General features: G+C 32.7%; 1 protein-coding gene across 4 annotated transcripts; it reads right to left on the reverse strand.

Moving 5' to 3' along the window:
• Positions 1-742: 742 nt before the first annotated feature.
• LOC132697959 (lachesin-like) lies at positions 743-30,316 on the reverse strand. 4 transcript variants are annotated; one of them, XM_060663752.1, is made up of 9 exons: positions 30,024-30,315; positions 14,571-14,789; positions 14,267-14,517; positions 10,401-10,614; positions 9,935-10,338; positions 5,646-5,817; positions 4,354-4,425; positions 4,201-4,254; positions 743-2,895 (listed from the first exon to the last, which is right to left on the reverse strand). In XM_060663752.1, the coding sequence occupies exons 1-9, from the start codon at positions 30,103-30,105 to the stop codon at positions 2,795-2,797; spliced, it is 1,569 nt and encodes a 522-aa protein (XP_060519735.1). In that variant the 5' UTR covers positions 30,106-30,315; the 3' UTR covers positions 743-2,794. The 4 variants fall into 4 exon arrangements, with proteins under 4 accessions (XP_060519735.1, XP_060519736.1, XP_060519737.1 ...); XM_060663753.1 differs by lacking the exon at positions 4,201-4,254 and having other exon boundaries at positions 30,024-30,316; XM_060663754.1 differs by lacking the exon at positions 4,354-4,425.
• Positions 30,317-72,089: the final 41,773 nt, after the last annotated feature.

Raw genomic sequence — 72,089 nt, forward strand, 5'->3', positions numbered from 1 at the left:
ATCACAATTATAAAATAAATTGTTAAAATCAATGTTTAAACACATTTGTAACAAAGCCTTTAAACATGCCTTAGTCTCATGCATATTGATGACCTTGGAGAGCTTTATTCAACTATTTGCCCTTAGACGGAATAAGAATAAATCAAATATATAACTTTTAGTAGAATAACAAAATTTATGTGCTACTTGGGCCCGTTTGATTGCATTCCTGCACATCCTCTGCGAACTTATTGAGTAATGTCTCAGCTTTTGGTTTCTCGTTACCTTCCATTTCGCTTTGCCCCGGTATCTCTATCAGTGGTACCTTATTACCGCACACTATACCATAGAAGCCTTTGTTTTTTCCAGCACTTGCAGTTTTTCCTATTTTTAAAAATAAACTGACAAAAAGATACAACCGCACCATATTTCCGGAAGCAACAAGAAGCTACCGTAACAGTTAAGACCATTCCTGACTTATTCACTTCGATACATTGGGCAATTAAAATTGCTATCGCAATCATGCTTTAGGAACGAATTGCAGCAGGTTATGCAACTTTAAATATAGCAAATTTTTTAAGAAGTATTCTTGAAAAAACAAAGTTCTATTATGTACATTATTAACACGCTGAAATCGTTTTCGAGATCCCGATGGTGTATAAGCTTTGTTTCTACTTGTCTGATTTGCTTCTACAAAATAAAAATATCACTCGCTAAAGGATTTTACTCAAACCCGGTAAATTGACACCGCAAATAGCTAAGAAACTTTAAATATTATGCTTTATTATATTTTCTTTACAATATACAGTTTGTATAAAAATCTAAAAACCATCGACGTCAGACTCAACGAAAAAATCTTTTACAAAAGGCGATATGACAGTTTGGTTTGGTCGATCGGTAGTTTCCAAATTTATTTAAATGTTCCTCAATTTAGAATAGGAAGTCGATAGTTTTTAATTTGTATCAAAAGCATCGAATATACTGCAAAATGATTCTATAACAGCACAAAACACATATCTTTAAGGTATAGATTACGTCAGTCATGATGCCAACCCATCTCAGTTTGGTACGCAGGATACACGCATTCCTTACTACTGACTTGACCATTAGGCATTTCTGCTACTTACATAAATACATTAGTAAGTAAATTTTATAAGATAATTCATAAATACACGTCACACGATGATAATGAAGAAATTAATAGTTATATGTACAGATGCATTAATAATAAAATTAATTCTAAAAATATAAAACTTAAAAAATAACCTACCGAGCTAAAATATACAAGACCCGAAATGGAATAAGAAAAGTTCATGTCGGTGATAAGAGCTCAAAGTAATTTTAAAGAAATGGACACGTATATGTAGACTAGAAGGAAAGTACAATTGAAGAATGGAAGTAACTAAGGTGGTAAGTGCCAAATTTTACCTGGCATAAGCAGTAAGTGTTGTGATTAATATTAGCCCCTTCAATAAAAATAAATAGATGCCACAGGTAAGTGTCAGTATTATTTCTCATCAAAGGAGAGTGCCAATGTCAGTGTCTAACTAATTTGGAAAATTATGGTAGAATGTTTAGTTTGTTCTGATATCCTTGGTAGCTCAAGACTTTTACCATTCAATACAAATTAAGTTTCTTATCAGCGGGCATAGCTTTATCATACCAGGCGATCTGGTCAATGCCATTTAATCAGCAAGGTAGAACCCCCTATTTGAAGTGAACAATATGGACATCTAAACATTTCAAAGCTTCAAATCAGCAAAGCAGTCATAATACAGATCGACAGAGATAATCCCGCAAATAGGAAGACAAAAACTGTATTTTCTGTATCTGTATTTACTGAAACCAATATTCTGAAGGGTAGAACAATAGAAGATTTGCTAAATGTTGAACTACTTGGACTTCCATCAGAAAACAAAATATCTGAAAACAGGAAGAAAAGTCTTCGCTCTCTGTTGCCCTATCTCAGTAATCCACTGCATCAGGACTTACAAGAATCTACAGATTATATATACATATAATATATTCATTTTTTCTTTTTTTTTTTCATTTCATGGTTTTCATTTTCAGTTTTATTTAGTTTATCAGCTTTCTGTTTTTATTACATTTTTCGCGAATATCTCAAAACTTACCTTTTCGCACTTTGTTACATTCACTCTTCAATTACGTTTTCATGGCGTCAGAGAAAAGATACAACAAATACTGACCAACCTAACATCCTACAATCTTGGCAATAACGCGACATTGTTAATTTCATTTTGCTGTTTAATGATCGCAGTTAATTTTATCCATATTTTAAGAAATTAAAGAAATAAAATAAAGGATAATTGGGGAAAAAATATTCTACCAAACAACTTTACTACCTATCCATTAGCTGCATAGTTTGGTATTAGGAAAATTTTAACAAAAATTCTTCAGTGTAAATCAAAACTTTTCTATGAAAAAAGACGCGCCATGATTGTTTCGGGAAATTACATTACAGGTAACTTATACAATTATAAATAAATTTTAATTTACAATTACACAGTTAAAAAAATATGGCATCTTATAAGATTGTCCCCGAGTCAACAAATTTCTTTTATTCAGTTCATAACAAGATCACAGAATATTCAACCCCACGCGCCCCCGTTATATAATTTTTTGCATAAGGTTTCAAGAGGTTGTCGAACGAAGTGTTGATTAAACAACACGCAGCAGTGGTTAAACATTCACAACGCACTTGAAATTTGACGTCGCTAAAGCAAAATACTTTGGTTTTTTTTCTGGATCTGCGATACCTATAAAACAAACGGGTAGCAGTTGCTTGGAAAGCTGCTCACTGCCTGACGTGGACTAGCAGCGAAAACAAAATGGCACCGACTGCAAAAATTTGCATTGACAACGGTGACCTGCGAACACTTCCGCTATGCGTAGATGCTGCAAAACAATATCATAAGTCAATATTTCCAATGTTGATAAATGTTTTGCTACTGTGTGTGTGTGAAAATTTTTTGGAGATATACGTAGGTAAAACTTTCTATATGGGCATCTAGGCAAATGTGTCGGCTTTAAGTAGGACATAAAAGAGTAAAGTTAGAAGCATCTGTTTTCGAGGAAACATGGGCTCAGTTTCAAGTCAATTGCAAAATATTCAAAACCATAGTGAACCAGTTTTTTAACAACGAATTGAAGTTTGGTACACATTTTACATTTCCAAACTGTTGAAAGTGTGAAATTATTCGTTTGTGGATTCATACAGGGTGATACAATTTTAGCGGTGGTCTTAAATTTAAATTTCTCGTTTTTTAATAGTAGTTAATGAGTTTCTATTTAATTTGAAAACTGATTGATCTATTTATATTTTTTGTAAACTATACCCACGGCTCGGAAGAAAACGTTTGAAATAGTTAATTTGAATAGAACCTCGATGAGTGTATCACCCTGTCCTATTGGTTGTTTTAGCCTAATTGATATTTCTGTACTGTTTCTGCATTGTATTCTTTGTCACATATGCATAATATATGATATGTGGTCAGTGATATTTTGAATGTACGACCGCAGTGATAATGTGGGATTGGATTCAGATTCATCTTCTTTGGGAGGTTTTGTCGTGGAAGGCACAATCTCTCTAATGTCGAAATAATTAGAGAGAAGAGCGGGCAACGTGTTTTAATTCTGGGTTCAGTGACTCGAATTGAGATAATTGTATGGTTTTGTAAACAAGAGAGTTGATAACCGATGATTTTTGGGTCAGGATGAAGAAGCCAACAATGTGATCGGCGAAACGTCAACAAGAACGATTCCTCAACAACCGACGCAATTCACGTAATTGAAGCAAACTCTTCAATTTGAAGTAAATAATAAAAAAAGGCGTTTCCATGGATGACAAAATGGTTGAAATATGATATTGGTATTTTATACGTGCAATTGATACTTTTCATTAATGTAAAGTTAATTGCAAAAGCCCTTACGAAAAATTAAATTTATTTTAAGACGTTGTCCAGTGGTTTCCAGTTCATATAAATAATTATTTTTTATCTATTTTTTTCTATCTCAATTATAATTTTTCATTTTCCTGGATGCCCTGTATCAAAAAGTCTTCCTGCCATTATTGATTCATAAAAATTAATAAAATAAAATAGCGGTAACGTTTTATAAAGAACCACTTTTGCGATGATAAAAACAAGGCGCAAACGAAAGTTAATTCGTTTTAAGATAAAAAAAAAATTGAAAATGATCTACCTCCTAAAGATGACTCCTCGCTACGATGCTGTGCGGGTGTATCGAGTGACATGTCTGCGTGGAAAGAAAATGGATTAAAATATTTGTTAGTTTTGGAAGTAAATTATTATACAGAATGGGGAAAATGGTTAAAGCTCAGTGTAAAGTGGATACCTTTTTGGTCTTTTCCTTTTTGGTCCTTTTTGTGGTATTTGCTTTTCTGATGTGCTGTGTGCTTAGCTAAAACTGTGCAAAAAAGCATGTTATGAACGAAGGACTCACAATAAGCAAACACGGACGCACACAACAAAACACGATTGTTATTACCTAGTAACACCAGAGTGTGTAGAAAAATATACAAGTTCCTAAACGCATAGAAACCTTAAATGTTTGGCAAAAATTAAAACAATATTTTTACTGGTCATTGTCAAGTGTCAACGATTATTTTATATAATTATAAAAAGTTTTCTTTAAAATTTATTTGCTACATATTTAAAGTAAATTCAATTGTCTGTTTGAAGGAAACAAAATAATAAAAATTTGATTAACTTACACATGAATTAGAATGATATCATAATACGTCCTAGTTAGAGCACTGCTTTCCTAAGTTAAACTATACTAGACATTAACCTTGACAGGCAGAGCTATAATTACGTAGTTAATCGGGAATTAGGCAGAGCATACGTTGTGATTAATTCGTTAAAGACCCCTTTAACTATTAATATATTATTTCATTGTTGCATTGTTTGAAAAACTACTATATAATTTATTCCAGAATATTACCACTGCAATCGAATTATAAGTATTTTGTTTTTACTCTACTGCCCGCTTTGTGGACAACCGGGGACGATGTGACGGGAAAGGAAAGTAACACGTTTTACTTTTGTTGTTTTTTTTTTTACTTTTTGACTTGTCTCAGTTTCCAGTGTAACCAATGAACAAGTTTATCTTGTCTTAGAAATCACGCATAGTTCTGCTGAAACTTCTCACACCGCAACAAGTGAAGTAAGTGACTTATAAAAATGATATATATTTTCTATTGGGCATATTTGAAATATTTTTTTTTATCATCCCTATTTGTAAATGCCACAAAAATAAGGTTTATTATCCCCTGTTTCATCAAAAAAAGACTGAAGAGAGGCGTACAATAGTGAGGCAACTTTACATATTATTCTTTACACTTTGGTAAAATGTCACACGAACACTCACACAAAAACATAAGGCAGTGGTCGCCAACCTCTTCAATGTGTTGAGCTACTTTGTTAATTTAGGAATAAACAGTGAGCTATCCACAAAGAATATTATGACAATTAGATTTTTTTGTGGAATTTTGAAGCTTCTCTGATTTTTGCAATATTTTTTAAATTAAAATCTTTGTGAGAGCTACCAGAATTGCCTCGCGATCGACAGGTTGGCGACCGCGGACTTAAGGCATAAAGAAGGAGACAGTCATAATATATACGTACCACCTTCAAATGGTAAAGGAGGAGAGTAATTCGACCAGCCGTGGATATTTTGAGATCTAACACGCGCCTCATATAACCCAGGATCCAGGCCCGTGAGGACATACTTGATGGTGTACGTATCACCTTCAGTGGCATTTGTTACGTCTGGTGTAACCGTCTTCCAGTTAGGTTCCTGCAATATAGCGTTTCGTAACCTTTTGTAAGCAATAAATAGGTTGCGCTCCGAAAACACTTCCAACACTCGAAACACTGTTTTTCGAACACTCGAAACCCTGGAATCCTGAGCCCGACTGGAATTCTGCAGACGTTTCGAAATGATCTCATCCGGCATCTTCAATGCTCGCGCTCCGTGTTCGAAGTGTTTTCGTTCTTGCTTTGCGTAAGGTTCAAAAATAAAAGTGCAAAATAAATATTCATTGTATCGGATGCCTTTATTTTTTTCCCTCTTAGTTTTTATTTATTTATTTTTTTAGAGTGTACGTTGGTGTTAAGTTTAAGACTTACTGATACACGGTGGAGCGTGGAGCGAAACTCAGATGTTTTATGTCGGTTTTCGAGTTTATGGAGTTTTTATTTCTTTGAATATATATCATCTCAATTATTTCCCTCTTTTGTGTGTTTGGTTCTGTAGCAAGTATTTTTGTGTCATCGAAGTTAACAAAACCCTAACATTATAACATTAAAACCGGATAAGGCTAACAAAACAGTCATAATGTACACTACCGACTATGACAATAAAATAAATGAACTTCTATCAGATAGGGCCACATATAGAGATTTAAAAAACAATCCCACAAACATATTTGAAAAAAAATAACAACGATATAATAAATCGATGGGAAAAAGCTCTCCTAAACTCGCCGCAAACTGCAAAACATTTAAAAATAATGCTATTGCCCCAAGAATCTACGGCTTACCAAAACTGCGTAAACAAAATATCCCGTTAAGACCTATTGTCTCTTGCACTCAGTCCCCTTTCGAAAAATTTTCAAAATTCTTAAAAAACATCTTAAAAAACTTAGTGAATGATAATGAATAGTATATTAAAGATTCGTGGCATTTTATAGAAAAAATTAACAGAATCACTACTAGCATCTTTAGATATATATCCCTCCACACAAACATTCCTATCGTTTTAGCTATAGGCATAATAAATAAAAAAAATGGGACATGATCAAACTTCACACAGACACTCCACTAGACAAATTCGTGAAAGCCACGAAATTCGACGTATTTCATATATAATAATAAATATTATTAGCAGATTGACGTTTGTGCCATGGGTCTCGAATACCTAGAAAAAACAGTTATTTGACAAAATGTCTATTAAATTACCCTGTTTCTATCCATATGTCGACGACTGTTTTCTAGCAATACCAATAAGGGCAACCTCATTCTGAGTAGTTTTAACTCATATCACACAAAAATAAAATTTACCATAGAATATGAAAAAGATGGCAAAATTAGCTTCTTAGACATCACACTAATACGTAAGAAAAACAAAATCAGAACGATGTGGTACACAAAAGATACATGGTCTGGACCATAGCTTAATTTCCACTCCCAACTTCCAATGGCACAAAAAAGACTGTTATTATTGGCTTGACTGATAGAGCTATAAATCTATCTGATCCAGAGTCTAGAAGAGAAGCTATATAGAAAGCTAAGTACACACTAAAACTAAACAATTACCCAATTGTCTTAATTAACTCTATTTTTAAGAAAATACATAAAATCTACAACAAGATCTCTGTTAAGGAAAACACACAACCATCAAAAAAAGAATATTATTCCTTGCCATACATACCAAACTTATCGGAAAAAATCTCGAATGTGTTTAGGGGAAGCTCAGTAACAATCTGTCACAAGGGTCAAAATTTGTTAAATAGGAATTTCAGTAAACTAACAATACCCAAAGATAAAAAAAAAGTCGCATTGTGTGGCGGAGTGTACATGGGACAGAATAGCCAATCGCATCAATAGCCACAAGTACGATAAAAAAAACAAAACAGTCATCAGCAGCCATATAATGGAGAAAACACATTAACACACAAAAGAGGGAAATAATTGAGATGATACATATTCAAAGAAATAAAAACTCGAAAAACGCGAAAACCGACATAAAACATCTGAGTTTCGGTCCATGCTCCACCGTGTATCAGTAGGTCTTAAACTTAACACAAACCTACACTCTACAAAAATAAATAAATAAAAACTAAGAGGGAAAAAAAAGAAAGGCATCAGATAGAATGAATTACACACAGCCGTGACTTGAATGAGCGTGCCATATTCATTCTAAACTTTTCAAACAGGGTCTGAAAAACTATACTATAGACTATAAGAAGGAAGGAAGAAAGGAAGGTTGATCAATTATACCTATATAGCTATTAGATAATATAGTGGCTGTGCTGCGGTAAAAACTTCTATCCATAGGCAGGGCTCTATTCTGTAGTAATAGTATATATGATTGTACAAATACATATTTCTTTTTTTGAAACTCGTTTTCGAAAATCATGCATGGAATTTTGCAATTTTTTTATGTAAAAGTTTATCAGGGTTAAAATTTTCAAAATAACACATTATCGGCTTTGCCACCCGGTGTAATATAAAATTGTAACATTCAACATCAACATCCACTGCCGGATAAAATGAGCCTTCCTACACCAAAATGGTTATCATTTCTAGTTTTTATTGAACTGAAAACAATTTGTATTGGGTTTACACCCAAGTAAGAAGGGTAATTAGAGAATTACGGAATACACAAATTGCTGCTACATTTGCAAATCTAAAAAATATGCTGTCATATGCATTTGCTGGATTTTGGTAGATTATTTTAATTATACCGAGTGGTAAAGTTAATTGTTTTTATTTGCGTACCTTGAGTAGTGGCCCTGCCTATACTCATAATACAGGAACTTATGAAGAAACTATGAAAAACAATTGATAAAGTCTAGCCTGCGCATCAATTTCTACCGTAGTAGGTATATTGCAATAGAGAAATATTTGGCCGACTTTTTATGGACTTTCTTAGTTTTTAGAATAAAGTACAATTTAGTCAGTTTTTAGCTATAGAACTTGTCATAATTTTAACTTCTTAGTAGCTAAACCTCATCAGGAGGATTGTACCCAATTGATGTGACAAAAATACCTTATAGTGCAACCTAAATTCGTTTTGCCCCATGGAGAGAATATTTTACGATACACATTTCGGATTTTGGGAAATTATAAGCTTACTTTAGGAGTAACTTAATGGAGCAAGGATTTCAACATTCTTCGTGTTATTTAAAAGATAAAAATGCACAGTTTTTATATGGAGCACCCAAAACCAACAAACACTAACAAAAACTTAATACATATACTAGAAAATTCGTTGTGTACGCCAATGAATTCTGCATAAAAGAGTCTAGCAAAAGTTGTTTGGACATACTCATTAATACATCTTGATATCTCCCTGCAAAGTTGTGGAAGTATCCAAATATGAGTTATAACTCAATACGTTTTTTTTTTAATTATTTATATAACAAAAATTTGTAAAGTTTAATTCGTATTTGATGCTACAATCAATTCTAACAGAACACCTACTGAAAAAACTAAGCAGATAAAATAAACAAAATAAAATAAAACATGATGTTAACAATAATAATAAGAATTTGTGAAACATATTTCTGACAACCGTTAAGAAGGCCAAAAAAATATTGATTAATAACAAACAAACAAGTTTTAACATAAACATTAACCCTGTACAGATACCCACCCCGACCATAAGTGTAAGATTATCCAGTTTTTCCACAAAAAACTAGCCACCTTTAAACAGGATAGTTGTGTATGCCAATGAATTCTACATAAAAATATCTACCAAAAGCCGTTTCATCTTTTTAATATCACAAGAAGGTAAGAATCAAATAATTCAAAATCTGAAAAATATGCAACACCCTATGTCACTGCAAAAATCTATTTTAGTTTTGTAGATCTGGACGCCGCTAGAAACTAGAAAAGGGCTACGGCATATTATGCAATAAGTTTGACAAACGGTATTTTAGCCACAAGTTTCATTTGGTTAGTGACTTAAGTGACTGAAGATGTACCGTGACGTGGACGTCAGAACTGACAAACGTCAAAATAAAATGGCCAAAAATCAAATCCGTGACTAAAATATCGGAAACGAAATTTGTGCACTGTTTTCAGAGGTTCAGTACAGGTTTGGATAGTTACCAGTTTTGAAGACATTGAAAAACAATTTATACAATCAATACATAGTTCTGTAAAATGCTATTAAATATTTCACTTACGCCTTTTTTCCTATACTGCAATTCATGCATCGAAATGGGTTGTTTGGAGTCCACCTTCCACATCAGAACCGCATCTTTCGTCTCGTTATGGGGTTTCTGAAAATGCCTTACGACGGGTGTTTTCACGACGGTAACGTTTTGCGTGGAGCGACCAAAGTTATTTTGCGCCAGGCAGGTGTAATCTCCGAAATCTTCCTCTTGGAGATCGCTGATCAGCAGAATATTTCTCTGGTTGTTACGCTCGTTGGCAAACTTGATTTTGGGTTCATTTTGCTCCAGGTTCATGCCGTTCTTCTGCCACAGCACCGCGGGAGGCGGGTACGCGCTCACGTGACATACCAGCTCGACATTGCTCTTGTGGTCAGAGTTGACGATGTATTTCTCGACGTTAACGATCGGCTTATCTGCAATAATCTATGTTAGTGGTTTTATATTGTTACGCAATCGCGTTTGAAGATCTACATACGGTTAATAAAGATATCGATGTGATCGTGGGCGGGCTTTCCGATTTTGTTGTCGGCCAGACATCTGTAGCTGCCAGCGTGTTTCACTTTGACGCTTTGTATGATGAACGTTTCGCCTTCGGTGCCGAGCCTTTCGTTGTTCTTGTGCCAAGATATCCTCGGCCTGGGTGCACCGGTCGCGTTGCAATTCAAGGTCAGCGTGTCACCAATATCCAACTAATCGTTTAATGGTTAGTTTCAGTTCGATGAATTTGTCAAAACAAAATTTCGGTACTTATGGCCTTGAAATTACTTCCTCAAACTTCATATACTGATGTTTACAAGTATATTGTTTGAGCCAAAAGAGGGGCGTGAACATTATCTCGAATGATTGATTGGTGAAAAGTTGGTGAAAAGTAATGACCCGAGTCGCGGTAAGAATTGTTTGGTTGTTTATAGATTTCTATGAAATCTGGGATTTTTCTTTGGTAGAATATTTGATTACATGCAAGAATTTTAGTTTTATCGAACAAGATTTGATATTTCGGTTCCATGATCGTGTTCGGCAACTGTTGAGGAGTTTATTGATAGTAGTCTTAAAGCTCTCTTATATTCGAAGATGTTGAAAGGTTTTTTGACAAGTCGTAAATTTAGTTATCACGTTATATTTCTTAAGAACTTTTGATATGTAATCAGATTTTGAAGGTAAGGAAGGACAACAGAGGCAGCTGTGGGGTTGTTTTCGGAATCATTGTCTTTGGAAGGTTGTGGTGAAGTGAAATGACCAGATGTAAGGTATTTTAATTCTTGATTCAGTGACTCGGGTTGAGTCATTCGAGACAATGTTCATGCCGCTCCTTTAACTCCACACCTCTCAAAAAATATATACGCAGGTAAAGAGTAAAATCCGAGCCCGTTTCCGTAGGAGGAATCTAGAAGATTTGTAAATACCATTATTTTACTATCTTACCCAAAACTGGCAAAAAGTCGTTTCTGCATTATATAGGGTGAAATGCCACGATATTTTCCTTATTAAAGGAGCTGAAATAGCCTGCATCCATTTAAATTTTTTGTTCTTCGCTTTTTAAACATTGTCAAAATCAAATAGATATTTACAAATATCGATTAATACGGAACCGAGAGTGTTTTAAATTCAAAATTGCATTGGGCACGATTAATTAAACATTAAAAACAACAAACATTATAATAACTCAAAAAATAAACTAAAAAATTCTTCAGGCGATGTATTTGTTCTGATATTAAATTTTTACTAATAGACGATTCGCATTTTTCACAACAGGTTTGGAGATCCCTTAACAGATAAGCTGCATAAAAGTCAAAAGGGCGAAAGTGATAATGAGAAGACATTTTTTGACTTTTTGCATCCCCTAAAAGTATCTCGAAAATGTAAGAGAAAATATCTAGGGCCTCTAAATTTTACACTAACATTAACAGAAGTAATTATTTTGTCATTGTTGCTTTGTTTTGTAAAGTTTCAGATATTGTCTTGTCTATATTCAATCAATTTCAAGAATTGAAAATAGAAAATATTTGGTATCATTGGATAATTTTTACATTCTTCAACCACAAATCATTTTAATATATTATTTATAGATCTGTGTATTTTATTTACTACTAATCTCTATCAGTAAAAAATGTACCCCTAATGAAAAAATGTAATTGAAGAGGAAAGAATACAAACCGCTCATATTCAGCAATTTCAGAAAAATAAAATAAAATACATTTATGAAATTATGTCTTCGTAATTTAAACTGGAAAATTTGATCCAAATTTAAAAAAAAATCTAATAAAGGTATTACAGCAATTTTATTAGTAAGAGAAAGAAGATTTAGATAATCTTGATAGAAATGACAGGGACATGCATATACGGGCTGTCTTTGGGGAAGACTTGACTAATAGTGACTAATAACGAGCAAGAAGCTGTAGATTCTGTTAGAAATGTCGAGGAAGGCAAGCCTGTGCAGGATAGAAATTGCCTGGGGAAAATATCTAGATAGAAATGTCCCAGATAAAACGGATGCTTTAAATAATTTATCTGGTACATTAGCACTCCTCGCAAAAAAAGGGAAACGAACAAGAGAAGGATTAAAATCGAGAAGAAAAATAAAGTTGAAGAAAAAAAAAGAAGGAAGGTATCAAAAGAAACGTGTTCAATGAAAAGGACAGATTACAAAAAAAGTTTAAAAGAAAAGAAAATAAAAAGACGAAAACAGAAAACCAATATTCCTCTGAGTCAGAAATATCACTTCACACAGGGATTTGAATTTTTCTGAAAGATTTAAATCTCAGCGACTTTGCCTTGGTAAAAGTTCATGCGAAAGCAAAGTTTTCCTTTCGACTTATGCGTATTTTTTTATAAAAGAAGAGAGAAGAAGAGTTTTATGTCGACAAATCCGACATTGTAAGGAAACTTTCCAAGTCCTTACAAGACACTTCTGTTAGATTTAAAGATTTTGTAAATTTTTCTACCGGCTTAAGTGATTTGACTTTACATTAACCATTTAAGACATCAATAGTATATTAGCGAGTGTTTAATAAATGAGTGACTTAAAGAATTTACCGAACATGTTGCATACTATACTTTTTCTACGACCGTAAGGTTTTGGGTTCATTTTCGCAAAACAACGCAAATACATGCACTGACATGACCATCAGAACTGACAAACGTCAAAATCAAGGCGTGGGAAATTTCTCCGAAAACATCCGATTGCTCTCAAACCCGTGCGGTAAAATTCCGGAAATGTCCTAAGTTGCTCGGATCCGTGGGAAACGAAACTGACGTGTAAACTGACGCTTCCCGCATGCTAGATCAGTGTGTAGTTCGATATTTTACAGACGGGAGTAGAAAAAAGGGTTTGTTCTATATTATCTTCTGATTTTTTATATTTTTGCAATTTTTACAAGTTTGTAAGACTTCCACTGCTTGAATTAAGCGACTTTTTTTGTTAAAATTTAAAGTAGTTTAAGAATTTTTTTTTTGATACATTATTTCTAAATCAGATCTGAAATATTGTTTTTTTTAATATATTTTCTTTAAATGGGACAAGAATGCGAAGTGAAAATTGGGCAAAAGTCGTATTGGAACAGTTTTGAATTTTATTTCTTTTTTTTCTGAAAAATATTTTGTTCCTCTTTGTATATTTAAAAGCGTGGGCATTAAGAACTTTATAATCCCAATGAGTTTCAAGTTCATACCTGAATGCACCTACCTTTATTATTAATTGTTAAATTGGCATTTAATGTTCCTTTTTCGAAATGTTTTGTTAAATTTAGCATCACTTTTTATTTCTTGATAATAATAATTGTGAATAGCTATTTTAAAAATATCTAATTATTCTACCTGTTTTGGTCACACTTGCATATTATTTTTGAAAAGTGCGTGGACATTTTATGTAGTGTTGTTTTCAGAAAAATACTCAAATTGATAAGACCATTTTGAGTTGTCCTTGCATCTACACCTTGTGGTAGTCTTTGCATTTTCTAATTTATTCCGTATTATTCGTTAACTTTCGACCCGCATCTTACTCTATAAACCAACATAGCTAAGACTTGGAAATAGAAGAAGTGCCGATGCCAGAACAAACTCTAGAACTGAGAGTGAGAAGAAACTCTAGCATTGAGAGTGAACTTTGGCGAAGCTGTCGAGGAATTCTGTAACACTTTAAATTCAGGGTGTCATAGTTTGTATAATAATTGTTATTATTCTTAGCCGAAATAAACATTTTCTGATTTTCCAGATGCACAAACTCATGAGAACAATATTTTCCTTACTTTAAAGAACAATAGGAAAATGGAATCAGATTGAAAAAATTTGGTTTAATAAAAAAATGAGTTGTAAATTTTTCTTGAGTTTAATCTTTAAACTTACCACTGACTGTTCGTTGTCTACGGTTAAAGAAATAATCCTAGGCTCCTCTTGCTGAAGTACTTTATGAACGACGAATGGGTTGTCGTGTTCGTTTAAGATCAACGTACAATTGTACTCTCCGAAATCGCCGACGTCCCGCAATTGAATGTGTAGGAATCCGTTATCGATTTTCATGTTTCTCGATCCGCTTACAGGAACACTGCCCTGGTACAGCACCTCTGTGTCTTTTCTCCATACCCTGATCGGGTCGGCTACAGAACGAGGGTAGTTTGTAGATTACAAAACAAAATGGAACGTCTTTTACCTTTTTCTGGCGATACGAGGCAGGGCAACCGGACGTTGTCTCCAAGCTTTTTGACTATCGTCTGAGGCTGCGAGGTTATCCTGAGGTCCACGTTGTTGTCTTCTTCGGGCGCTTCTTCTTCTACATCTTCGTCGCCATCGTAGTAATCGTCTTTTTGTATGTCCGTGTCTTTTAATTCCCCGTACGTGTCTTCATCTTCATCTAGAGTTTTCGATCGCACTGCAATACGAAAATAAGTTTTTCTTTAGTTGGTTGATGTACAAAGGGTGACAGATATCTCTGCCTCACAATCATCGCATATCGCAATTCTCAAAAATTATACGATCCAGCAATATTTCCAATTGTACTGGTCCCATCCAATTTGATAGTATAAAAAGATAAAAAAATCTTTGGAACTTGAGCTGTGCAACGGTGTGATTTGTCATCTAGAAACGTGTAGTACAACTTTAGTAAAGAAATATTTTCAACACCCAGTCATACAATTTATCTTAGATAAACAGATTCGGCAAATCGTCTAAAGTAGAGAAGGCAAGCAAGAATAAACTCTGAACATTGGAGGATCGAAGAGTAGTCACTGATATTCCTTCCTTGCATTAAAATTTAAATGACCTCTGTGATATCGGCAACAATTCCATTTAATGTAACAAAATACCAATAACTCTCAAAATTCTCTCCTGCTACGCCTGCAAGCCTTTACTTACGACCTCACATGATATCTTAACGGAGACATTGACCGTTAGACTATGCGATCGACATTCGCTATCTGAATGGCATCCTTCCCTTGCTTTTACTTATTTAAAGTCTACTAAGTATTTTTTATTTCTTTTCTTTTGCCTTCTCTAGGGCTATATTGGAACTATTAGTTATATTGTTCTTTTAACTCCGCCTCTGGTTAATATGTTGGGTGGATCGAGTAGTTCAGCAACTGCCAGTGCCGGTCCCAAGCCGGGATAAAGGAGGAGGGTTGGGCGTAGGGTTGACAACTCTACCCCGTAAAAAGCCACCCGTCATGAAACAAGACAATATGCTCGGAATCGGACGGACCCTAGGAAACGACGTAAGCAAAGAACATGGAACCATGACATTAGGAATATGGAATGTACTCAGTTGGTATAGACCAGATGCAGCTAAAAGAATCCTAGAACAACTGAAAAAGTATAAAATAGACGTGCCAGCGTTGCAAGAAATCATGTGGCCGGAACAAGGCACAGTAATGACGGATGATTGGACAGTATTTAATGGCGGCACAGAAAGCAATAGACGCGAATTTGGAACAGGATTTGCAGTCAACTCAAAATTCCTAGGGCAAATAATGAGCTTCAAAGTGGTAAACCAACGAATCAGCAGTCTCAGTCATATCCACACATGCTCTAACAGAGGAAACAGATGAAAATCTAAAAGAGGACTTCTACGAGAAAATGGAACAAACATTAGAACTAATACCGAAGCAAGACATACTTATGCTTGCTAATACTTATACACAGCCTACACGCACAAACGAATGATAATGGTCAAAGGCTGGCAAATTTTGCAGCGGCAAACAACCTGATAGTAATGTTAACAATGTTCCCCACAAAAATACCTATAAAAAGACATGGGTAGTGGACCATGTCCTGGCAAATGCAAGGCACTCAAAAAACATATTGGATGTGAGAAGCCAAAGGGGCATGGACGGCTCATCTGATCATTTCTTGGTCAAAGTGAAAGTAAGAGCAAGAATAAAAAGCACTAAGAAGAGAGACGAACAAAGTGAAAGCAAAAGGTGGAATGTTGAGCAATAAGAAGCAATAAGTCCCAACTTCAGGAGAATCCTTGTAACGAGGGAAATGGGGTAGAAGAGTGCTGGAGTAAGATCAAGGAATTAATTGCGGGAAGCTATACGGCTCGGAAACCTGGACCATCACAAAGCAGAATGAAGCATTGCTAAGTCGCTTTGAGCGAAAAATTCTCAGGAGGATATATGGATCTACAGTGGATGAGGAAACAGGGCAATACCGAATTAGAATCAACGAAGAACTGGAAAACTTGTACAGCGAGCCACCAATCTTAAATGTTATTACAGCACACAGGCGAAGATGGTTAGGACATGTCCACAGATGCCGAAACGAACGTCTTAATAGACGTATTTGGGAGGAAAGTCCTTCCGGAAAAAGACCTCTAGGGGACCTAGACTACGATGGAGGAACAATATTACCAAAGACCTGCACACCCTGAGAGTAGAGAATTGGAGAGAGGAGGTACGGACAGAGACAAGTGGAGGCAGGCAGTACTTGCAGCAAAGACCCACGAAGGGTTGTGAGCTACAAAAGAAGAAGAAGTTATATTGTTACTTTTCTTTTCTATGCCCAACTCAATTCATAGCATTTATTGTTTTTCTTTTCCTCTTTCGTATTTTTCTTATTTATGGCTATTGTTATTACTTATATTTGGATTCACTGTTGTGACTTTAACCTATTTGAGTCCCAAAGAGCAAATAAATAAATAAATACAGGGCGTTTCATAAAAGCATGACAAGTGTCCGAGAATATCTGGGAAATCTGTTAGATAGCCCATGAAAAAATAATATATTCCTAAGGACGTAGCTGGAAATATTTAGCATAAACGCATAATTCGATTTGATATGGTGACATATGATAAAGACCTAAAAAAAATATTTTCCAGTATCTTGATCCATTTTTAATAGATTATATAAAAAGAAAAGAATTTGAACCCACAAATTGTTTAATTGTTGTGAGCAACACATTTCGCATATTATTTAGCTTCCAGCTTTCAATATGTCCTTATTATACCAAAAAGCACTTAAGTAATCATTACCCACAGGCCTTGGTAACCAATCAATCAATACAATTTGTTTAAAATACCAATTCAAATAATTAAAAGTAAATTGCTTCGTGTCTACCATTATCAATATTAATCTGCGAAAAATATATAGATTTTTTTTTATGTTTAGAGAAAAGGTGTCAATTATGTTATATATAATCGGTACGACTTGCGATGGTATAGTTGGTCATAAGAGGTCATAAGAGGTCAAGAGAGAATGTGCTTCAATATTTTACCTGATCTCACTGGTATACTAGGAATGACAAAATCCACCCATTTACCTGCCAGTGGTCTACCTTTATCTATTACGCCCCGGTGTGGTACACTCGACGGAGATAGCACCAATTACCGGATAATTACAGTAGTTGCCACTACAAAACAGGGTCGCCATTTTGAAAAACTCGAAAAGCTCTCTTTAATTATTTTGGATAAAGGACGATATCATTCTAAGCTTAATAAAAGTGTACCAAATCGACAGGAAAAGAAAAAATTATCCATTGGCTGCCCATTAAGCGGATTAATTACCCACAAATGTGACTTTGAATTGAATTGAATTGTCTAAAACTAAAACTAACCAAAACAATGAGTCGCCTATTAAAAGTAGTCTGGTTTATGAATATCCATTTTATATTATATATATATATATATATATATATATATATATATATATATATATATATATATATATACTTACTTAAACTTACAATGTCGCTTAAATTGGAACAAAGTTAGAAATTTTTTTTTTTTTAATTATTAAATGTCCAACAATAATCGGCGTTTAAGTATGGACGGGCGACTCCGAAAGCCACTCGCCCTTTCATACATGACGTGGCATTTTCAGTATATTTATCTATAGAATTTGAGGGCAGGTAAAACATTAAATCCCCGACCATACCCAAGTTCCTTTTTTGGTTTGCCTTTTTTTACGGCCAGGTGAAATTTTCAACCCCCTCGTGGTCCTAAAGTACGTATGGCATTCTTTTTGACGTTTGAAATAACTAAACGGGGAAGCGAGAAAAGCGCTAAATCATTTCATTTCGCTCCGAGTAACGAACGGCCCTCGGTAAACACCCATTTGTATTCCGGGCAGGAATTTAAAGACCTTAAAATAGAAATGTTATTGGTAATGCCTAAAGGGTGCACTATATGATGCGGGTAGGGACCGTTTACGACGTGTGATGACACCGTTCGATGGCTACGACGTTTATTAATAGGTCTGAGTTAATTGTAGTGACTAAAGGGTGTCTATGTTTCGACGTTCGTGGTATTTTGCTTCATTTTAAAAATAGATGGTTGCGGCTTTCGCGAGAGCGGGTTGTTTTGTTGCGAATTTAAAAATGCGACCAATAAAATTTCCATAGCCCTATGGTTTGCGAGGTACAGAGCGAAATTGAAAAATTGAGTTTTGCAACATTTCTCCTATCCCGGATGTCTTTTAACTTATTAAAAAGATCAAAGGGCATTTTTATCTTTTGGGAAATTTTGAAATCATGATGTAATTAGTTTTGTTCTAATTTGTTCTAATATCGAAATACACTAGTGCAATTATGAATTTTTGTGCTTTCCAGAAAACTTATAATTTCAAAAATTTTATACATAATTGAAAATAATAATAAAAACAATAACAGAGAGAATATTTTTCTACAATTAAATACATTTTTATACATTTAGTTCAAATTTAAAAGATGTTGGTGTGGATGTACCAACGAAAATAGAGGCTATTCTACATTTTATCTTAGAAGTATCTCGCACTCAACTCCCGTATTTTAAATGATTTAATGAATGATTTTTTAAGAGATTTTATGGTGAATTGAGGTGGCTTTTATTTGATGAAAATCCATTTATCAAAATAAATAAGAACTAAAAGTTCAGATTTTCACGAAATTATATATTATGACATGACAATTGTTTCGACAACACCGTGTCTTTATCAAATGTGACATTTGATAAAGACACGGTGTTGTCGAAACAATTGTCATGTTATAATATATAATTTCGTGACAATCTGAACTTTTAGTTCTTATTTATTTTGATTTTATGGTGGGTTTCTTCAGATTTCCGTTAGTTTCTTAGATATCTTGATGAATTTAAACATTTTGCAAGACGCAACAATGCGCCTTTTAACCATTATTAATTCGTGGTAATCGATTGTGTGTTAAACGGTATTGAAATCGGTATTGATTTATAGTTTACAGGGTTTTTTCAGATATTACACTCTATGTAATAGCATATGGTGTGATATAATTCTTTATTTGGTTCTCAGATTTCCCGATTTAAAAAAATATATTTTTGCTAATACTCTCCCGTCACAATCTAGTGGGGTTGCGGCAATTGTGGTAATTCTAAAAATCGTATTACTATGACATATTTGTATTAATATGTATTAAGTGAGAATAATTTTGTAATATTGCAAGGATCAATTGAAAAGTTTCCGACTTTAGCCTAAAGATGGCGGCACTACTTACTAAAAGCTAGTTTTCGAGTCGATGTGAATGTTTTCGTGAAAATGGAAAAATTGAGTATAAAAGCTGTTTTAACATATTTGTTTTTGAAACGAAATACGCCTAGGCAAATTAAAGTTGAGTTGGATTCTGTGTATGGGGACTATGCACCGTTATTTGCCACAGTGAAATTTTGGGCAGCTGAATTTAACCGAGGCCGTAAGAGCTTAGGAGATGGTGAACATTCGGGACGTCCCAAAAGTGTAACTACCGACGATAATATTGCAAAAGCTCTTCAAATGATATTAAACGACCGTCAAATTAAAGTGAGATATAGGAGAGGTTATGAAAATTTCCGAAGAAAGTGTTTCGACTTCTTTTAGGATCTGCGATCGGAGGATAAGGATTTTCGTCAAATCTTCGCTTTATCAGCTTTATGTAATAAAGGTCTATTAAAACCTGTGAAAATCCCGTGTTGCAGCCGTTGTAGATAATGAGACCGATATTTTAATGCAATGTGAGATTGCGTATTAATTTCTGGTTTTGAAATAACAAGAGCCAGTGACCCCAATAGTACCAGTTGCAATAAGTTTGGATGTAGGTTTGCGATAACGTGGATTGAAATCGATGAAAATTATATTATCGTACCGGGCAAGTTTTGGCCGAGGCTCATTGGCGTAACAAGTGTGGTGTAAGTTCCTTAATTTATAATAATTTAAATCACCATATCTTCTAAACGACTTACCAGATTACAGCAATCTCGACCTTGTTTGACTCATAATTTTTGTTACTGCTTTCAGTAAGCAAGCGTATCTTGCCCCGTTTTCTAGCAAAAAAATAGAAATCATAAAAATTGGTGAAATTCATTTTTATGAATTTAAATAAACTTTACTAAACGTAGTTCTAAAAAATTAACACTAAAACAAATGATAAAAGTGACTATCATCAAAACCTAATTTTCATCTTCTTAAAATCAATTAGGGAACAATAGTCACATAGCGAACATTAGTCACAAAATATAAATCCAAAAGGAAGCAAACTTCCTTATCAAGGTACTTTCTAAAGAAAATTAATATAAAAAAAACAATATTTCGGCATACGTTACCAGAAGTAATTTGAAAGCAATCACCGATTCGCCCTTTGGTGCAAATTTTAAACTTTAACCAATTCTTAGTGTTCGTTCCTTGAATCCTAGGAATAGAATTGCAAATTTTCCATTTGTACTTAAGTTATGCGCGTGCATGTAGAGAATTCCTACATAATTTATACCTATTTTTTATTCGAGAAGCGCATACCAAAAAATAAAAAGTTTTGCTGGCAAGCATCACTTGCTGCGCTCACTCGAAATTGCAGCAACTGATGGTTTGTCTTCTCGGATTCCGTCGCATTTCGCAACTTTTTACTTTGCGTTTAATGTTTTATCTGTAAAGTGAAAAAAAAAGTGTGACCGTAATTTTCATTTTCCAAACTTAGATATAGGAAAATAAGCCGTTCGACAGTGTAACAAGGACAACATATTTCTGCTTTTGTGTTGCTTCTGAGTTGCGCTCTAATGTGAGTAAAAACGCGAAAAATAAAGAAAATGGCTCATCTCGCTTCAAACAATTATAGAGAAAAGTCACATATTACTTGGGTCTTCACAAAATTAGCAATCCGATTGAAGTGAATGAATTATATATTTAACAATTTCTATGAAAATGATTTAGAAAATCAGTTTTGCAGTAGCTTCTTCATTACAAGGATCTTCAGTATTATTTGCAGATATTATAGCAAAGTTTTCATATTTGAATTCGTCATTAAAACCAGTATCTTCACGTTCAATGTTTGTAGTCACATTTCCAGCCTAATTGCCAGTTAAAGCGTACCTACAAATGGGATTATCAGAATTTCCTGTTGTAGGAGACATTAACCAATTCTTCAATTAGGTTAAAAAATGGTCTCCATTTCTGTCTACATAATCCTCTTCATGGAAACATTCTATCCAAATATAGCACGGTTCGCAACCAATAGAACGCCATTTTGCAGTCAGTGCATGATTTCTTATGATGCTGTGAGACAATTGATCAGGTATATTTTGAGCACATGTATATTTGGCGAAATGCTTCTTTAAGAAAATAAAATTCAGCACCTAAATCAAAATTTACTCTTGCTTTGTCAACTTTTGTTCTTCGTTCTTTCTTGTCGCTAAATTCAAATTTTTCCTTTCAAAATATTTGTCAAACATAAATCTTTGACAAAACACTTACAGTTTCTTGTCCGTGGTCATTCTTCTTCGTTAATTTGATCAATTAAATTATTTGTTCTTCTGGTCATTTTTTCTTATTTTTTTCTTTTTTCAGAATATTTGCCTAGCTTGTGAAAAATTGTTGATACAGCGCTTATCAAATATTTTTTGAAAAGTTCATAGATTCGCCATTTGATTTTTTTGCAAATAGCATTGGTGTAGCAGAAAGCTACATGCATAGTAAAAAGTGGCAAAGTAGTTTTGATTTTCCACTGATTTAATAATTTTTCGAGTTTTGTGTTTTTTTGAAAAGGCAAGTTGTCGATATTAACAACGCAGAATTGCTACAGTGCTTTCGACTATATTAAATATACCGTGAATTATATTAAAATTACGTCACATTACAAGTAATTCAAACGTAACTTACGTGGGCGCCATTTAATATCACCAAGGCAAACAATGAACGATAAAATATCGATAACGGTCCTTCTGATACGAGATGAAATTATCAACAACAATTTTCACTATTTACTTGGACTACAATCCGCGAGCAAAAATAAGTGCCATATTATTTAACACAATTTTATTACTACAAGCATTTTTCATTGACATCTTATCGGCATCATTGCATCAATTTTATTACTTTATAGATATAGTCAATTTTATGTATATTGTTTCTTCAATCATATCTTTTGGTGATATACTGTTTTTGAAAATTGAATCTAAATTTTAATTATCAATGTAATCTCGGTAAAAGCAAAAGTTTTTTTTTCAGTTTCATCAAATAGGTTTCTAAAAAGAAATTGTTAAAATATGTTGACTGCTAGTGAACCAATACATAAAATGACAAGAGCCAACCGAAATATTAAACTATATAACACTTAAACTATATAAAACTCAAAATTTGAGTTACTGGAAAGTTCATGGTTCTAATGTTCTCTAATTTTCCCTCGTTACTTTGGCAAAATCAATGACATCGATTCTTTGCGAAAGTATACGCGTTCCTCATTAAACTCGAGATCTCGGTAACGGTTGGTCCTACGGGACCACCATCAGCATCGAAAAAATGTTTTTTATCTGCTCGTTCTCCGTTCTCTGTTCTTGGATTTTTAAGTCGATAACTTCCAAGCGGTTGATATAGACGGTTCAAATTTTGCTCCTTTTAAATAGTCCGAACTGCACCACACCTGTAAAAATGGCGGCGGCTATGTTTTTTTTTTCAATTTTCTGTTTTTTTTGAACATCGCTTTGAAACACGAAAAGTGTCCGAAGTTTGAAGTTCTCGATTTGAAATTTGGCATACTAATAGAGTTTAGTTCCTGGATGCAACCTGCTGAAATTGGGGGGGTGGGGGGTACATTTAAAAATTTAAAAACTGCGTTTTCAATGATCTAAGAAAGAAATCGTTTCTTGAAAATAGTTTACGCGAACGAAGGAAATCTTGTACAAAAGATCTGCAGAATCCAATACTAAAAACTTTTAATCCGGCCAATTTTCAGAATTCAACAGGGTGTGCCCGGTATTCGCAAAAAATGAAAACTTAGCTCCTGTAGACAGCTCAAACTATTTTATTTAAGCTTTTTACCTATTGTACAGGGTGTTCGCATATTCCGTGCAATATTAGAAAACCTAATAGGTGCCCTAGGTGCATATTTAGCGATGAAATAGCAAATACGGCAAAGTATTTTTTTTTATTTTTGAACTTTTTTTTGGGTTATTTTGGTTTCCACAAAAAAATATTTTTTTAAAAATTGTTAACCCGATCGGCAAAACTCTTTAACCAGGAAACGCAGAAGATTCAGTACTATAACTATTATTTCAAGCATATTTTCGATTATATAGAGTTTTTTTTTACTATTGACAAAAATCTAAAAGACCCTGAAAATTGTCCTTTTCCAGAGTAAATCAAATTTCGTAACCCACCGAGTGCTGCTATTTTTGTATTTACGGTTTTCGTATATCGCATACGCGAAATATTTGAAAAGATCGTCTGTCATACAGGATGGCTAGATATTTCAAAGATGTATTTGTGAATCGCAGTACCGAGTGTTCGAAGTGTTTTCGGAGCGCGAGCATTGAAGATGCCAAGTGAGATTTTGGCGAAACGTCTGCAGGATTCCAGTCGGAGTTCAACGGGCGAACGGATGATATCCCGGAATATAGTGTCATCACATTTTTCCATCCGTGAATCAATACGTGAGAATATATATATATATATATATATATATATATATATATATATATATATATATATATATATATATATATATATATATATATATATATATATATAGAGAGAGAGAGAGAGAGAGAGAGACAAAGGTACTAATGACAAATGGAATCACAAATGCAGAAACACATAACAATAGAAGAGGGGATTTTCCAAATCGTATAAAACATTAGCCACTCCTAGAGAGTCAAAAAACTAAGACAAAAACTTTTATTTTACGAAAAAGGCAAAAGTTTTGAGAAATTGGACAGCAACAAACAAAACCTAATTTATTACATTTTTTCACGTCATACACAGCAGATAGTCAACGGCACCTAATTACATATCAGGCTTCATTAAATACCAACGTATATAGGTATAAATTATGCTGTGGTGGCACGTCTCTCTATTTTACGCTTAGCTGAGTAGATTAAGATAAGAATAATTATTTTGATACAACGCATCGAATTTAATTAATGCCACAATTCTAGCAAATTGTAACCAATGTTAGGACGAACAATTTCTTGTTTACCAATTTTGTTCAAATAGAGTGGCTATAGTCTATTTAAGAATTAAGAAACATCACGGCTGGAATCTCGAATGCAACTTTGATCTTAAATAGTATAAAGTATAAACCATATATTTATTACGCAAGATTTAGTTAGTTAGTTATTCTAACATTACTTATTCTTATTCTTCTCATTCTATCTATTCTTATTCTACTCATTAGTCTAAAATAAGCAATTATGTACGTGTGGAAAGTGTCATTTTGACACGTCACTTTCCTTAATCACAGTCGCTAGTCACGGTACGTTAGTAACAGGTTTGGAAGCGATTGGTTGTTTTCGATAGATTTTAGGCATTTTAGGTAGGTAGGATTTTAGGTATTTTAACGTTTGTCAATTCGCACATAACACGTTTCTCAGTATCCAAAAGTTAATGTTTTTTTTTTTCAGTTTTACCGAAAATTTATTTAATTTTTAGTTTAAATATCTTCTTGATGCCCCTTCTTGTAGTAGGGGAAAGCACTGTTTTTCTATTTGTGCTTCTGCAGACCACTATGGAATTTACGCAAAATGAATGTAATTTGATTGTGTATAAAGTGTATAAAGTGCGCTTCAAATAAGCGCTTTCCGAACTTCCAAGTCATGTTAAACTAACGGAAATACAAAAATTTGTACCGGTAACTGCGATTCACAAATACATCTTTGAAATATCTAGCCATCCTGTATGACAGACGATCTTTTCAAATATTTCGCGTATGCGATATACGAAAACCGTAAATACAAAAATAGCACCACTCGGTGGGTTATGAAATTTGATTTACCGTGGAAAAGGACAATTTTCAGGGTCTTTTAGATTTTTGTCAATAGTAAAAAAAAACTCTATATAATCGAAAATATGCTTGAAATAATAGTTATAGTACTGAATCTTCTGCGTTTGCTGGTTAAAGAGTTTTGCCGATCGGGTTAACAATTTTTTAAAAAATATTTTTTTGTGGAAACCAAAATAACCCAAAAAAAAGTTCAAAAAAAAATACTTTGCCGTATTTGCTATTTCATCGCTAAATATGCACCTAGGGCACCTATTAGGTTTTCTAACGGAATATGCGAACACCCTGTACAATAGGTAAAAAGCTTAAATAAAATAGTTTGAGCTGTCTACAGGAGCTAAGTTTTCATTTTTTGCGAATACCGGGCACACCCTGTTGAATTCTGAAAATTGGCCGGATTAAAAGTTTTTAGTATTGGATTCTGCAGATCTTTTGTACAAGACTTCCTTTGTTCGCGTAAACTATTTTCAAGAAACGATTTCTTTCTTAGATCATTGAAAACGCAGTTTTCAATTTTTAAATGTACTTTCCGAACCCCCCACCCCCCCAATTTCAGCAGGTTGCATCCAGGAACTAAACTCTATTAGTATGCCAAATTTCAAATCGAGAACTTCAAACTTCGGACACTTTTCGTGTTTCAAAGCGATGTTCAAAAAAAACAGAAAATTGAAAAAAAAAAACATAGCCGCCGCCATTTTTACAGGTGTGGTGCAGTTCGCCGACTATTTAAAAGGAGCAAAATTTGAACCGTCTATATCAACCGCTTGGAAGTTATCGACTTAAAAATCCAAGAACAGAGAACGGAGAACGAGCAGATAAAAAACATTTTTTCGATGCTGATGGCGGTCCCGTAGGACCAACCGTTACCGAGATCTCGAGTTTAGTGAGGAACGCGTAAACTTTCGCAAAGAATCGATGTCATTGATTTTGCCAAAGTAACGAGGGAAAATTAGAGAACATTAGAACCATGAACTTTCCAGTAATTCAAATTTTGAGTTTTATATAGTTTAAGTTTTATATAGTTTAATATTTCGGTTGGCTCTTGTCATTTTATGTTTCGGTTCACTAGCAGTCAACATATTTTAACAATTTCTTTTTAGAAACTTATTTGATGAAACTGAAAAAAAACTTTTGCTTTTACCGGGATTACATTAATAATTAAAATTTAGATTCAATTTTCAAAAACAGTATATCACCAAAAGATATGATTGAAGAAACAATAATTGGAAAATATTGATATTTAGTTTGAATTGAAGTAGGTTGGTGTCAAGTATCTATAGTATAAAGGTAGTTTCTGAAAACATTATGGCTTGTTTTGCAAGAGAACATTGACATGTTGCTTATTTACGGCGAAGTCAGAAAAAATCACAGGAACCTGACAATATAGAAAACAATTTTATTGCGTGAAGCGATCAAAACAAATACTTTGGCTTGTGTAGCAGTGGACCAAAGAGTGCCTTTACGCGAAATCAGTCATATTATTGTACTACCTGTGTGAAGGTGACTTTCGTAGAATAGACTTTTGTAACTCGTCCATTGAAAAGCAGACCATAATTCCTAATTTTAAAAGTTCAATTCTTTCTTTGGATGAATGTCGCGTTTGGTCTACATTCTCGCCATGAAACTAATGGTGGCAATTTTCATCATTTTCTTTAGTATTAACTTTTTGAGAACTCGATTTGTGTTTAAAGAGTTCAAAAAGTTAATGAATATACAAAAGCAACTCAATACAACTTTTTTTCTTTTATTTTTCGGATGACGAATCTCCAACCGAGTGTTGACGCATGTTTTTTGAAACCCCTTGTATATTTTTCTTCGACATAAAATTGACTATATCTATAAAGTAATAAAATTGATGCAATGATGCCGATAAGATGTCAATGAAAAATGCTTGTAGTAATAAAATTGTGTTAAATAATATGGCACTTATTTTTGCTCGCGGATTGTAGTCCAAGTAAATAGTGAAAATTGTTGTTGATAATTTCATCTCGTATCAGAAGGACCGTTATCGATATTTTATCGTTCATTGTTTGCCTTGGTGATATTAAATGGCGCCCACGTAAGTTACGTTTGAATTGCTTGTAATGTGACGTAATTTTAATATAATTCACGGTATATTTAATATAGTCGAAAGCACTGTAGCAATTCTGCGTTGTTAATATCGACAACTTGCCTTTTCAAAAAAACATAAAACTCGAAAAATTATTAAATCAGGGGAAAATCAAAACTGCTTTGCCGCTTTTTACTATGCATGTGGCTTTCTGCTACACCAATGCTATTTGCAAAAAATTCAAATGGCAAATCTATGAAGTTTTCAAAAAATATTTGATAAGCGCTGTATCAACAATTTTTCACTAGCTTGGCAAATATTCTGAAAAAACAAAAAAAATAAGAACAAATGACCAGAAGAACAAACAATTTAATTGATCAAATTAACGAAGAAGAATGACCACGGACAAGAAACTGTAAGTGTTTTGTCAAAGATTTATGACAAATTGGACAAATATTTTGAAAGGAAAAATTTGAATTTAGCGCCAAGAAAGAACGAAGAACAAAAGTTGACAAAGCAAGAGTAAATTTTGATTTAGGGGCTGAATTTTCTTTTCTTAAAGAAGCATTTCGCCAAATTTACATGTGCTCAAAATATACCTGATCAATTGTCTCACAGCATCATAAGAAATCATGCACTGACTGCAAAATGGCGAACCGTGCTATATTGAATAGAATGTTTCCATGAGGAGGATTATGTAGACTGAAATGGAGACCATTTTTTAACCTAATTGAAGACTTGGTTAATGTCTCCTACGACAGGAAATTCTGATAATCCCATATGTAGGTACGCTTTAACAGATACCACAAACTGACATCAATTAGAAAGTTACTTGAGAATATTACTAGAATATTACTGGCAATTAGGCTAGAAATGTGACTACAAACATTGAACGTGAAGATACTGGTTTTAATGACGAATTCAAATATGAAAACTTTTACTATAATAGCTCCAAATAATACTGAAGATCCTTGTAATGAAGAAGCTACTACAAAACTGATTTTCTAAATCTTTTTCATAGAAATAGTTAAATATATAATTCATTCACTTCAATCGGATTCCTAATTTTGCGAAGACCCAAGTAATATGTGACTTTTCTCTATAATTGTTTGAAGCGAGATGAGCCATTTTCTTTATTTTTCGCGTTTTTACTCACATTAGAGCGCAACTCAGAAGCAACACAAAAGCAGAAATATGTTGTCCTTGTTACACTGTCGAACGGCTTATTTTCCTATATCTAAGTTTGGAAAATGAAACTTACGGTCACACTTTTTTTTTCACTTTACAGATAAAACATTAAACGCAAAGTAAAAAGTTGCGAAATGCGACGGAATCCGAGAAGACAAACCATCAGTTGCAGCAATTTCGAGTGAGTGCAGCAAGTGATGCTTGCCAGCAAACCTTTTTATTTTTAGGTATGCGCTTCTCGAATAAAATATAGGTGTATTCCTATTCCATAAATTATGTAGGAATTCTCTACATGCACACGCATAACTTAAGTACAAATGGAAAATTTGCAATTCTATTCCTAGGATTCAAGGAACGAACACTAAGAATTGGTTAAAGTTTAAAATTTGCACCAAAGGGCGAATCAGTGATTGCTTTCAAATTACTTCTGGTAACGTATGCCGAAATATTGTTTTTTTTTATATTAATTTTCTTTAGAAAATACCTTGATAAGGAAGTTTGCTTCCTTTTGGATTTATATTTTATGACTAATGTTGGCTATGTGACTATTGTTCCCTAATTGATTTTAAGAAGATAAAAATTAGGTTTTGATGATAGTCACTTTTATCATTTGTTTTAGTGTTAATTTTTTAGAACTACGTTTAGTAAAGTTTATTTAAATTCATAAAAATGAATTTTACCAATTTTTATGGTTTCTATTTTTTTGCTAGAAAACGGAGCAAGATACGTTCGCTTACTGAAAGCAATAACAAAAATTATGAGCGTACCATTCGTTAAAATACCTATCGGCACGACACCGGACTTCACAATTTTCATGTAGTTAAAGTAAGAGAAGCGTTTTATCTTTATAAATGATGTTTGCAAATTTCAACAAAATCTGTCAAAAAACATCGCGTGCATATTTAATATTCTCAAAAGATGATCTGTGCCAATTTTCATAGAAAAATGGAATAGAAGCGGTTATCGAAGTTATAACAAGATTTAACACGCTGGGTCTTAAAAGTTAAGGGTTTTATTTGAAGGCCCCTTCCTGAAACCACTGAACATTTATAACTTGAATGTGAGATCAGTAGAATGTTTTTTGTAGCTCTTCTTCCAAATCAGATTCTACCCCAGCAGAAAGCTGAGCTTTTAAGACTAAAAACCACTATTAAATAATTTTTATTTTGAGGAGTTTCGGCAACGTACCTTCTCTCGAGGTCGTCGCTCCAAACACGGTTGTGCCAAAAAAGACCAAACAGCACATAACACTAAACAGCTTCATATCCATTTCGAGTATTCCAGTTACACAAGTTCTTCAAAAAAATAATGCTATCCCGGAAAACGAATCACTTACAAGAATCACACACTTAATCACGAACGCAAGTTTTGCGTTCCTTCGGCGCCGTTCTCGAATTTCAGCTTATCGCGAGTGAGCATCCCCGAAGAACACAGCGCGTAGACCGAATAACGTTCTCGTTACGTCTGGCGGAAAATAACCGACGGAGAGGCAAACGTTCGTCGGTGGGTCCCCCACTGCTGCGACGGCGGAGATAGCCGGCTGAGCAGGAAAAATGAGCAAAAATGCACCAGGCTACCGCAACCACACGAGGATCAACTAACCCGTTCTGAAATAGTACGAGGCGAAAAACTTTTCCGTCAATATTCCTTATATTAAGTTATCTCATAGAGGAGATGTGAATACAATAGCTATGAAGGACCACGAAAAATCAATTCTAAGTTTAAGTTGACTAAAAAATGCGGTCTGGGTCTAAATTGGATGTGCTAAATATTTATATAAATAATTTATTTATTTGGTGGTCAACGGGGACACAAAATATAGCTATAGTTTCTACGATTTGCGATTGCGTAGTAGTATCAATCCCTTGCTATTAAATAAGTGCTCCAGATTTAAACCACGAATATTGAAAACCATTTTTAAGTTAAGCGTGGTAATTCCGTCTGTACTCTGGTAGGTTCGTTCAACCGTGATCTCAGAAATAAAAAAGATCATGTGCTTTTTCTAAAAGCTAAGAATCGAGTTTTTTCCACTCTCCATGGATAGTCTAAGTATTGGTTGGCCAATGGCAATTCCAAATACTCGTTAGAGAAACTAAATCTAAATCTAAATCCACCAACATGAGTATACGGTGTTCGGCATTAATTAATCATGAAAATAACCGACCTTCAAAGGTTACACTCAAATCAATCGCGTGTTGAGTAATATACAATTGAAGATTTCTGAAGATTTTTTTTGAAAGAACACTTTCACTGGCTCATATAAGACTATTTGCAAATATTTTGAATTCTACCTGAGTCTGAGTTTAGCCAACCATCCTGGAGATCTCATAGCTGGTCCTGTTCATAAATTTGACTGTTACAAGAAAAATGTGTTCCAGACAAACATTTTTCAATTCGGTTGAAAAGGTTTGATTCCAGATTACCGAATTGCAATATATCTGAAAGAGCTATGTCAAAACTAACCAGAGAAACAGAACAAAACATATATGACAAATAAACTCATAAGCAGTTGCAAAAAACAATAATGAAATCTGACATTAAATCTCATTCGATCAAATTAAAAATTAATCAATGTAATCAATTCTGCTACCAGGGAAATATCCGAGAATCCATAGAAATCTCTAAACAACCAAACAATCTTAACCGCGACTCTGTCACCAATATAGAAATCTGAGACAGTGTTCATGTTCCTCTTTTAGCTTCGTCTCTCTCAAAAAGTATTTAAGTACGTTCAGAATGAAATGTGAGCAAACTTCATTTAATGCTCTGAAGAAGCCATCAGGAGGATTGGTGAAACGTCAATTTGTTTTGTTTATAAATAACCGATGTAGAAGGGATCTAGAAGATTTGTGATCGCAGTTGTCTGTGTTCTTTATAATTTTATTAGAATTTAAAAAATCCTTATCTTTATTAAAACTAAAATACTAACTTCTAATTATTCCTCCTAAATATTCCAATTAACTAACATCCGCCCATAATATTAAGCACACACAACACAAAAGAAAATAATTGAAAATTACATTACTTTCTAAATTAACAGTTTTTCTTAATTTGGTACAATAATTTATTGATCTACAAATAAGTCAACCCTTAAGAACTTAGAAAACAATTAAAAAAATATTATATAAACATTAGTATTTATTTTCAATTATTAAGTTGTAAAAAAAGTGGTTTAGTTAAAAAATATTGGTGATTAGGGCACTCCTGAAATTGACACTTTTTATGCAAGATTAGGTGCAACCAGCTTGTTACAAACGTACATAGAAGTGTATTATTTCTGGCAAACATATTGAATTAAAATCAATCAAAGAATTACTTTCCGAAATCGGGCTACGTATTAAACAAAACGTCTACACAAATATATAAGTTTAGTAAGCAGCTTTAAAAATTAACAAACCTACCAAAAACAAATACAATAAAATAAAAATATAAAACAGTTCACAACAAAGCATTTTTCATATACCCGCTCGACTGTGCGCCGTCATGTTAAAAAGGAGAAGCGTGTTCTGAAGACCATACCATTTATATGCGCTTTAATACATAATCAATGGGACAACGTTGTTAGGACGCTCAGAAATCTGCGGCAAAAATGAAAAATATACATAAGAACGCTAGGATTCTGGAATGTAAAAGTTTTCCCGTGTATATTCGATGCTAGCAAGTCACTTCTATGAAAGGACGCCAACATATCAGTATCATAAAACTTCACAAAAATGATCTTCGTAAAATCTGGCATTAGGAAACTTCACTTGTTAAAGTAGGGATCTTGATGAAATCGATACTAGACGCTCAGAGACGGATCCATGAAAGGACGCTCGGAAGAAAGCGGGATATATGCAGCTCCCCACTTTGGTCGATGAGTAACAGCATTTCTTAATCAAAATTATACAAACCGGTGGATTGCAAAAGGTTCACCAGTTCCTTGGCCAGCAAGATCACCTGACGTAATCCCTTAGATTACTTTTTACGGGGGAGCCTGGAAACTTTAATTTATGCAGAAAATTTTGAAAACAGATAACAACTTGTACCTAGAATTATGGATGCCTCAAAAACTATTCGTTCTGCTCCTGAGATTCTTCTTTGAATCACATTTTGAACCACTAATTCAATAAAATGAAATAAAAAATAAAGGGGTTTATTTTAAATTGACTTTAATATTTCAAATGCTTGTAGCTTGTAGAATAGCGTTCCGTGTATATGTTCATTTGACATTTTTAACTTGAAATCGCCACACAACATACTCCTGAGTTATGGCAGTCATGTCGTGGGACACCCTGTATGTCTATTTTATAATTCTTAAGCTCCATTCTGGTTTCTTCATCTTTATAACTATTGATGTGACGTTCCAGGTGGCTCTTCGCAATTACAGTTGCTTCCAAAAAGGGTTTGATTTCATCTGTCCTATCCGAGGCCACAAAAGCCTTCTTTCTTATCCGAACTTGGAACTGAATATTGCACATGAACTTTATGAGATCCGCTGCTCCGCTGACCCATCTCAAATGACCACTGGGACTAGCATTGCATTAACTCAATAATACTGAAAATAAATTCCAAACCGTCCTAGGAAGAACTTTTTTATAGGCCGGCGACCATCATAAAGCAATTTATGAATGAACAAGCAGCTTTCTCCGATTTGGAATGTTGATTGGCCATTGATCGCGACTCCGCAATGTTTAAATTCGGAACAGCTAATGGCTGATCAATTAAAGCGAACAAAAACTTGTTTTTACGTTAGCGATTTTTACGTAACGCGGCGTGACCTAATAGATAGGACGTAACGTTTGTTTTGCCGCGAAATGTCACGAACCAGCGAAATTATTTAATGTGTTACGTAACCGTTGTTAAGTAGAAGATTAAACGTGACATTGGGCGGAGCCTCCTTATCGCTTTTTTTAATTATTCGGGATTAGGTGAGACCGTTTTAATAGCGGTTAAATTTACAACGTTCTTCGTTGACGTAGCGAAAATGACGCAACAGGGGGGGGGGGTTCATCTACGCCAATCGAATACCAATTATTTGACTAAAACGAAAGTATATTGACAGGTACCTGGGCCCAACCCAATTTATCAACAGATCGATACTCTATTGACGTGGGGGGATAGAAAAACCTGGCCTTTATCGGCGATCAGCAAAGTTTTCCGTGCTTTCAGTTTTTTTCCAACATTACGGACACCATATTTCTGTTAAAATAGTTTGTAAAGGTATAAAATGTTATTTTTATGGTGTCGGTTGTGCATACGTTTTGTATGTATTGGGTGGACCAATTTCGATGTTTCTATAGGAGATCTCGATAACTATGAGAGTTATGGAAAATTGTGGGCACCACTATCCACAGTATTAGAAGTATAGCTTATTAGATAGTATATAGTCGGTACGAATTGTGATGGCTTAGTAACTCATAAAAGCAAAAGATAATGTGTTTCAGTATTTTACCTGCTCTCATTCGTGTATTAAGAATGGGCAAATCCTCCCATTTACTTGCTAATGTCCTATCTTTGTCTGATACGCCCTGGAGTCATTCACTCGACAGAGATAGCACCAATTACCGGATAATTACAGTAGTTTTCACTACAAAACAGGGTCGCATTGATAAAAAAAAATTGGTCAACAAAGTGTCGGATACTGGAAGGACTATCACAGTCATAGATAAGAGATATAAGGGGAAGATAGATAAGAAACTTCCATACAAATCCGAGAATCGGACCTGTCGCTTCGCTTTCTAGTGTCTGGGAGGATCAGATATCTCCGGTAAATAGACGAATTTAAATAAATAATAATATTTAATAAATAAATAAAAATTAATAATACTACAAATAATTAATAATATTCATGTTATTCGATGAAATTGAAATAAAAGGCATAACAGTTTAATGTTTATTGAGAGCACAAATCTGTAAAGTACTCAATAATAATCAATAATTAATGCTGACTTTTAAATAAGTATTAACTATAACAAGTCATACGTGAACTTTACAATTTTAAAGATTTTTGATGAGTTTAAAATTTCTTACTGGCACCAAATTTAATTAGATCAGCAGTACTTTTCGCTTCTTGTTTTTCCTTTATAACGGAGCTGCTGCCAGAACACATTGCAGATTTTTCCAAATATCGTAATGAAATCAATCACTGGTTGCAAAGCTGAAAAATACAAAAGAAATATATTATTATAACTTAGGTAACAAATATAAGTTTTTCAAGATATTACTTAAAGAGGCTAGCCAAAACTAACCAAAACTCCTGCCGAAACTCGTTCTAGACTTATTGAAAGTGTACCGAATGCATCGACAAGAAAAAAAGTAATTATCAATTGGCTGCGGAGTAAGCGGATTAATTACACTGAAAATGGTCAAAAAAATGAATTGAATGAAATGAATGAAAAATTGACAAATATTACAAAACAAACTTGCCGTATGTTACAGACGAGATAACTGCTGAAATGGGTCATCAAGTTTTAAGATTGCCTCCTATTGTAAGTGAGGCAAGGCGCGATGATACTGCAGGAGTATCTGTATAAATGAAGACTGGGAAAACGATATAACTTGATATAACTGTATCACTACCTGTTATTAATGGAGATGAAGAATCATTTTCTGGTAGTAACAGTTCCAATTTTGGCTCTAATGATGAAGATGTTTCATCGTTAATATTTTGTACGGTATTATATATTCTTTTTAATTTTCTTATTATTTTGGTATTGTTTTAATTTTTATTGGATGGACAGAGTTTTCGGGCAATAGTTTATTTAACAAATTATCATATTTTTTTCATGTAGATTCACTACTTAAATATTCGCATATCGTTAAGCATTTTTACTGGAAAGCGATGAAATTTTTCTTTTATTTTCATGGCAAGTGGAGTGGCGGATGGTATATAGTACCTAAAATATGGCAAGGCAAAAATATAACCAATGTTCGCCAGGATTTTAATGGAATGCCTGTCAAGTGGTATTAAGGTACCTTCTGGAAAAGGGGAGAGACTAATAATATTCCATATATTGAAACAGACGAGGGATATTTAAACAAATTTTTAAAACAAGAACATAGTGGAACTATGTCATTGTATATGGGTGCAAGCGAACATTGTAGCAAGACACAATGTGATAATCAAAAATACATTAAGCTACTAAGAAAGTTCCAGATAATCTGAGAAAAGCAGCTCGGCATACCATTAAAGAAGAGGAGAAAATGTAGGATCTTGAGTACCTGATCATTTCCTCATATAACGTAGAACGGGACGTCTTTCGTACACTATTTTAAGCGTTTAACCAGGACGGTATTACCTGCACTCGACAAAGAGAAAGGATTTTGCAACGAAATCGACACCGACTTTTAATACCTAATGTGGTTTGATTTCTCTTCACCTTTCTGAAATAGACTTTAACTATCAGCCAACATCTTTATTACGAAATATCAGATCAAAGGGTCATGATAACAGCACGTTAGACTCATTCAACACGAATTTGATTCCTTTGGAATAATTGAGAAAAATTATGTATGCAAAATGGATAAATTTAAAGATTAAATTCTCATTTCTACTTTTGAATGAGCAGTTAAGCCCACTGATAATTAAACGTCAAATCACCACTACGAAAACAAACGTGGAATTTGCAAATTCTTAAAATTTTCATAGAGAAAAATCAAAAACGCATATACCACCAAAACGTTTCCGATAACATTCCCTGTCTGACAACAGATTCATATTATGTGGTCTAGTAAATCAGGTTATGTTACTTTGAAAAACTTTCAACCCAGAGACAATGATGGAAACACTGGGAATGGCTTAAACGCGGGACTGGGGTCTATACAAACGCAGCGTGCAGAAATTTATCTTCTCGGAGCTATAAATGTTCAAGGTGAAAGATCTTTGTATTCACGTCCGCCTAATGTTTTCTCTCTTCGGATTCGCACTGGTGTAGCCAAAGTGCGTTTAACCGTAGTTTTATTAATATTTAATTCTAACTGGACTTTGAGTTGGATTGACCACTGCAAGCACAACCATTGTAAATCAAATCACCCAAACTTATAATTAAAAATATTAGGCACATACTCTGCTTTAAATCCCAATACATGTCAGGCATTATTGGTTGCCAGCAATAAGAATTTGAGTCTCATAAATAGTACTGGGCTTAGATATTACATAAACAATAGCAAAATACATATTTGTGGAGGAACAACTCTTCTTTATTGTTAAAGATAGAGATGACACGCCAGTTCAGATATAGATAATACTTCAGTCACTGAAATCAGTAATTGCTACCGAATGAAGGGTATTTATTATTATTATATTAATAGATTATAAAAATAACTATAAAAAATATTCATTAACAACAGTTATACCTAACAAAATTGATTTTGGAAACAAGTTAAATTTATTCTTTCATAAATTAATAGACGAATAGATAGACGAATACTAATATTGTAGTCTGAGGCTACATTGATATGTAAAACATCTTAGTAAAAGAACCGTAACTGAGTGAAAATTTACTTTTCTGAAAATATTTACAAAACAGAATTACTTTATTAGAAGTATGTTTGATTAGCTATAGGTTATTTCCGAAAATTGCAGTGTAATAAAATGTGTCTGCCTTATGCGTATACAAGCTTTCTGTAATAAACTTATTTTTACGGCCGACCAATGAAAATCTTTGGTGAAGACACCAAAAGTTTAATAATAAGAAAAGTTTTATATTTTTATTTTAAAAGGGCTAAAAGAGAACTGTTTGATCAAGCTATTGAGAAACTGAATCCAGAGCGCTGGTGAAGACAAGTCCAGAATGTCATTCTTCAGTTAAAGTAAAATTCTTGCATTTTTATAACGATCCAGCAATCGATAAAAAGACAGAATTTAGCAATAAAATCAGTGTCAAACAATAAACCCGACTTTAGTGTTCGTTGCCTTACTCTGTAGTCCCTTTGCATACCCAATGATTTTTTATAACTCTACACCGTTCTGAAAAAGACTATAATAATTACTGACAGAGAAGTAGATTTTTTTTTATAATGGGACACCCTGTTGATTTTTGAATCACCAAACAAACCTTTAATTACCTTTCCAAAAATAAGCACACGAAATACTTGCTGATTGTTAGCAGAATGTGTTTCTTCCACTATTAATGCGATAAGTATTAGTTAAGTTTTGAAATAAATTTGATATTATAGTTTCTATTATAAAGGACTGGAAGAATGCCGAGGTAGTAAGAGAAAAAACGACTTCCTAAACACATTTTTCAAGATCGGGACAGAGTTCAATATTTAATAATGCAACAAGCAGCAATTAACAGTTCAAAAGGATAACGTCAACACTACTGATACCTCTCCATTCTTATTAATTGCATTTTTTAGGCCTTTTTAATTAAACATGGTTCCATGGTGTAATGGTTAGCACTCTGGACTCTGAAGTCTGAATCCAGCGATCCGAGTTCAAATCTCAGTGTGACATTCGTTAGCATTTTTTTGTCCATTCATGGGCTGTTTTTAACGTTAAATTAATATTATTTTGCGCTTTGTCATTCATTTCGTTCATGTATAAGAATTATGCTCTTAAGCAGCCTCTTACTTTTTATGGATATGATTTTATATTATTTTTATAAAGTTAAGCTAACCGATTAGAAATAAATAGCTCAACATAATAGTAAAATGTGCATTTAATTTTTTTCTTCTCTTTTTATGGGAATGGGAAAGAAAGATAAGCAACTCTCATAAAAATCCGAAAACCGGACCCGACACTCAGATCATCAGATCGCTGCGAAAAATGGGGGAATGAAAATAAATAATAATACTTAATAAATAATAAATGAAAATTAATAATATTTTAAATATTTAATATAATTTATGTTATTATAATTTTATTATAATAAAAGAGATCACAGTTAATATTTATTAAGAACACAAATCTTAAAAATACATAAATCAATGCTGACTGACTACTTTTAATTATGTTTGAATTATACAAAGTCACACGTGAACGTTACAAGTTTAGATTTTAAATATTGATATTTTTTTTATTTTTCTTCTTTATTTTTTCTTCTATATTTTTTATGATTTTGATATTTCTTACTGGCATCAAGTTTAGATTTTTTTTTTTAGTATTTTAGTATTTTACACTTGTTGCTTTCCCTTTAAAATTGAGCTGCTGCCAGAATACGTTGCTGGTTTTTAAGTTTACAAGTAGCAATGAAGTCGAACAAATAAATTGTTACAATTTATATATCTATATTATTTATATATGGAAGTAATTGTTTAATAAATTATAATAAACTAAACGGAGATAGATATATGAAGATGTTAACAAAAGTTACTTACGAAATTATATAGTATCCAAAATTGCCATTCGCTATGGACACAACGTCAATTTATAAAAAAATATCCAGATATTTTTCAATTTGGAGAACTGTTTAAATTTAAATTTCGGACATCTTTGCAATTGACTAGAGATTAAGTTTAATTAATTATGTATTTTATATTTAACAATCTTTCAGAAAATAATTTGGTTTATTCAAAATTATGAACTCTTATGAACTTAACCTGTGATTATGAATTCAATTTTAAAATAATTTTAAAAGAAATAAATCATATCAAATTTAGTTCTGCGATGAGCTACTTAATTAAATAAATTAAGTACCTATTCAATTGATAAAATTTTGGAGTTAGGTTTCTTGGAAGATAGGTATTTCGGGAAAGTCCACAATTTATCGCGCAGATTTTTTACACTTGCGAATATGTGTTTGAATGCATATTGCATTTTATTTAAACCAAGCCTAGTTTTAACAAATGCACCTTTACTGACGATAGTGCAGTCTTTATTTGAACTTTGATAAAATGTATCCTCAGAAAGATAGCAGTCAAATAAATCTATTTGGGGAAATATTCGTCGGAACTAGGTTGTGTTAAGGAAACGTTTTTTTGAATATATGGGGCAAACCTGTTTGAGATAATTCGGACAATATTAATTCCGACCAACATTTTTGAACCCTCAAATTAAAATTTTAATTACAACGTAGCGAAATTTACACGAACAAACACATTGATAAGACACTACTTTGATTACAGTATTTACAGCACACCAACATCACGTGCACTGATAACAACTTATGAATTAAAGATTATTTACTGAAATCTTAAATTTATTAACATTTGTACCCAAAAATTTCTATAATGTTCTAACCAGTTTTTTCATTGATTTTTCTCTAGTTTGAATTTGTGAGTTTGAGTAAGAGTAATGTTATTGAAATTTTCATTCCAAATTTTAGAATGCCTATTAAATTGCTAGTTATCGTTTTGGAAAGCGTTTTATAGCAATTTATTTCTGTATTTATTTCGGGAAATATAATTTATGGTACACAAATACGACTGTGAGAAAAAACAATTCTTTTTTAAATTTTGTCACTAAACGAAAGCGTGATTTGTATACATAAGTTCCATTGTCGTGTTTGTGGCGTAAAGGTGTGATTGGTTAATTGTGCTAGAAATTAGTCCTTTTGATGGATTAGTTAAAGAACTTTAACAAAAAATATGTGAAATCCATTCATTTAGTCAGTTTGACATGATAACGGTTCAATACAGTGATCATTATGGCAAAGGCACCACTAATGGAAGTAAGCGACTCCTGGGTGTCGTTCAAGAACGCGAAGTGAGCAATTCACTTTTGCGCATTTTCCGAAAAAAATGGCAGAATTAAGTTAAAAATTACTACAGAACGTATGAATGCAGATGATAAACTTAAAGCATAGGAAACAATAAGTTTTCGTAGAAATCAATTTTTATTCGTATTTGGGAAAGTACATCAACCGACAATTATCAATTTTTGGGACGAACACCAGCCCTAAGTGAACATTTTTAAAGAAATGAACTTAAGTCTGGTGGTCGTGGAGGCACTCCTTCTTATTGTTAAAGTAGTTGCTTACTCCGTCTTGTATATTGAAGTGCCCTGTGATATTTGTTAGAGCTGGTTCGATACAATTTTGGAGTAAATTCAAATATATATCACCTGTTAGATTTACAGAAAGGAGAAAAAAGACTTGCGACCATCCTTGAATTGATGTTCCAAAAACCAAAAATAAATAGAAAATTGCCATTATTGATTGCTCTTTCAGTGGTAATTTCGCAGAATTTAAAACGGCACCACTAAAGTTGTATTAGGGTTTTGTAGGAACTGTAGCATGGAACTCCAAATAGAACTACCAGAATCTTATAAGAATGGAACTTGTATTTTTTCAATAACGATTGGACCCTTGTATGTGCATTGAATTCAGCGTATTATTGATTGAAATTTGCCCAAACTCGATTCAGAGGGTAAAAAGTTTTCAAGCTGCCTCTTTTTGTTGTGAATGGAACCGTTTCTCCAAATTGGGCCGTTGATTCGCAAAAAAATTTTTGGAAGTGCACTTTCCATGGAATCAAGTGATTCCGATCATGATTAACAAAAATACCATTAATACTTCACATAAACAGCTACTACTGTAGCGCGGAGAAAAATACACCATCGATATTTGATGAGGATAACCTCGGCAAACGATGGTAGAGGTCTACTAAAAACTAATCGATGCCGCAGTGATATGTAACAAAACTGATATCTTATATATCTAATTATTCTGAGAATTATTCGAGATATGTGATCGTTAATTAGTCAAAACTATCAACTTGAGAAAAATATTTCACCGATACCGAGACAATAAAGAAAATTTTAGCAAGGATATACCTTTGCGAAGTTTTAGTGGTTACGTGTAATAATTCCCCATATACTTCTAATAATATCACAGGCCAACAAAGTTTTTGTGATTTGGTATTTTTCATATTTTTTGGAGTTATAGGTATTAAACCAATATACAATAGCATATTACGTAAAAAGTTTACCATCATACATAAAACTACATATGGAACTAGCACAATCTAATAAGAATCGAACTTCCATTTTTTCAATAACGATTGGACCCTTGTACAAGTCGTGATGATCGCAACTGCCTTTTATTCAGCGTACCATGGAACTGGCCCAAATTCTATTCATTCATTTATTTTAAACTGCCTGTTTTTGTTGTGGTTCTCTAAATTTGACCATCGTGTGTGCCAATATTGGACTGAGATTCAAGAAATTAAGGTGCTTGTTGTACCGGTACGGCGCCACAGGTTTACACTAAAAATAATCCGCCGCTTTCTGGCGACGTCATTTTTCAAACGAGTTATTATTATTTCTTGCTTGCAGACTTGCCCAGGGCCGCAGCGAAGAGGAAAGTAAATAGGACTGATTGGGTTCAGACCGTTTCGTGACTCACCACCTAATGGAAACATATTTCTATTGAACGCCTCACGGTGCATGATGCGTCTTCGTATTTCAGCACTGCGGGTAAAAATGTTTTTCCTCTCCAGCTTGGGACATCGCCGCTTGTTGCGACGAAAGAAAAGCTTTTAGCTTTTCTGCGGCGTTTGCCGTTGTGGTTACGTTATAGAAAAGTAAACAAATTTTCCAATCAATCGGAGGCATTAATATTGATATGTGGTAAAGGCTATAGAGTAATGTGGGGTAACAGCGGTATAGTCAGTCATTCAAATTTTCAGATGGTGCACAAGTCATAACTACATCACAACTACTTATAATTGGTTAAATAAATGTGCGAAATAAATAAATTTTGTTTATATGGACACACATAAGATTTTAAATAGCATTATTGCCTTCAAGACTTGAATATTCATATAAGGAATAGTATATTATGAATTTACATTTAATGAAGGACTTGTACCCTGTCAGTCAGTCAGTCAAATGAAGTGATACCTTGCGCGCACTTAATCATTGCATAATTATAGAGTACCGAGTAAAATATAACAATCTTCTTGAACAAGCTGAGCTTAAGCCTTGGCAGCCATATATTTTATGCGAAGTAACTTTGAGATCGAACATAATATGCTTTGATCTTATTTCATCATTTAATGCATATTGTTGCAACTTAACATTTAGAAATTTTCTGTTCTTTTTTTTTCAGGGGTTGTATAGGACAACTTGGGATTGATATTATACATTGTTATGTGTTGTGTGAGTGAGCCTGAGACATTATTATCATGATTATTATTTAACTGCTTTGACTTTGGCTGCTGGTAATTGTTTAGCTCGTTGACTAGGCTAAGGCAATCTGATGGTGACAATTCCTTTACTTAGGTTGCGTCGACGAAGTTATGGACTGTATGGTACATCTGCCTTCAGCGTGTGTCCTATAATGTACTGGGATAGTTCAATTTTCAATTTTTTTTCAATTCAATTTTCAATTCAATTCCTTCAGAAAATATCGGTAGTGGAATAGTTCTTATATTAGTAGCTGCCAGATTCACTGGCAAGTTTTGGTATTTAGTGACTTACTCGGCCTGAGTATCCTTATGTACTGTCCCAGTACAGTTTTGCTCTATATGTTTCTAGAATTGTTTGGGGCTGCTATTTGCTGCTATCATTCTTGGGAGCTAGCTGTTGTTGGATGGTTTTAGTCACTTGATCGTGATATTCTCCTTGATCGCTCCATATGTGAGTGATATTCCCCAGATTTACATTATTTACAGGTCCCAGTCAATGTTATCCTTCGTAAAACATATACAGGCGGACAAGATGATAGGTTTCCAGGCTACACTTTCGCTGAAAATGTATTTTCGGTAAGATCTTGCAAGAGCCACTTGATTCTGGATGTAGCTCAGAAATCTCTCAGCCTTGTTTTTGAATAGGCTACCGAGTCAATTTTGTTGACATTTGGAATGTTAAGGCTGCTATGAAACATAAAATGCACGTAATCTTTCAATTTGTGCTCGTGAATGGCCATTTGTTCTTAGGTTTTCTTTTTGAGAGAAGCCCGAAACCGACAATGTTTTATCTGTCCTCACTATAACCTTTCATGATAGAGTAGAGGATTGCCAGGAAAAAAATTAAATTCTTCTTGATTTAATGACGCACGTTCTGTTAAGGTTTATGTTTTCGAAAATTTCAAGGTCCCAAAGGTATTCCCGCATTGATTTTGTTTTAGGCATTTAAATCCGTTTCGAGTATAACTGCTAGCTTTTTTGCTAGCCTCTCTTGTGCAATTTGTTTATTTTGTTTCCATCTCTGGTGAGGCTTACATTTGTCCCCTTCCAGGTTTTGGATCACCATCCATTAGTTTCATCCCTTCGGCGTTAAAACTTTTTCTATGCCCAAATTGATAGTTACCATTTTTCTAAGCCCAACTCCATCTTGATCGAGCTCGAAAAAGGGGCCAGAATTTTCAAAAGGCTCTGAAATTGCTCTGTTCCTCTACCGTATAATTTTTGTGGTGACTTGTTATTATTGTTATTTAGGAGGTAAACAAAACTATAACTGCCTTTTTTTTGCAGTTTCTTCAAAATCCATGTTAGCAACGAGTGTGATGCAGAATCGAAAACTTTGCTATAATTTTGTCACTCGAAATTATTTGTTCATATAGCAAAGCACTTCTTTAAGGTTCAAGAATTACAGCCTTCCGGTTGGATTTCAGGCGACTTAAGTCGTGTAACGCAAAATAATGTTTATTTCTGTCGAATATTCACGTTGAACTTGTTGCATATCCGCTCGAGTCAACTAATATTTACTCGTCCCGTTCGTGCATATGGTTGACACGTTACATTCTGTTTGTTATTAATTAGATCGATTGTTTATCTAAACGAGCCATTATCTGCGACCGTTTCAGAGTTAATAGTCGGCCCAGATAAGCGGAAAATTGTTTATTTTTCCTTTCTTCTATTGTATGCAGAATTGGGTTAGATGCGTGGCGAGGTGCCCGCCCAATTTACTTCCTAGTTGGATTTCAAAATGGGTTTGTTTGCCTTCGTTGCTGCTCCTTATCGATGCATTAGAGATGAGATTGTTGTGTCGCCTCGAGACGCTGCTTTCGGTACCACGATATTTTCGCGACAAAAATTACCGAGCATAATCAGCAAAGACAAGGGAGATAAAGTATTAGCTATGGTTGAAAATATTTTGATTATATGGAGAAAATACTTCGAACGGAAGATAACATTGAAGATAATGACATTCAACGCAAGAAGAAATAAGTGAAATCGTAAATAAATTGTAATGGATATAGATTAGGAAAGGAATTACCAAAAACTGGTAAGGGATATCCACATATATATATATATATATATATATATATATATATATATATATATATATATATATATATATATATATATATATATATATATATATATATATATATATATATATATATATATATATATATAAATATATATACATAGGATTGAGATTCTACCATGAGTATTGCCCAGTCTGTGCTTAGAAAAGTTCAAAAATTTATACGTCGTGCCTAATATATTAGTAAAAGATATTAAAGCGTAGTTTTTTGATTTAGTACTGCTCGCAAGAAGTAAACAAAAAACAAAGAATTAAAAAAAAGGAAGTATAAAAATATTGGAATCAAAACTGCATCATTTGGTTTAAGCATCATCGAAGAGAATATTGAGGACGTGAGCTCATGAGATGGGGAATTTAAAAGAAATCAGTACCTGGTAATTATAATAGATAGAAATGAAACTGATACTATGAAACTATAGTCAAGGAAGTAGAAAATTATTTTTATCTGGGAACGATGTTTACTAAAACCCGGATAATAAGAGTAAAAATACAAAACCGATTGATGGCAGGAAATCATAGTATTCATGATTTTAATAAATTATTATAAAGAAAACCTATATCCGGGAAAGCTAACGTGAGAATATCTAAACGAATCATAAGACTTATAGTTACGTATGGCAGTGAAGTATGGACAGCAGACAAACCAGAACAACTCAGGGGAATGATCTGGGAGAGAATGGTTCTACGATTTATAGCGGAAAGAAAGAGGGTAAAATATGGGTGAGGAGAAAAACAAATATTGAAAAGATCTTTATAACGAAGAAGATATTATAGAAGTTGTAAAAGCACAACGATGGATCGATGGACGTGTCCCATTGTCCGGGGAATGTACGAGGAAAAAATCCCAAAACTATTTCCTTCCTTTTTATTCAGTCGGTGGAAAAAACGATAGGGAAGACCAAGAAAGACAGACGCCGGAATGGATATAGCAAGGAAGGGAATAAGCAAATGGAAGGAGAAAGCAAGCGGCAGGAAAATGTAGACTAAATTGGTCACAGAAGCCAAGAACCCACTTGATCTACAAGGCTAATTTGTTATTATTATTATAAATTAAATCGATTGTTTATGTAAACGGGCCATTATACGAGATAGTTTCAGAGTTATTCGTCGACCCGCATAAGCGGAAAATTGTTTATTTTTCTTTTCTTCTATTTTCTGCAGAATTTGGTTAGATGCGTGACGAGCAGCCCACCTCATTCAAAATACATCTGCGACTCTATCTTTGAAGACGTTTCGCCAAAAATGCTGCTGGCTCCTTCTGTATTCTCTGGAGTGTACTATATTCTCTGTACACATCCGGCAGATGTTTCTTTGAACAACTGGCATACTACATTTTATTACATTTCTTTTGATTAATTTTGCTTAATGTTGTTCAAAAATTCAAAATATTAATTATTTAATTTATTATTAATTTAGCTGCTATTTATGAAAGCTTTTCCATTGAGGGAGACTGGAAAATAATAAATTAAAATTAATTCTTAGCAATCACCAACTTGTGAAATTATAAAGAAAAATATTTTTAATAAAATTGAAGTGTTAAATAGAGTATAATAACTCTAATCTACTTTTGTTATGATTTTTGTGACTAGATACAGAAACCGTTAATTTTGCGAACTGTCAAACAAAATCGATAACTTCCGCGATTGGCATTTTGAAAACTTGGGTCCTTAAATGCGCAGTAGCTCAATATAAGAACAAGACAGGCAAGTGAAACCCCTTAAAATTGCTTGGTTAGTTCACACGCAGATTTACTCTTTTTTGAACCAATTTGCTTGTTCTATTATCGGTAGATTATTTGTGAGGACTTGTTAAAAATATCCTTTTTCAGAGATTATGCCGAATAATATACTTTTAATCTGGATTTAAGTAACATTTATATATAAATAAAATATATTCGTTTACCCAGCTAAGTGAGACAACAAATATTTGAAGTATATTTTATACAGCAACACAATGTCTCACATGTATCGTTTTTCCCGGTGCCGTACTTCTAGGGAATCTTAAACCAGCACTTTTACTTCATGAATAGGGTAATACAAGATGGCCATTAGGCTTAAACGCTATAATAGGCAGGTAAAAATAATATCTGATTTGGAGACGTAACATAATATCCTTGATGTTGTACGTATATGTCAATCGAATACTGCCTCAGCTTGGAAATATAGAGCGATAATCTGAATAAATCATGCAACTTGCAGTACTGTAGTAAAAATAAAGTATGTGGATATTTTTAATTCGCAGAAAAATCTAAAAAATAAATTATACCAATGCCCTATAATAGTAATAAAAATATGATCATCAACTAAAATATATATCTAATGTAAATGTTATGTACATTTACACTTACACTTATACTAAACGTTTTTTTTTCCTTGGTGGATCAACGCACTAAACCAACTTAGTATTATTATTTGTAGTAAAACTTCATTATCATTCAAATTAGTATTGTCGCGATTAAACGATAATTGAATTTTATTTTGCCACACTTGTATATAATTTCATGGTCTGCGAGGCACTACCATATTGTCGAATTAAATTCGCACACGTGCACTGGCAAATATTTAGGTCGGAGTAAATGAGTCCTAGAGGAGTTATATCCGAGAGCTTTTATAATACTGATATAAAGACCTGCATGATATTATACTCGAAGACTGAGACCGTTAAATTTGATTTTGTCAAAGATATTTTGGTATGAAGATATTTTAGTATGATTTGAAAATTAAGATTATGTTTTCAAGAAATATTTTTAAATAAATGTGATTAGGAGTCGATAAAACGATAATAGTACTTCATCTGTTGCAAATATTCAAAACATCTATTCACATTTACCAACCTTGTTAGAAAATAATTTAAACGAAAAAATGGCAGACACACTTAGATCAACAATAGAACTTTTAAAAACATTCGATGGAACGCCATCACGCTTAGAAACCTTCATTAAACAAATTAACAAACAAATAAATACAAAAATTAGTACGGAAATTCTTAATGATGATGCTCGACAAATTCTGATAAATCAAAATGAGTTGACCGCAACTCAAAATTTGTTAATTGTACAAAATCCACAAAATCTGGACGCTGCTATTGATATAATTACGAACTATGAAATATTAACCAGCTAGAATAATTTTAAAAATAATTTTCTAAAACAAAATAACCCCTCTAACCATTTCCAAAAACCCCCAAATCTTAATTTCAATACGCAAATTTTGAAATCTCCACAACCTTTTGGAAAATAATCTATACAACCAGTAAAACCTTTCTTCCCACCATCGAAAAATACTTTCGGTCCTTCCATAAAGCTCCAAAGCAAACACATGAACCTTTATACAAAATCAATATCCAAAACCAATGTCTGGTGTAAGTATTATACCAAAATAATAAACTAATCAATTTTCGAACCATTTCCGACCTCAACAACCACAACAATCTTTTGATCAATTCCGTCAACCGCAAAATTCCGATCAATCCAATCCAAACCCCAACAATTTAATCAATATAGAAAACCACCCCAGTTTACATTCGCAGAACTAACCCATTTAGAAAACAATCCAGATGATAACAACTTATATGATTATGAATCTTATCATCAATAGTATGAACAAGAAGATACTAATGATATTCAGGAGGAAACTCTTGAAGAAACCCTTGTCGAACAATTAGAAAATTTTCAGTTGCAAGCCTCGGAAAACAATGATTCCAAGTTTTCAAGTCAATCAACTTTCTTTTATAGAAATACCAAACTATAATTAATATACGACTTTTTATTGATACCGGATCTCATGGTTCTCTACTTTGACCTTCTATAGCTGAAGATTTTTTCCTGAATTAATTAAACCTCATACTACTACACTTCAAACTTGCGCTGGATCTCGTAAAGGCAAATATTCCATTATTCTTATGTTTCGGTATTAAACCAATTTAATTTATCCTCTATTCTTTTCACGATTACTTCGATGGCATTTTAGATATTTTAGACCTTCGAAAATTAGATCTTAATTTAGACTTAACAAACAATTTATTAAGAAATGACTTTCTAGAAATTCTATTTACTTTTCGAAAAAAATTTTATGAATATAAAATAGAAATTCCCCCACGAACAATTCAGAAAGTAAGAATTCAAACTAACCTTCTAGAACACAGTTACTGGCTAATACCTTATTTTAAAAATGAAAATATTGAAATTAAACCAATTCTATGAAAAATAAAAGAAGGAATGTATTTTATTGATATCTTAAATCATTCAGATAAAACCTTTACATTTACATATACAGTAAATGAGCATTTACTTCTGAAAAAAAAATTGAATTGTATAATTTCGAAATCCAAAGTGATAAAAAAATAACACATAGTCAAGAAAAGGTTGACTTGAATTCACTAATTAGGCACAAACATCTAAATTAGGAAGAACGAAAAAATTATTTAAACTAAAAAAACAAACAAAAATTTAATAATATCTTATATAAAGCTGGAGGTGAACTTACCTTTTCAAATACTGACTGACTGACACAGACGAAATTCCAATATGGCGGGTTGTCATTGACTACAGGAAACTTAACGAAAAAACAGTTGATGATAGATATCCTCTTGTGGATAAACTGGGACGACCTCAATATTTTACAACGCTTGATCTAGCGAGTGGATTTCATCAGATCAGATAGAGATGCACCCTGATTCCATTTCTAAAATAGCATTTAATGTAAAACGCGGTCATTATGAGTTTGTACGCATGTCGTTTGGACTTAGGAATGCCCCGTCGACTATTCAACGAGCAATAAATAATGTTTTACACGGATTACAAGGAAAAATCTATCTAGTCTACATGAATGATATAATTATCTTTTCAACATCATCACAGGAACATTCAACATGAAAATTTAGCTTGGTAAATCCGAATTCCTTCAAAAAATTGTTGAATTCTTAGCACATAACTCCAGATGGTATAAAACCTAATCCAAAAAAAATAGCTGCAACAATAACTTTAAAATTCCTCAAATAACGAAAGAAATTAAATCCTTTTTTGATTAATAGGCTAATAACGTTATATTCATTGATTTTGCAAAGATAACTAAACCAATGGACGAAAAATTCTGATCGTAATCGATCACAAACTTCTCCAATTTCTCTTCTCTATAAAACAACCAAATTCAAAATTAGTTCGCTGAATATTCCATCGCCCATAAAAAGAAAAAACAAAACCTGAACGTAGATGTTCTATCTCGTCCCCCACGCTACATACACGCTATAGATACTCAACCTATCGAGAATCCACTAACTCGCGTTTCATTTACAAGTGAACGACCTGATCCAAAACCAGATCAATATCTTTGGCATGAACGAATAAAACATCTCTTTGACTCCCAAGAAACCATTCCACTCTTTGAACCACCCAAAAGGATAAACATAGAAGACATCGAATTTAAAAAATGGAATCAACATTGGTTAGAAATTAAAGGAAATCTATTTGAACAATCTAAAGAATATTCTTTGGCGCATTGTGTAGCTGAAGATTTTGAAATGAAAAGAGGCATAACAAAAGTTTTTAAGCATAAATATAAAATTCAAAAGTATTTATTAGGCGAAATGAGGAAGAAGAAAATAAAAATATTTATTATTTAGTAACAAAAAGAAATCAAACGATAAACAAACATATTATTCATTATGAAAATCTTATAATGCGAGAAAATATTCAAGAAAATAATATAAAAAAATAGCTATACCCAGACTCGGGTGCGGACTAGATAAACTAGATTGGGATAAGGTAAAATCTATGCTGAAATATATATTTAAAAATACCGAAATTGAAATACAAGAGAAACAAGAGAAATTGAACAGCCTAAGGAAAAATAGTAAATACGTATTATATCTGAAGTTCAAATTAGACCGCCTAGGACTATAAAATTAGACGATTACAACAATCTCGAAAAATTTTTAGGAGAAAGCTTATCACAAATAAAAATAAAGTCAACTCCAGATCGCGCCACTTCCGAAACCGAAACAATTCATACGTCACAACAAAATTCAATTTTAGGTGCGCCCGGCGCCCTATATTAATAAAAATGAAAATACATATAAAAATCAGGTAATATTTAAATAGAAAAATAAAAATATGTAGTAATTGAAAAGATTTTAGAGAACCAGAAAAGGATATTCATGTTTATTAATGGCAATCCTAATAAATAATAATAAATACAACATCTAATAAAAAATTGTTTGTCTCTTGATATATATTGCTTACATTTTCCATTTAACCTTGTAATATCAAATCCATTACTTTACCTAATGAACAAGAACAAAAGGAAATTATGGAACGAAACCATATGACTAAAACATCGCACAGAGGAAGAACGGAACATATTAAGAATATAACACAATCATATTATTGCCCTGGTATGGAAAGAGCTATAATTAATTTTGTTAATACTTGTGAAACCTGCCAAAAGTCTAAATAGGAGAGACATGCTTATTAGGTAATATATAAACCAACTCCTGTAGGATCTAAACCCTTCGAGCATATTTATATAGACATCTATTCACTTTCAGGTCAAAAATATGTAACTATAATAGATAACTTCTCGAAAATCGCTGCTGCATATTCATTAAACGAAAATTAAATTGAAATATGTCGAAATTTAATAAAATACTTCGCGCAACAAGGAACTCCATGTATTATAACAATTGATAACGCACAACACTTTAAAAGTAACCTTATCCAAGATCTTTGTAAAACACAAAATTGAATTACACTTTACAACCCCATATAAGCCTAACTCAAATTCTCCTATCGAAAGATTTCATTCAACACCGGAGGAAAGTGAAATTGCCTTCCTCGATGAACACCGGTAAAAAACTACACAAGAATAAATAAATAGCACTGTACTAAATTATAATAATAGCATACACTCCGCTCACGATTTTACTCCATTTCAGATAATAAAATAAAAATTAAAATATCAACTTAATTTTGAGAAAAATCTTAATCAACTCCAAACAGATTACGTATATGAATTAGCACAAGTATTTAATGAATTAAACGAAAATAATTAAAAAATTGAATGCAGGAAAAGCAAATTGAATAAGGAACGAGAAGATAATCCCGAAATTGCCGGTTAATCAAGGAATAAGCTATATTCTAAATAGGTACCATCATATCTGCTACCGTGTAAACCTTACTAAAATAAAAAACTGCTTGAGTAAAATAAAGCTAACACTGCTTAATATGAAGAATACAATAAGTAATCTAACCTCATTGTCACGAGACCTTTTGACAACTCGGAGTCATGATCTACTGGACCATACTAAGATAATTGAAGAAATTATAAAGCATTATACAATACCTAAAAGACCTAAACGAGGATTACTTAATATAATAGGAAAAGTTCATAAATATCGTTATGGTACGTTAGATGCAGAAGATGGAGAAAGTTATGATAACTATATTAAAATATTACAAGAAAACCAGTTTTCGTTACAACAAGATACAATAACAACTGACGCGATCCTTAAAAAATTAAATCAAAAAAATAAATCAAAAACACTACAGGAAAGAATTAATGATTAATCCAGGAAAATATTGGAAACCTCTACCGTTACTCATCTCATTATTATCTTAGATAATATAGAAAGTAATATTCATACAATAAATGAATTATATAACAACATACAAACAGCAATTACCTTTTCTAAATTAGGTGTACTACACCTTAGTATTCTTAAATATGACGAATTAAGGGTAATATTATCACGGTTAAACGAGAAAAATAAAATTCCTTTTGATAATGTAATAAAGTATTATGAAGTCGCACATGCAGATGTAATTATAAACAATGAATTAATCATATTGCACATTATCACTAATTTGAAATTTACCTTATACACTCTATTATGTATGCCCAATTCCTATAAATAATCAGATAGTAATCCGTAAAAATAGCTATGTTCTAATAAACCCGAACGACTTCTTTAATACAGGGCAAAACTATGTGAAAGTAGAAGAAATTTCTTTATGTTAAAAAAAACCAACCTAATAAAGACGAACCCTGTGTAATTAATTCTAAAAATCTTAAAAATGATCATTGTCGTATCAAACCTATCTATCTAATACTTCAACTACTCAACTACAAGATCTCTCTCTCTCTCTCTCTCTCTTTCTCTCTCTCTCTATTATCCTCATTCCATATTAAGGAGAAAACGATTCCTTCTCCTGTGCTAACCTTCATTAACAATGCATGGTTAATATAAAAAAGGAACATTTCAGTCTACAGAAAAATGAAACAATTAATTTAAGGTTAAAATTATCTTCAATTAATATTAATAAAGACGTAGTTCAAAAAATTGAATCCTTAAAGTTAAAAGAAATAAATCTAGAAACTATACATGATAAACTAAAAATTGTAAATGGTCTGATAGTTCATTCTTTAAAAACATTTATTGTAACACAAGAAACGTCTTTAATTAGTGTTCTAATAATTGTTGTCACAGTAATCATAATTGTATTTTATAAATGTTATAAAAATAAAAATAGAAATTGTCAAATGGGCATACAATTAAAAACCCTGGAGAAATGTACCCCATTCAATCAGACTTAAGGAGGAAGGAATTATATGGCCATTTCTGATTAATCTTATTATGAATCATTGCTATTAGTCATGTATCGGCGCTATTCATCATGTAAGATATCTTATGCTGATATTTAGAAATAATAATATAAAAAGGCTTGGATTAGAATAGTATGCCGTCATTTAGCTCTGTACCAACGTAAGGTGCAAGCGGTCCATTGTATTATTTTTCCAAATAAAGATTTTTTTTATTAAGTCTTTGGGAAAGTTAATAAAAATATACGTTGGTTTTTGCTAGATTTGTTGAACAATTTTCATGTTGGTGTTGTAAAATTATTTTTCACGATTTCAAACAAAGGGTTTTGGTTAGTTTTAACAGAAATATACTTCCTAGGATTGTACGAAAAAACGTCAGCAATTGTCAAATGGACGTCATTTTGCAGATCTATAATTTAATAACCTTTACAAACATAATTAGATTTTACATTAGATTTTTTTTTCGATTTGTATCCAACTTATTAAATGAAATTAGCGACAACTTTTCTGACTTTTTGTTTTGTTGATAAGTCGTTTCTTATGTTCGTCTTGAAAATTGAATTGAATTGAATTGAAAATGTAATGAGTTTATGCGATTTTTATTAATTAATTATTATTTCTGAGACTGTGAGACATCACTGAAGTGGAAATTTTACACTCTTTCCAAAAATGTTTTACATAAGAATGACCAGTTAATAAGTATATTTTGAGAAAATACTTAAAAAAATGTCTCATCCAAGCTGAAAACTCTCGAACTGACGAATTGTCAGTGGTCATTTTGGTTATTGAAAAACGCTAGGGAATATCAGTTTGAAAGCGAGATTTGTCTTTATCTTGTTAGTGGAAAGTGAAATGTAAAATAACGTGTATTCAAGTGCTTGTAGGACCATATCAATATGTAGTAGTTAAAAGGAGGAAAAGAGTTTTTTCAATTAGAAGAAACATTATTTTGATGTTCATTTGTGACCACCAAAAACATTGAATATTAACCTCTTCCATGAATCAATATAAAAATTCTCAATCTTAATTTTCAAGGGTAACAGCAGTATACATTTATTCCGACCACGACGACCTTCTTTTTAATTAATAAATAATAATAATAATAATAATAATAATAATAATAAGCTTCATTTAGCAATATGGAATATGGGAATATAAAATTTCAGATCTACATTTTTATTTGTAGGCATAAAAAACTAACACAAAGGGAATGGAATTAAGTTTGCACAATAGATGACACATGACACACACAGCCTTCAATATTTGTAGGTAAATCGTTCTAATCGTCTAGAGTCAACTCAACATACCTTGAATTGGTTTATTACATTACAATATATTCAATAATACAGGCTAACAAAAATTTTGTGATTTGATATTTTTCATATTTTTGCAGTAATAGGGATTACATTAATAGAAAAACGATGTTTTTTTATTTCTATCATTTTTAAATAAATTTTTGAGATGTCATATTTATTGTTTTAAAAATAGGAACAGTGCAGCAGTGACATTCTAAAAATTGGAACTGCTACGACATTGACATACATAAATTAACAGAATATTAACAGAGAATCCAAGAAAGTAAAATGTAGTTTCTGAGATTCCCAAATACGTACTCAAATCATTGGCGCGTCGAGTCAGTGGTTTCGTGATGTTAGCGGCCATAGTGCACTTCAATTCACAATACTACCCTCAGACAAACCGTGGGTGCCACATATTTTTTGTAAGGTATGTGAAGAAGATTTAACACATTGGAATAATAGAACCAGGCGATCCCTACCTTTTGGAATACCTATGATATGGAGAGAGCCAGCAACCAGGAATGAAGTTTGAAAAATATTGTTTATCCGATTTTGGTCAGTGCCACATGGCCCAGATGTCCCAGTTCCTGAGAATCATGCCAATTTTCTGAATTTGAAATAGATGAAAATACTCTTAGTGATATTTGGTAATATATGGAGTATTTGTCAGCAACCACAGTTATATTTACAATCAGAACTTAATGACTTAGTGAGAGACTTGGGTTTACCTTGGTACAGGCTACAATTCTGAGGGCTGCATACTTTTTATTGACTCATATAAGAGAAACCTTAAAGCTGATATTTTGCACAATGGAAATGTTTATGCTTCTGTACCTGTTGCTCATCCTGCGCAAATAAAAAAATGCTTCGAAAATCTGAAACTACTGTTTGAGAAAATCAGATACCGGGACTATAGTTTGTAGGATTTCTATTAGTCTATGCTAAGACTTTGTAATATGTAAATCAACAGAGATATTTGTTTACAATAATTTCTTGAATAAATCTGATTAACGCAAGAGTTTTTAGTAATAAGATAGATAGATGATATATATGATATTATGTTGTAGCTTATAGCTGAATAACATAGTTCATAAGATCTTGTTATCAAGGGCATGTTTCAGGTTTAAAAGAGCATTATAACCGCTGTTCAGTTTCTTACAAACTGTCTCGATTTGATCAACCCAGTAAAAATTGCTATTTAAAATGAATCCCAAAAACTTTACAGTCTTTCGGGTAACAATTGTGTAATTGTCACTTTGCAATTTATTCTTAATTTTTGGTCTAGAAGGACTGTGAAAAAAGTTTTCACATTTTTAACAGGAACATTTATTAAGCTTTATTTATAAAATAATTAAAACTAAAACATCAACGTACCTTCATAAAAACTGATATTTCGTATTTAAATCCGTCAACCACATTTACGTTTAACTGAAACTAAGAAGATATTTTTGCTACCTGACCCCTTTATTTGTTAATAAATACAAAATTATTCTTTTTGCCCAGCTTTGCTCCCGCTATGATAGAGCGGAAACTCGAAGTTTTACTCTTTAAATTTTTGTTTTTCATGTATTATTTTAATGCTTAGAATTAATAAAGGTTTTATATTATTATATCCAACCTAAGAACATTTATTTCGTTTGTTCCGACAATACGGACTACACCATCTATTTAGAGCAATTGGATCAAGGTTATTTAATTGGTGATTCAGTCGGAATGAGTGCAATAATTCACAACTACATGATAGAAAGTTTGTGCACACGAATTAATTCAAGCGCAATTTTACTGGGCTCATTCATAAATTCCAATTTTCGACCGTACCGTCTTTCGCAGAAAAAATAGGTTTATATTTAACCAATAATAAAAATGGTTACCAATTTTGAATTATTTATTTAGTAAATATTTATTGTTGTTTTCACAATTATTTTGTAGGTAATATTGATTAAGGTATTAAATTTTAAAATTCTTAAATCTTGACGGATTGAAGGTGAGAGATTGTTGGGCAAGTGGTAATTCTGGTTTTGGCGTATTGTCATAAGAACTTTTGAAAAATTGTGAGTGACCTTTTCAATATCAGCAAGGACAACAATGGCAAGTATGGGGTTGCGTTCAGACTCATTGTCTTTAGAAGTTTGTGGTGAAGTGTATTTTGTGATAGAACACTTAGTACTTCTAATGTGGAAATTATTATAGATAAGAGCAGATATAATGTGTCCGTCACCCGAGACAACCAATTTTTCCTTTCTTTTTACTCTGCACCTGCTTATACTCGTATACTGCTTGAAGGGAGATGAGCTAAAGCAGAGACATGAATCTGGTCATGCGAGACCACTTTTGTGTCCCGCCTTTTTAGTTCCATCTCTCTCAAACAGGATGATTGGTGAAACGTCAGCAAGTTTAATTTATAAACAATAAATGCCAAAAATTGGCAAAAAGTCGTTTCTTCATTATATCTTCTGATGTGGTAAGATTTTTGAAATAAAGACATATTTGGAAGTGAAATGAAATGCATGTATTTAAAATGCGCAGGGGCAACGCTATATTTAAAAAACTCAAAACAGAATATCATTTTTAATATAGAAAGTCGAAATTATCTGCACGCGACGAAGATATTTGAGAGCAGTTAAAGAAAGAAGGAATGTCGGAAGAAACTTGGGTTCAAAATAATAGTATAAAAGTTTAAATAGCTCGAGATAAGCAATTATTAACTAAAAGCTCACTCTGGAAAAGGTAAAAGATTAGTAATGAATCCTATTCGTAGCAAAAATGAATTTGTTGATGGTGGATTACTCGTTTTTGAATCAAAATGGACTGGAGACTATTACGAATACGTTTTTGCTGATGTTTTTGAAGAGTGCTTCCATCAAGTGTTCGACCTTATTTCTCCTGGGTCTGCAATAGTATAATCTAACTATAGGATAGAGTCCATATAATTTTTTATTTACTTGATCTTAATTAATACCTCAATTCTCTTTTCATCTTTGCAATTATACAATTATAAGCATGTGTAGTAGCTGTAATTAACGCCGCTGTTACATTACTTTCAATCACTTCCAACTCGTCTTTCCAATGTATTCAAATTAGTCTGACTTTAATTTAGGAACGAGTTAAGATGTGCAAGTTATTTGAACTTTGTGATATACCCAAGAAGTTTTATGATTCCTGTCATTGCAAATTCACATTTTATTACTCACTCGCAGAAGAAACGAAATAAGTCATTCTAGAGCATAAAACATTTCGATAGCCAACTCGTTTCTCCTATGCAAAACTATTTATTAGAATCTACATCCCTATTTTTAGAGAAATAAAAATGTACATATTAAAAACAAAATATCTAATACTTGCATGTAGCATTCTTTTTTACTAAATCATATTATTGTACTTAAGTAAATTAAAATTGATGTGTACTTCCAGTGTGATCCAGAAGTGATTATGGGGAACACCCGCTATGTTGAATATTACCACTTTGTGTATAACCTATTGTTTTGATCTATTTTACATAAGTAAAAAAAAAAAAGAAAAATAAAGGCACTTTTAATTTTTCAAAGGTTACACTGTACACTGACCTTTCTGTTATGTTGTAGAGACTATAACGTTATAAGAAATCATTTCAAAAGTCGAGTCTATCCTAAACATACTGCTATCTCAAACAGTTAACGAATTTAAATATGACGAAAAGATTCAAGATATTCAATACAGACGGATATTGTCAACTTATTATAGATCCTACGTCATCTATGAAACGCTACCTTTAGTATGTTGTTAAAGCTTATTCTCTATCAGAATGCGTGAAAAATCTTTTACTCTAAAATTCCTCGTCTTTAAGAACTCCTTAAGATTCAGAAACCAGAATAACACCTTCAACCTATAGTCAGCACCATTGGTTCTTCAACATATTCTCTAGCAAAATATATAGGTTATATTTATACCCTTTACAGAGAAAACTCAGAGTTTTGTATTTAATTCCTTTCATTTCAGCATTATCACTAGTCATTGCGAATATATTTATGGAAGCCTTTAAGAAGAAAGCCTTCCACGCATTCAATATAAAACTAAAATTATGGCAACGCTATATTGATGATACTTTTGTTATTTGGGCTCATGTACAAGAATCCCAACTAGACTTTCTCAGCCATTTAAACGATTTATCTTATAAGAAACAAATACTAATCTCCCGCTCGTGAATACTGTAATCAATGGAAAATTCGGCCTAACATTCTGTCTAGAGAAAACCTACGCACACAGACCGATAGCTTAATTCATTGTCAGAGCCGTAAAACTATCTCAGGCCCGAATCACCTCTTACATCACAAACATCACTGATCACATATCAAAGTTGTTAAGAAAGATAACGTCTTTTGTCCAAAAATCTTTCAATATCTTCGATCCGTCAAAGACAAAGTTCCGTTTGAGATACCAGGAGTTTACAGCATTCCTTACATATGCTGCAAAGAACACATTGGAAAAATATCAACTAGGCTCAAGACACATGAAAGAGCTATAAGACTAAGACAAATAAACTCATCGACAGTTGTCAAACGTTATTGGATAAAATTAAAATTCCTGCATTTAATCAATTCTTCTACCAACGAAAAATCCGAGAATTTGTGGAAATCTATAAGCAATCAACCAATCTTAACCGGCTCAGGTCTTTTCACCAATATGATCAGTCATCCGAGACAATGTTTATCTCCCTCCTTCAGCTCCTCCGCCCTCAAACAATATTTTTCTTATTGATTTAAATTAATTATGACATCGTTAAGTATATTACATGTACAGGGTGGGCCGTTTATCTTGGGACACCACCTTATCTCAGAAACGATAGGGAATGGAGCCTATATACAATAGTTAATTGTTGTATTACAAGTCTTTAATTTATTTAAATGTTGTATATACAGGGTGTTTCATTTTTCGGGGGCAAGTGTCAACTTTCTTATTTTAAATGGAACATTTAAAATACGAAAGTTACTTCATTTTTGAATTCTATACAAAATTCTAGACATAGTTTGTGTATAATGTCCTATACTTAAATCTAATCGTTTTTGCCTTTTTTAATTTTTTATGCAAAAAGTGGCGTTTGCAAGACTTAAAATATCTGCCAATTTCTTTATTCAACATTTATTGTTTCACTTGAGCAAGTTTTGTTGTAGACAAAAGACTCGAATAACGGATTTCATAGGAAATTTCGATACATATTAATACAGGGTACGCGAAAAATAAAATTAAAAATGAAATTAAAAAAACTGCCAAAAAACTTTTTTTTTAATGGGAACTACCTATTTCTATAATCTTGTAATATTTAGCTTTAAAAATAAAAAATTTCGATACATATTAAAATGTCTGCCAATTTCTTCAGTCGGAAGCAATTTTATATAAGGTGTGTGTTTAAGGTAGTGTTTTTACTTTTAGAAATATTTCTTTTTAAACATTTCTCAATCACAAATAATATGCTGTTGCCGTATATGACAGCGTTTGAACAAAGCAAATGCTAAAGTTATTTACCATTTCATAGTTGACCATAATCTTGCCGATGAGCTTATAATGAAAGATTATGTATGTAAGATCAAAAAAGAATTAATAGCTTACAAAGGATAATAATTATTGTAACAGTTGTTCAAAATGTCCTATACTTTGAGCAATACAAGTAGTATAAAGGGTTTCTAAATACCTAATCGCATTTCTAACAAATTCAGTCCCATTTACGTATCCGATACCTTCTCTTATCCATCGTTTAAATTCTTCGGCAATTGAGGGTTTCTGTTTGTAAACTCAAGCTTTAAGTGTACCCCATAGAAAAACAAATAAGGGAGTTCAGTCGGAGCTCCTTGGAGGCTAGACGTAACTACCATTCTCCCAAATCCATTCTCCATGTGCTTTTAAATAGGCGCAAATTTCTTGACTTCTGCCAAATTAAATTTCGTCATTCCCTTTCAGTCACTTCATTTTCAACAACGATATGGATAATATTTAAAAGCTCTAAGTAGCTTTGCGAATTTAAGCTCTCATCAAAAAATAATAGACCTATTATACTGAACCTCCAAATGTCGCACCATACTTGGACAGAAGTTCTACCTGATCCTGTAACCTTCATATGTTTTTTATTATTCTTGTTGCTCTAGTAATGGGTAATTTTAGTTCAGGTTGGAAATATGAACTCATCTATCCAAATAATTTTAGCAGATATATTTTCTGAAATGTTTCCACAAGATTGTTGCAAATATCTAACGTGATAACGTTATAGGTCTTTCAGTTGTTTATTTGAAGGCACGTTCAAAGCGTCGTTGTTTTGACATCTGGATCTAAGGAGTCTCTACAAAATGCAAAAAAATAATAAGTAGCTGTTCATAAAAAAAAATATGACAACGCCTATTTTTTTTCTTTCTTCAACGTTCCATATAATCTACGGTGTTGGTAAATCCTGTCGAAGATATTTTTTTCTGAGCGTATCCAGGGCCGGTTTTTATTGTTCCATATGTAACTTCCTAACATATCATTCTATTCCTCTGTGGTAAACACGATACGCAAGCAAGCGAATAAATTAAAATTATAAAGCATAAATAAATAAATCAGTAATGTGTCAAAAAATAGGCAGCATTCTAGCACTTGTTTCGTTTAAACGCCCTCATAGCCACCTTACACTAACTGAACTTATATGGCCCCAGCATATTATTTGTGATAGACAAACTTTTAAAAGGAAATATTTTAAAAAGGAAAATATTAGGCATATAAAACCTTTTATAAAATTGTCTTAATTTTTAAAGCTAAATAGGACAAGATTATAAAAAAAAAGTTTTTTTTTAATTTTATTTTTCGCATAAAAAATTAAAAAAGTCAAAAACGGTTAGACTTAGGTATAGAACAAACTATGTCTAGAATTTTGTATAGAATTTAAAAATGAAGTAATATACCAGGTGTTCCATTTAAAATAAGAAAGTTGATATTTGTCCACGCAAAATGAAACACCCTGTATATACAACATTCAAATAAATTGAAGATTTGTAATATCCCAATTGATTTTTGTATGCAACTTTTGGCGAGATCTCCTATAGTTTCTGAGATAAACGACCTACCCTCTACATCGGCTTTGCGTAAAATATATACATGACAAATATGAGCGGGCCAAGAACCGAACCTTGAAGTAGTCCCGCCATGGCAGTATATCTAGCTAATTGATGTTCGCGCACGATTCTTTTAGATGCCGTGATATGCTCTTAATTGAGTTCATTCCGCAGACAACCTACTTGGCACATTTTTCACTGATGCGAGACGCTTTGAGCAATCCAAAAAAAAAGCGCATCAAACCAGATGTCGCAGATGCGCGCGGGATCGACTTAAGCAGCGTTGGTGACGATTTCAATCGCTTCGTGGTTTTTATAGATTCCACCCAAAAAAGAAAATGAGACCGCAATAATCACTGTGTCATTGAGAAAGATTATGCGAACGGGACTGCATGGGTGGTTGCGAAGAATACCGCTGTTTGTTTACTCTATTTAAAATTGCAGTTTGAGCATATCCGAGTGTGTCATTGAGAAACTATATTTAGATAGGTTCTCTAAATATTTTTTGCTACAAAGATTTTTTAAAAACAAAATTTTAAAAGTGTCCTAGAGTTAGTTTTTTATTCCGAGCAGTGAAATACACATCCTACAATGAATAATTAATGGGTTTTCCTTTAAAAAATTTAACGAAATGAATAAAAACTATTCTTCCAAAAAATATTATAATATTTAAAATTTTAAAGAAGGTATGGCCACCAGTATGGCCAAAAATGTTTCTGATACAACATTCTGTTTCTGTAAAAACTAGTGACATAACAATAATAATTTAAATCAAAATTTAGCTTTGGCTTATAACATTAACGCTTACTACAAAACTCGCATATAAAAATGGCTGTTACAATAAAATCATGATCATTGAAAACATATGAATCAAACAGCCAGTTCTGCACACTGACTTTGAACATATGCACGAAAAAAACACTTGCTATGTCATAATGAGTGATACTTCTAGTATTAACTCTCATCCATACAATATATTTTCAATGTTGTCCAAAGGCTGGATTTTATTGCTAGAGTACAGTAAGCGTAAATTATTTTTTCGTGCCAAATCAATTACTTCAATATTACGATTGTGCGCCCATCTAATATCATAAGTACGGGACAAGTAGCGGAAGGTTTGACAATTTCCAAAAAGTGTTTAAACCATTTAATGAAAAGCTCTATATAAAGCGTGACGGATAACAAGCGTGTATTGGTCCAGCTAGCGCACCATTCATTGGCAGTAGATGATCTAGCTTTCGAGGAAATATCATAGGGGAAACAAATGATCCAGCTGCATTCATACAAATTATGCACCTTATTATTGAACCTCGTTTCACTGAAGTGACTGCAGCTATTTGCCTTTTTCCCTTTAGAGATATAATTTGTGGCATCTTATTGGGTAAAACCGATATCCCGGATTCATCAACGTTGTAAATATTTCTTTCTCTATTAACTTTAAAAAATCGTCGCGCCTTGCTTGTTAAAACTTTTTAATCGTGCAATGCAGGTTTCCTGGTGGGCGGCGAAAGGATAAATTGGGATGACGAACCAGAAACAGCTTGAACCATATTTTGCCTGCAGAATTACGTTGTCTTGAGGACGGGTTTCTTAAAATTTACACTAAGTACGCGGACTGTCAGCAATTTTGCAGTTAAGTCATACCGTCACATCTTTATCTAGTTTATTACTGGATATCACAAATTGACACAGGAATTTTGTTTGTCACTTTTGAAACCTCATTGTAGGTGACGTGACAACTGCTCCAACTGCAACTCCCTTTGATTTTTTGTGAATGAATACGGAGTCGGAATTTTTTGAGGCTTATATCGAATTATTGAAGCTACACAAAGAGTTCCCCGAATCGTTTACTAGAGATCGAAATAGACAAATCCACTTCTATTAACTTGTTTTCCATAATTAACGATCATTTGAGTACAAAAATTCTTCAACGTAAGTTAAAGTCTTTGTGTATAATTATTCATGACAGTGTTCTCTTTTTGCTTTGGGCGTCTTACTTCTTCTTTTTGCATTCAATTGATCTTAGGGAGGTTGATGACATATCTAGTTCTTATAACGCGATCTATCCAGGATATCTCTAACATCTTTCAGTATACCCAATTTCTTTCTAACTGCCTTATTTATAGTCCATCCTTTCAAACCATTCAGGAGCATTGGAAACACGTAGCAATGAATCATTCCAACTTTTCATTTTAGGAAGAAATTTCAAGCTATTAGTACCTTTTCCTATCTGATATACGTTGAAATTTTGAACCAAATAACTTAATATCTGAGAAAACCGTCATGTTCCTAAAGAGTCTAAAAGAGAGCCAACAATACGGACGGAAGGTATCATCAAAGCCAAATTGAATTGATATCTGTCTATTGCAATATATTAGCTTACTACAGGGAAAAAAATCTAGTAACGTATTCAATTAACATAAAATTTGTTTGTTAATGTGTAACCAATTACGCGCAGATCATAATTTTATATGACACAATCAGGGTAAAGGCATCTTGCCGCAATAAAGCAATTAATCCGTCGCCTGAAACGTTTCTTAATATGGTGATGTAAGAACATTAGCAAATATCAGGGGCATTGTTCTTGTGGCTGATAAAATATGCTACGAAACGAACAAGATAAACACCCATAAAAATTTTTCAAATTTCCTTCGTTTTTGGTACACACATCTTCACCATTTATTTCTCTATACCACACATCTTGCTGCAACATTTTTTTTAGCATAGACTAAAAAGAAAATATAAATATCAGAGGCTGATTATGGCCTGTCATCTCCAAATAATGCTGTTTTCATTGGCTTAATTAATTAATTCCCAATTTTTTCTTCGAAGCATAGCTCCAATTAAGTAATTTTGAATGTAATTTGTGAAAGTCTGGAGCAATAATTTTGGTGGAAACGAAAAAAAAAGTTTCACCAAATGATATTCTTCCAAAATTACCACACAAATGAAAATGCAGAGGTATAAAATTTGGTGACCTTGCTGCCAAATTCGTCGGTCCCAAACTGTCCAGTTGAAAACAGTATATATTCTCGTAGCGATGGAAGAAGAAATATCAAAATATGTAGTAATGTCTCAAAAATTAATGCTTCATATAATTATAAATAAGAAAACTTACTTTGTTATTTTTGAGAAGATATCCACATTTAAAGAAAATATTTCTTGTTAGCTTAACATTTTGATTTTTCATCGATCTAAAAATATTTGTTCGTTCAATAATTTTATTTACGGTCAAATTTCCGGAGTTGAATTTGTAAGGCTCCATGTTATTTTACGAAACCTTAGCGTCATAGTCTTGCATTTATAAAAGTTACGTAGCCAAGAATACATTTATCTCTGTGTGGGTGTTGAGCATTTTTTCAATTTTAAAAATGGATTTAAATTTGCAACAACGAACTTAAACGTATTAAATTTTGCGTTAAAAACCGATTTAATGGTGCGCGAACGTTGGAAATGTTGGAAACATGTTATGGCAACGATTCTCTAAAGAAAACTTCGTCAACTGAAGATGATGAAAGTAATAGTAGACCATCGATATTGAAAACCGGCGAAATCAGTGATAAAGTAAGAGAAATGTTGGTTAATAATCAACCATCAAAGAGATGGTGGAGGACTTGACCATTGCCGATGGATCCGTCCAAGATATTTTGGTTAATGATTTGCAAAAGAGCTCAATTTTCGTTACTGGAGACGAGACGTGGGTTTATGAGTAGGATACGCAATCCAGACAGCAGACAATTGAATTTCTCCAAATGAGCTGAGACCAAAAAAATATGATAACGCACCGTCGCACAATGCCATCATTATTCGTATTTTTTAAGGAAAACAGATACCACCCAACAAGCACCAAATGCACCTGATTTGGCTCCTGTTCAATCGACTCAAAAATGCATTACTGGGAACTAGTTTCAGCCGCCGAGAGTAGGTAATAGAAAAATCTCAGGAAGCACTGAACATTCACGTACTTGGCTATGAAAAAACAATTATTGTGTTCTGTTAATAAACATTGCTACTAATAATTAGTATAGTAATAATAATAATAGTAAAAGTTGATAGCAACTTTCGGTCGAACAGGAAGTGACCGGACGTTGTAAATATTTTTAATAAAAAGTATTCTTGAAACTTACCTGAACAATAAAAATTGTAAGGTAAGTTTTTTCAAATGTTCTTCTAATCATAGCCTGTGCTATTTAAGATATAAAAGTTGATGTTTCTTTTTCGAAAAACCCCAAAATCGAATCGTTGATTGATATGTGGTTTTCGTTTATGTACAACTAACCAAATTTTCAGAAGAAATCTCATTTTCTAAAAATGTCTAACCTGACATCCACTGTGAATCCCATAGTCTGTCCAAGTATCATATCTCATTTATTCTTTATTTAAAAAAAAAAGGTAAATACAAAAGTAATAGATAAGACTAGAAGAAACAGTTTAATATTATTTTGTAATATACAAGGTTATTCATAAACATATTTTCCCTGATATTAAGAACTTGGACTCACTCGTTTGATCGATGTTCTACATATACCTATACCAAGGTTACCATCCAAATAATTAAACAAAACGTTTTTTGCACAGATTTAAGAAAATTTATTACAATATTAATTAAAATTTAAACAGCATAATTGACAGCATAGTAGAGTTGTTTAACAGCATAGATGTAGAAAATCGGACCGAGGCCATTAGGGAAATACTCACCTTCCTATGGGGAAATTCGAAAGGCATATGGGGAAATGTTAGAAAATATTTGGTAACATATAAAAATACTATTGCATACTATGCTCCAGAAAGTTGTTCGTAAAAAAGGTGTATAGTTCAAAAAATACTAAGTTTGCGGTATAGGGAATGCAAAATAAAATTTTAAGAAAGTATTGACAAGAGCAATTAATGGAAGTACAATATGCAGGGTGCTCCAATACATTTTTTCACTAAAATAATATTTTTCATTTTGACTCACCGTGTATAAACGATTCTAACTAACTTAAAGTCAAGTATAGGATAAATCACTGTATCACTTTATAAAACTGTTGGGTATTAAACACACGTGGCCATAAATCCGAAAAATATAATAGAATAGAATAGACCATAACAACAATACATTGGGTGATTGAGTATACAAGGGGTAGGTATTAATGTTATAATATAGAGGGTGTTCTATTTAAAAATATGTAATTTTGAGTTCCCACATATTTATGAATTACCCTGTATATTTCAAAATAATTTTAAATTGTTTCTTTTAGTCTTATCTATTATTTTTATACTTAACATTTTCCTCTAAATCAAGGAATAAATGTAAACATATTATATTGACACGCTATTTGGACACCCTGTATATCTCTTCAAAGTATACAGAAGCGAAATTCTTTGCTCTTCATTCCAACTGCATTTCGTCCCTGTTATCGAAAATCAGTCGAAGCGAACATTTCCAGGAAACGGTAACTGTGTCAACTGTACGCGTTATGCCGACTACCTGTATGAAAGAATATCACTCATTGTCGTTTTATGCTAACCAAGTATGGCAAATAATGGCCCATTTCACCTTAAACCAGGAGATCGATTCTTAGAATTTTTACTGTCTGCGGAAGATTTAAGCCAAGGGTCGGTTCTACCAGAGCTCTATTTCTTGAACCCGGGTAACTGCTCTCGCATGAGAACAACTGTTGCATTTTTGGCATTTTAATGAGAGAATCAATAAGCGATACAAAAACAAAACATTTTTGCTGTGAACAATTTTTTTACGAATTGCTCAAAATTGTAAGTCTAATAAATATGTTGCATTTTAAATAGGTATTGAAAAATGAAAACTCCACCTTCTGGCTGACTTTGAAAGTAGTGAAAGAAAATATTTAATTTAATTCAATCCAAATTTGAGCAAATTTAAAATGAAAACAAAATAGAAGGGTTTTTTAAATCTACGGTTTCACAACGTTTGGTTTTTGATGCAGAATTTATGTTTTTATCTAAAATATTGCTGAAGTATTGCTGAAATATTCAGGATTTTCTTCATAAGAATTTAAAACTATTACTTCAATTTCTGGAGTTCTTACTGTCCGGTTGGCCCCTTTTAAATGATTATTTGCCCTCAAAGTGCCTGTTTCAGTCAACCTTTTCTATATATTTCAAAATCTTCGCCTATGTGGTATAAACTTGATAATTAATCTTTAAAATAATAATGCTTATTTTAAACATACGAAGAACTGAATTTTAAAAACTGTCAAACAACTGTCAAACAACCGCCTTGACAACAGAATTAATAATTCTTACATAAAGATCGAGATGGTAAGAATGATTTCTATTTTAAGAGAAATCGGTGGCGTACCATCAATGTCTGCCAAAATAGACATGTGAAAGAAAATGCGGTTCACTAAATAGTGTCTCTTGATACATGGTACATGTGTGCCAAAACTTAAGTTAAGAAAAAAGTTAATACGTTTTGAACATATGTTCATATTAGGATTTCTTTTCAAAATGGAAAAAAATAGCCCCATTAATTATTGATATTAAATTCGAAAACACTCTGTATAATTGAAAACAAAAAAAGCGATGCGGTGACCTCGAAAATAAAGGTGAGTGCTGGAACGTGCTTGCCAATACAATTTTTTATTAATCGCGGTATAAAAACACTAAAATATGCAAAAAAAGAACCTCCAGCATGTACACGAAAAAAGTTAAAATGAGGTTAAAAGCACGACTAGCATTTTACACATGCCAAAATCTAAAGAATGTATTTAAGCTGAAACTCAATCCATCAAGTTTAATCTTCCGAGTGAAGTTAACAGTAATCAGTTTAACAGAAACGCTGGCAAAAATCCGAATACATAAAACTGACTTTTAGAAAAAAAAAAAACTAACTAAAACTCAAAATTAGCAAATTCTTTTCAGTAACCCTGAGTGAGATAAATAAGTCTACTACAGTTTGCGTTTAAGTTTATTTTCATTATAATTTTTTTTTAAATTACTTTATTAATTCATATTTTTAAAAGTCTTTAGCGCAGCGGTACATTATTCTGCTTCTTCACCCTAGAGAAGCTTTTAAAGCTTTCAATTTGTGATTGCAAAATTTATTCCTGCGTTACGTCATAAGGTAGATCAAATATTTCATTTTTGACAACTCAAAATTGACAAGCAAGCTTTGTTTAGGCTCGACACTCTGTAGCGACCAGATGTCGCGAGACTTGTCTGGAATTCATTCCGGTGCGTGTTTTAACCATAAATTTATTACCGCTTAATATCGTCTTCGTGGTCTTGAATTCTCGTATCCATAATGAAATTTAATTGAAGCAGTGCGTCTTTGGTTCGAGAGTGTTCCCCCGCATCCTCGACGCAACGCAGCCGCGCTATACCCGTTTCAATCGGAACAAAGTCGCAGACAAACTGATAATTAAATAACACAAAATAAAGTAGTGGTCTTAGGTATGTCAATAAAATGCTATTTCTCTAAACATTACTCAGGAGATCGCATGTAACCAAAGATATTAATATCTTCTTTTCTTAAATGGATGAAAATCCATTTATCAAAATAAATAAGAACTAAAAGTTCAGATTTTTACGAAATTATATATTATGACATGACAATTATTTGGACAACACCGTGTCTTTATCAAATGTAATATTTACAAACTACCTGTTACTATATATACCGAAAAATGACCATAAAACGTTAATTAATGTTGTTGCGAGAATTTAAGTTCAATAAAGGAGAGGTATTTAAATCTAATTGATCGTTAAGCAATACATTTGAATGTCTCATTTTGTTAATCTCCATGGCTTCCAATAAATTTAATTTTCTACTTTTTGTGGCTGTGTTTAATATATCAAAATTATCGTCAAAAATGTGTTTTTCTGTGTTTAAGTGTATAGCATAATTAGAATCTAGACTATTGTTTTTAAACGCTCTTATATGTTCGTTAATGCGTTTCTTGAAGGATCTACCCGTTTGTCCAAGATAAATTTTAGGACAAGATCCACATTTCAACCTGTAGACATCTGATTTTTGGGATTTTGGACATTTCGATTTATTGTTTTTTAAATACTTTCCTATTGTGTTGTTAGTTCTGAAAGCTATTTTTAAACCATATTTTGACAAATGTTTTGAAACTTTTTCGCTAGGTTCTCCTATGTATGTTATTGTTTTAAATTGTTCGTGTTCTGTATTTGGTTTCGGATAAATAGAGTTTACTGTTGCCTGTATTTGTTTTTTATTTATAATTTTATCTATAATGGACGGATTGTAGCCGTTGTTCAGTGCTATTTGTTTAATGATATTAAGTTCTTTGTTGTAATTTTCTGTTGAGAGTGGCATATTAAGAAGTCTGTGTATAAAAGAGTTAAATGCAGCCATTTTGTGTGTATAAGGGTGATTTGAGCTGTTATGTATGACTGTGTCCGTGTGTGAAGGTTTATGATATATTGAAAAATCTAATTTGTTTTGCACTTTCGTAATAGTTAAGTCTAAAAAATTAATAGAGTTATCCTGTTCAATCTCAATAGTGAATTTTATACGATTATGTATTGAGTGAATGTAATTTAAAAAAGAATTCAATTTTCTGTCCGTTCCAACAAAGCAAGCAAAGACATCGTCCACATATCTATACCACCATTAAAAAACTTTTACTTAAAGGATGTTCTAGTATGATATTTTCCAAATTATCCATAAAAATCTCGGCTAACAAAGGACTAAGTGGGTTTTCCATAATCAAACCTTCTTTAGAGATATAAATCTGTCCATCAAATTCAAAATAATTTTGGTCTAAAGATACTATTAAGCAATCTAATAAATCTTGTTTCACTAGTGGGTTAACCTGTTTCCGAGTTAGGGTAAAATCTACTAAATCTATCACATCCATAGGTGGAATACTGGGAAATAAGTTTTGTACATCAAAAGACAATAAATAGAGTTGCGTTAGAAGGGATTTTGATGTCTTTAATTTTGTTGATTAATTTAAAAGAATTATTTATTGCAAATTTTGGTTTAAAATCTGTGTGGAACTTTAAAAATATTTACTAATTTTGTAGAGAGTTTATCTGCTGGAGCTGTTACATAAGACACCACTGGTCTAATAGGCATATCTTGTTTATGTAATTTAACTAGAAAATATAATTTAGGCGGTTGTGGCTTCATAATTGTTAAAAAATATTTGTCTTTGTCACTAAATAGTGTGGAGTTAGTAATTACATCCTTGACTTGTCTTTGATGGAACTCGGTTGGATCGTGTTTGATACAAAGGAAAAGTTCTGGTTTAAGAAAATTGTTGGTTTTTGAAATATATTTTGGGAGATCGATAGCTATGACTGTCTTCCCTTTATCTGCACGTGTAAATATTATGTTATTTTCAGAAGCTTTGTTTTTGATAGTTTGAACTAGTGACATTTGAGAAATTTCTTTGTGTTTGTTGTTATCTATTAATTGAGAGTTTATTATATTCGCTAATACATGTTTGTTTAAATTAGAATCGTTAATGTCCTTAATTGCTAATTCACAATCGATTCCTAAACAGTGTAATTCTCTATTAATGTGCGAGTGTTGTAAGTTAAAGTTGAAACCTTTTTCCAGAAATTCAACTCCATTTTTAGAAAATGTTGTGTCTGTTAAGTTTATGAAGCTATTGTAAAATTGATGGTCGGTATACTTTGTAATAACTGGCTTGCTTTCAGATATTTTTGAATTAGAAATTAATTTGTCTAAATTTAGTTTTTACCTAATAAACTTTTTATGAATGATAGATGAAATGTCTGTTCGAACTTTATAATCAAATGTATCAAATTCTATGGGATTAAGTCTATGAGACAATTCAGAATGTATTACCTTTACATAAATGCTGTTTGAATCCCGTTTTCTATACTCGTATTTTCGTTCTTCCTTCATCCATTTCGTCTGGCCTTGGATCTGGGCTTTTTTGCAGTGGGACTTCTGTTGTTGGTTTTCAATTTTATGTATTTGGGAAAAACCTTATTTTGCAGACATTTGTTAAAAAACCAAATGTTTTGGGAACATATTCGGCAAAGTAGAAGTAATTTAAAATACCAAATAGCCAAGAAATCAATTTCAGCTTCTTTCAAAAATTCTTTTATTTTTTTATTGATATTTTAAACCAGATCTCTGAAAAATGTTCAAAAATTAGTCACAGTGAAAATAAGTACTGGCTGAAAGCTGAGCTGTATGCTCTGTG

Source organism: Cylas formicarius, unplaced genomic scaffold, assembly GCF_029955315.1.
Source record: "Cylas formicarius isolate icCylForm1 unplaced genomic scaffold, icCylForm1.1 PGA_scaffold_2__14_contigs__length_35257938, whole genome shotgun sequence".
NCBI lineage: Eukaryota > Metazoa > Arthropoda > Insecta > Coleoptera > Brentidae > Cylas > Cylas formicarius.

Excerpts from the sequence above, each read along its gene's own strand:
- LOC132697959 (XM_060663752.1), bottom strand. The coding sequence starts at position 30,105 with ATGGATATGAAGCTGTTTAGTGTTATGTGCTGTTTGGTCTTTTTTGGC. Across the intron at positions 14,790-30,023 it reads AGCGACGACCTCGAGAGAAG|TGCGATCGAAAACTCTAGAT; the intron begins GTACGTTGCCGA and ends TTCGTATTGCAG. Across the intron at positions 10,339-10,400 it reads CATCGATATCTTTATTAACC|ATAAGCCGATCGTTAACGTC; the intron begins GTATGTAGATCT and ends AGATTATTGCAG.